The 70069-nt window shown below is 39.9% G+C and overlaps 7 protein-coding genes across 9 annotated transcripts; 2 read left to right on the top strand and 5 right to left on the bottom strand.

The window, feature by feature from the left end:
* The first annotated feature begins 21443 nt into the window (after positions 1–21443).
* cuedc2 (CUE domain containing 2) lies at positions 21444–25465 on the top strand. 2 transcript variants are annotated; one of them, XM_054600352.1, is made up of 9 exons: positions 21444–21600; positions 22058–22143; positions 22240–22383; positions 22477–22538; positions 22735–22856; positions 23015–23182; positions 23275–23339; positions 23426–23486; positions 23590–25465. In XM_054600352.1, exons 1-9 carry the CDS (start codon positions 21469–21471, stop codon positions 23734–23736), a joined length of 987 nt encoding a protein of 328 aa, XP_054456327.1. In that variant the 5' UTR covers positions 21444–21468; the 3' UTR covers positions 23737–25465. The 2 variants fall into 2 exon arrangements, with proteins under 2 accessions (XP_054456327.1, XP_054456328.1); XM_054600353.1 differs by lacking the exon at positions 21444–21600 and adding an exon at positions 21674–21837.
* Positions 25466–25580: 115 nt separating this feature from the next.
* hif1an (hypoxia inducible factor 1 subunit alpha inhibitor) lies at positions 25581–34717 on the bottom strand. Its single transcript, XM_054599955.1, has 8 exons — positions 34326–34717; positions 30808–31058; positions 30069–30217; positions 29809–29954; positions 28562–28668; positions 28072–28135; positions 27872–27982; positions 25581–27567 (listed from the first exon to the last, which is right to left on the bottom strand). The coding sequence occupies exons 1-8, from the start codon at positions 34503–34505 to the stop codon at positions 27496–27498; spliced, it is 1080 nt and encodes a 359-aa protein (XP_054455930.1). The 5' UTR covers positions 34506–34717; the 3' UTR covers positions 25581–27495.
* Positions 34718–39781: 5064 nt separating this feature from the next.
* Positions 39782–44843, bottom strand: wnt8b (wingless-type MMTV integration site family, member 8b). The gene is made up of 6 exons (XM_054600338.1): positions 44773–44843; positions 43801–43834; positions 42581–42719; positions 41887–42012; positions 41648–41790; positions 39782–40351 (listed from the first exon to the last, which is right to left on the bottom strand). The coding sequence occupies exons 1-6, from the start codon at positions 44841–44843 to the stop codon at positions 39782–39784; spliced, it is 1083 nt and encodes a 360-aa protein (XP_054456313.1).
* Positions 44844–48253: 3410 nt separating this feature from the next.
* Positions 48254–55859, bottom strand: scdb (stearoyl-CoA desaturase b). Its single transcript, XM_054599872.1, has 6 exons — positions 55734–55859; positions 54343–54584; positions 53352–53482; positions 52477–52682; positions 51412–51644; positions 48254–50046 (listed from the first exon to the last, which is right to left on the bottom strand). The coding sequence occupies exons 2-6, from the start codon at positions 54578–54580 to the stop codon at positions 49847–49849; spliced, it is 1008 nt and encodes a 335-aa protein (XP_054455847.1). The 5' UTR covers positions 54581–54584; positions 55734–55859; the 3' UTR covers positions 48254–49846.
* Positions 55860–56741: 882 nt separating this feature from the next.
* On the bottom strand, positions 56742–61234 carry trmt2b (tRNA methyltransferase 2 homolog B). The gene is made up of 2 exons (XM_054600349.1): positions 60274–61234; positions 56742–58391 (listed from the first exon to the last, which is right to left on the bottom strand). Exons 1-2 carry the CDS (start codon positions 61135–61137, stop codon positions 57768–57770), a joined length of 1488 nt encoding a protein of 495 aa, XP_054456324.1. The 5' UTR covers positions 61138–61234; the 3' UTR covers positions 56742–57767.
* Positions 59483–66827, top strand: dnajb12a (DnaJ heat shock protein family (Hsp40) member B12a). 2 transcript variants are annotated; one of them, XM_054600351.1, is made up of 9 exons: positions 59483–59501; positions 61902–62064; positions 63335–63480; positions 63578–63748; positions 64198–64277; positions 64394–64503; positions 64597–64769; positions 65149–65291; positions 66179–66827. In XM_054600351.1, the coding sequence occupies exons 2-8, from the start codon at positions 61964–61966 to the stop codon at positions 65268–65270; spliced, it is 903 nt and encodes a 300-aa protein (XP_054456326.1). In that variant the 5' UTR covers positions 59483–59501; positions 61902–61963; the 3' UTR covers positions 65271–65291; positions 66179–66827. The 2 variants fall into 2 exon arrangements, with proteins under 2 accessions (XP_054456326.1, XP_054456325.1); XM_054600350.1 differs by lacking the exon at positions 59483–59501 and adding an exon at positions 61309–61552.
* Positions 66828–67567: 740 nt separating this feature from the next.
* On the bottom strand, positions 67568–68768 carry LOC129092639 (DNA damage-inducible transcript 4 protein-like). Its single transcript, XM_054600650.1, has 2 exons — positions 68600–68768; positions 67568–68374 (listed from the first exon to the last, which is right to left on the bottom strand). Exons 1-2 carry the CDS (start codon positions 68766–68768, stop codon positions 67869–67871), a joined length of 675 nt encoding a protein of 224 aa, XP_054456625.1. The 3' UTR covers positions 67568–67868.
* Positions 68769–70069: the final 1301 nt, after the last annotated feature.

The raw sequence follows: 70069 nt of genomic DNA, 5'->3' as shown, positions 1-70069 counted from the left end.
GAGTTCTTAGGATTTTTCTCCTTCTACCCTTGTTTAGCTTCAAATCCTAATCAGAGAGAAATTGTCTGCCCTGCAAACTTGAACCAGACTCAGAGGAAGGTGAACTTTGCTGCTGGAAAACAGAAAGAACACTGAGAGTTTCACAGCTTTGTGGCTACTGTACGTAGAGTATAATCCTTGTCATGATCCCCGTGCAAATCGGATTAGCATATGTGACATATGTGTTTTTACAGCTACTTTTGACAGCCCAGCAGGAACAGAGTGTGAGAGGTAGACTAGGAATGAAGCAAAGTACAACCTCATTAAGACAAAAGAGAAAACGGTGAGGTAAGCTCTGTTATGGCCCAAATACTGCCACTTTCACTGATTAAACCTCTCATTCTCAACTGCATCATAATCCTGCCTGGAACTCATAAAGGCGGATTCTCTAAGAGGTGAAAAAAAGGGGAGACAAAAAAACGAGTGTCAGTCTCAATCTGAAGACCTTCTTGGAATATTCCCATTGCTTGTTCCTCCGAGGCAAAGAGCACTTTGATGAGAAAGGATGCAAATTTCATTTTCCTCAGTAATCACTCCCATACCAGTCTGATGTCCCTGACTGTTGCTGGAACCATATCTGTTTGCAATATCAGACCACAACAAATAAAAGGTGTGTAATGGAGGACATTAGAGGGGCCAGTGCATAGAGGCAGGATTTAATTTGCATGGCAGATTAGCCTTCTAGTCCCACCAGTGGGGCCACAGCCCGGGGGCAAAGGCGCCCCTTCTCCTCCTTTCCTCCATCTCTTTTATTCCTTTATTAATAGGATCTAGTCTCTTCAAATCCATTAAGTCAATTGAGCAGGCCCATATATAATCTGATTTCAAATCTAGCATGAAAATGCTTAACCAGTGGCCCCGGCTCCATGCTGGTTTTCCTCTTTAGGCTACTGAAGGGTCCTGTGAGAAAGGAAGGAGATGAGAAGGCAAAACAGAGTGAGGATAATCAAATCTCTGTTCACTGAGAAGATGCAAGAAAGAGGAGACTCTACTCAAAAGAAACAGCATCAGTCATTTGAGCAAATGTCCAAAATCATTTATTTACGTTCAAGTGGCAAAGCCCTCTAGAGGCCGTAGGAATTATAACTCTTGTTCATCAGGAGCATAGGGAGGAAATATTGCCAGAAAGAAGAGGTCAGGGTTGATTGATCGGTCAGCAACACTCTGGACTTTGAACTGTTTGCTTCACGTTTTCTTCCGTGTAAGAGTTGCTCTCTTTTACCCATGATGACTCTTGTTCCCCAATCTCAACCAAGTGGTCATTATTGTAGCCATGACGACGTTTCCCCTAACATTGGCAAAATGCTAATTGTAAACCAAACAGTGATCATATCCAACACTAACCAAGTCAGTTTTGTACCTAAACCTAACAATACTCTAACCATAGCTGAGACACAAGACCAAGAGACAATTTTATTTTTGCTGCAGTGATTTTTAACTGTATTTATGCCATCTTGCTGATATGTTTGTAAGATAAGAAACGGTGTCCCTCTGAAGGGCAGCTACAAACGCTGTGTTTGGCTGTTAAATCTAAGGACTTGAAGTTGTCAAATCTTAACAAATCATCTACAAAGTTGATGGGGTCATTTTTCTGCCAGCCAATGCACAGTAAGTAAAATGTACTGCATGTGCATTTACAAAAGAGCAAAAAAAGTGTGTTGTGTACAAAATAAATACTTGTTACATCTTCCGGGCTACCTATTTCCAAATCCCAGTGGGAGAGGGAGAGATTGAAAGAGAGAGAGAGAGAGCGGGAGAGAGAGAGAAAGCACGGCTGGAGGCTTTTTGGTCTCTGCCCTCTGCGCACTGGCCTGACTGGGGCCAAGTTTCGCCTCAGTGCACCGGGGAGCCTCAGCTTTACACAGGCACACAAACAAATACACACACACACACACACACACACACACACACACACACACACACACACACACACACACACACACACACACACACACACACACACACACACACACACACACACACACACACACACACACACACACACACACACTCTCACAGCTGGGGTTACCAGTTATTAGACAGCAAGAGGGGAGAGCCAAGTACACACTTTCACAAAATCATGCATTCATAAATACATTTACACATCCTGTACGCTTCTCTCTACGACACATAACTGAGTGACATGGTAGCGTGCAGCTTGACAGCTTGAAGTGCTGCATAAAAGGCACACCGACTAGAAATACAGGGCGGTTTGTAATGAGCTTCAAGGGCTTTATGTGTCACAATATTATTGAATATACAATATAATTTGATTCTCAAAATCCCATTTTTGAGAATTAAAGTATCTAATATAAAATCATTTTGTCATCATTTATCCGAGCTGCCTGATGTGAAATCATAATCTGCATGGGTGTCTTCTGTATTGACTTTGAAACTTCGCCTGAGGTCTGCCAAATGCATGAACCCTTCACTATAGGTGCAATATGAATCGTGTGATGTCAACCTTGAATTACATCTGTGCAGCCCCCATACTCCCCACCCCAATCCACGTTTTTATTAACATAGAAGGCAACAGCAGCAGCAACAATGTTTTGCTAACAGTTCATGCATTACTACTCAGGGGAGGGTTAGCACCATGCATCCCTGCATCTCAAACACACACACATGTTCCCCAGTGTGATTCAGTGGGAGAAAAAAAATAACACAACGCTGCTGATCAGAGCTGCTCAGCCCGCCTGCTCTGCACTCGGGGCCCCTGACAGAAGCAGTGATGTTTGAGATGCACGGAGACTGGATGGAGTTTGTCCATCACTGATTAGTAAAAACTCCAACACTTCCTGCCCAGCTGCAGCTGATATGCGCATCTGTGGATCTTAACACACGCTCCGAACAAGCTTATTTTTTACAATAAGCCAAAGTGGACACACACAAAGGCACATCTAAACAAAGATACACAAACACACATATGCGTGAGGTGCGTGCACACTCTGACAAATGCTCTGCAGTGCGCAACAGCTGTTATTTAATTTGTAAAACACTGCTCAGCAAAGCTGGAGCAAAATAGGCAATTAGAGACTCTTCTTCCTGAGCACTTGACTGTATTCCTTTAACCTTTACACAATGATTTATGTCAAAGGATTTGTCACCTTCGCAGTGGGGCCTTCACACACAGCTTTTAAAAACACACAATGGGGGAAAAGGAGGGGAAAAAACTTAAAATCCTCCTGTGAGGATTTGGGAACTTATATAACTCCCAATTATCAAAACTTCTTGCAGCCTTTGCAGGCCTCCCCTCTGTTTGTAAGACTCACAAAATATCTACAGTGCCACTGAAGAGTGTATAATGCCTGTATGCCCACATGACTGGCGAAAACACTCCTGCTCTTTCTGCCCCGCTGAGTCCTGCTGCATAATGGGGGTCTTGAAGGCTCTGGGCTCAGAGCAGGCCTGCCTAACAAAGCCTTGGTGGCTTGCAGCAGACAGGAGAGTGTGTTTGCGAGCCGGTTGCCAAAAACTAATTTTCAGGAGGTTTTCTGTGGGATGCAGTGGCAGCAGCATGACAGTGTGAGGTTTAGATATCTTGGTGAGCGGGGAGGGCTGGGGGTGAGATATGTAGGTCTTTTGTGAAGGTCCAGAGAGTTGGTTCAAAAAAGAGGAAGTTCACAAATTGGTAGTACAGAATACATTTTAAAAGTATGGGTTTGGCATTTATTTCCTTCTTTACTTTTTTGTTTGTTTCATTTCAGTTTGTATATTTCCACCACTTTATCGAGCAGTTTTTTGGAATTAATTTCAGATTAACCGCACAAAGGAATCCACTTTCACCAGTCTGCCAGCTAGTCTCGTATTTATTTCACTCACTCTGTATCCATCTCTCATGAGTATTTTTATCCTCTATCCCCTCGCCATTGACTTTCCCTTTTGCTCCACAGTAATGTACCTGTTTACCTATTGGGTGGTCTTGAGCTGGGCTAAACTAAAGCCCCAGTCCCTGCAATCTAAGTGTAGAGTAGCTGCTAATCCGATTTCAGGAAACAGCCGAGTCCCCCCCCCCCCCTACACTCCAACTCCACCCACCACCACTAAACACTGCTACCCCCCTTGCTTACCCCTTCTCCTCAGAGGGGAGAGGAAATAAGAGAAACATGAGTGACAGTGAAGGAGTTGGAGGGAAGAATATTTAAACTTTGGTTTGGTTATTGCAGTAATTTTCAGCAGAAGTACATAATCAGGGCTCATATTTGTATCTGGCCCTTTAATAAGGTACGACACTGAGGACATATTACCTGCTCACTGACTGGTCTCTCCTCTGAGTCCACTCTGCCCTCTCTAGTACGTTACCGAAGCCAAACATAAAGCAGGGTTTCATGGTACTGGGGCTTATCTGGGCTCTGAAAGTATGTGAGACATGCCAGGAAACAAAGGAGCGTCTCTGCGCCAACTGCAGGGTGAGCATATCCCTTTCACAGGCCACACATCTCCCTGGCTTTACTTATTTGACAGGCTCATGGTCGTTTTTAGTAGAGAAGGTCTGCACCTGGCACATAACAACCTATTTATTTGTGAAATACTCCAATGTGCTTTGAGGAATTCCTATATATCAAACATATTTTAGTTCACTTAAATGGCCATTTAGTGGTTATAACTAAATGTTAACGAACAACGAACCATAAATTCTACAGCTCTGGTTAAAATGTGGAGATTATTCAGATTTTTAGGTATCTCTTAAATGGTTATTCACTCACAACTTTGTAGTTATTTCTGCAATTATTGAAGGACAGCAGTGATAAACTGCTGCCCCCTCCTAGTTGATAAGTCGAGTAATCATTTGTTTGGGTCTTAGTCAACTAAGATTTCTTTAGTCGATTAGTCATTTCTTTATTTCATGCTGAGTGACTTATTTCCAAGAAACTCATGAGCACTTCTCTGGTAAACACAAGATTAAACGTGGTAATTTTGTGCGATTCTTTCTTGAGAAAGAGTGTTAGCAAACTAAGAATTTCTTCATTCAAGGACAGCCCTATCCTAAACGCAAATCAAATTAACAATGCAAAATAGAAACAGGCCAAACTTTAAGTAAAAGTGTAAAGAGATTTGCAGTAAGTACACATACATTTTATAAAGAATAGCCCTATATGGAATTTAAAAATATGAACGCATTGACCTGCATGAAGCATTGCGCAAAGCATCTTTTTTATTGAGAATAGCCAAGAATATGTTTTGTAGAAAAAACATATTCTACAAAGCAGAAACTATAAATGAAGAGGGGAAAAAAAAGTGAAATGCTATGGAGTAATAGAGAAGACACAAACACTGGCAATACTCAATTTGTCTGTACAGGAAAATTATACACACATTTTACTCTCCACTGCTGCCCAAAGTTTATAGAATGCAATATGATTGGAAATGCTTCCAATTGCATGGCACATATCTGCAGCTGTAAGGAAAGAAGTGGGCCAGAGTGACAGTTTATGTTGAGGCTGGAGTCAGACTCTGCTTAACCTGAGGAAAGCATGGCCTCAACTGGCCAAACATGGGCAGTACAACCCACAGCACATCCCAGCTATCCCTCTGTGTGCACAGACACTAACAAGGCAGTATGAAAACCTGCAAACTATACAACAACCAACAGCACTCTTGACGCATATATGTCTAAAAAACTATCATTTTTAAGCACTGAAAAAAAGGGATATCAGTGTGGAAGACACGCTGCAGAGTCAAGGTGCATAAAGGTGGACAAGACAATGTCATACTACTGACATGAATAAATCTGCTGTAGTATATTTGACATGATATCACATCACACAACACACATTCATACACGCTCACGAGGGTACGCTGGTGTTCGGACAGCATTGTGTGTGTGACATGAGGGGATTGGTGTCACTGTGTCACAGCTGATCCCTGGTGTACTGTCAGACAGCAGAGACCCTCAGGGCCCTCCTTTACAGCTGAGAATACAAAAGTCCATACGGCATCTGTCGTTCCCACTGAGACACAAGCGAGCGTGTGTGTCTTTGTTTCACATGCATGCCTCTCTGTGTGTTGTGCATTTCTGACTTTGCCTACTGAATCATCTTGTTACAAAGCCTAATATCATTCAAATGCTTTTCCCTTTCCCTCATCTGATCCCCAACACCCACCCTGCACACCTTTATTTCTTCCTGCTCATCCTAACCTTGCCAGCCACCTGCCATTGTTGCTCCCTGATTAGCCCCATTCTCCTGAGTTCTTCCTGTGTTTATTTGTCCCATCTTTAACAACAGGTCACTCTGGCTGCAGCCACTGATGACCTTGTTCTAGAGCTCCTGACACAGTAGGATTGCTCCATAAACGATAAGTAAAGACGGAGCGTCTGGGGGTTAAAAGCCTCCACTGTCACAAACAAAGGGAAGTTAGCAGTGACTTGGTTGTAATTGCAGTAGGGCTTCTGTTCCTTCTGGTACAACTGTTTTCTCAGTTCCTTTAAGGGGGAGAATGGGGCTTTATTGCCTGATTCAGAGGGTTACCCACTGCTCCGAAATCAATAATCTGCTTTCTCTATATAGGCTAGAGTGAGAACACCAAACAAGTAAAAAAGAACAAATTTGTTTTGTTTCTCGTTTGTTTTTGCGCTATATGTTCATTATGGCACCTGTGTTTGTTGCGTTTACTAAAAGTTTGTTAAATGGTAAAAGGACTTTTTCAGTGCTTTTGTAGTCTTCCAACCACTCAAAGCGCTTTTTTTACATCATTCACCCATTCACACCCATATCAGATTTTCACCACACAGTTGGACTAAAATATTTCACGACACAATATTATCTCGATATCTATAGAAAATTCCCAAAAAAAATATCTACAAAAAAAAGGTAAAATTCTGAATCTTTTACTTTGTTTGTTGTGCATTTTGTCTCTTTTTTTGGAAATTTAATTTCACTAAAAATACAAGTGTAGGGAGGCGTGGAGAGAGTATGTAACAATAAAATAATTTTAAAGGCGCTACTTGTACAACATAAACATATGTGTATATTAACATTCATTCATTCATTCATTTTCCGTAATCTGCTTATCCAGTTGAGGGTCGCAGGGGTGCTGGAGCCGATCTCAGCTGTCAATGGGCGAAGGCAACATTAACATGATATATATATTTAATTTATAAATACCACAGTTATTGTCAATATCAGTATATCGACACCCTTATCTTGGACATTCATGTTCCCCTCTGGACAAACTGTATCAACTCTGATGATCCCTCAACTTTTCATGCAGCGCCATCATCAGGTTTATGATTGTACTGCAAAACCTATTTCATGACATTCCATTCAGCATTAGTAGTACTTAGTGTTAATAAGCAAGTTTTTGCATCATAACACGCTAAATTAAGATGGTTAACATGGTTTACATTTTATATGCAAACCATCAACATGGTTTTGTGAGTACAGCCATTGTGAGTGTTTACCATGATGTTAGCATTGAACTTAAAGCCCTTTGCCTAAGTACAGCCTCACAGAGCTGCTTTGCTGTCATGTAACTTCAGTACTTGCCTTTTCCATCATTTGAAGGGTTTTTGATAGGACACAATAAATGGTGAATGTTGTGTGGTTCCTTTTTTAAAATCAGCAACATATTTTTTAAGGCCTTCAAATCAATAAACATTAAACAATGACCAAAAATACTAACCTGTCATTTGTTTCACCACTGTGTCTACATCGGAGCGACTGAGTAAAGTGCTGATCTAACACTTCTATAGTTGCTGTGAGGAGAAGCCTCTTGAGAAGGCACCAAGGAGCTCGGTCCACTCCCTGGGTAGACACAGACAGAATGCTCCAGATTAACTGGTTTTCCTAATGTCTCCTCTCTGGCAAAGTTTCTTTCAGAGGGCTGAGAGGCAAACAGGCCCTGGTGAAAGACTCACTCTCCATTAGTGGAGGTAAATGGCTCTTCTGTGAGCAACCGGCTAAAGCAGGGCGGGATAAAGGGCCTCTCCACGCACTTCTTCAGCCAGATTAGAGAGGTGACTCTTGTCTCGAGGATGTTAATGTTTATACGAGCACAGGGGAGCACTCTACCGTAGGAACCTCAGTAGTATCAACGTTACGTTTATTTTCAGGAATTCACAAGGCTGTGGTCGTCAGCAATGAAACAACTCATTATAATGCATTTCATTCTACATTCAATCATCTTGCATAAAGACGTTTGGTTTATGATTTGAGCTACCCCTTAAGCTTGACATTTTATTATAACCACTGCTTTAGTATTAAATGTTGAGGAAGTTGTTTTAAAATAAGGGTTAATACACCATGAAACTCTGTTTGATCTTTGGTTGCTGTAACAACTATTCATTCTTGAAAAACATGGGGATTGTAGTATTTTCAGAAGACTAGAAAAAAAGGAAAGGCTTGAGAGTGAGGATAACATACATTGTTTTTTCAGTTTTTAATGGTTTCATAATCGGTCCCTTAATGTAACATGTATTATAAATGTAAAAGAATCCCATGCAGTTTTGCGAGGGTTGCCAAACTATTACAGTACATTTTCCCCTCTTAGTTTTTCAACTCTAACTCTTCCTTACTTTTTGAGAAGGGGAAAAAAAAGCTGCACCTAATCGCAGGCTCATTGCTTCCTTGCCAGCTACCAGCCCCTGATTGCATTTCAGCCGAGAAGTAAATACTACATGCTCAGTTACCAGGTGAAATCAAGCAGGCAGATGTGTCGGCAGCCTCAGTAGACACTCGCTGGACCCTGCCTCTGTCTACCTGTGACACAGAGTTTCTAGCCAAGTCAGCTGCTGCTGATCCATGTTGCTGAGTAGTAGGTATATATGTGTGTGTGTGTGTGTGTGTGTGTGTGTGTGTGTGTGTGTGTGTGTGTGTGTGTGTGTGTGTGTGTGTGTGTGTGTGTGTGTGTGTGTGTGTGTGTGTGTGTGTGTGTGTGTGGTGTGTATGTCAGAGAGAGAGATGGAAAAAAACTAGACGATATGTAGGACGAATTTAGTTCACTTTTTGAGAAATAAACATTGAGTATGGATCTACGACCATGAATTTGTACGATTTCTCAAAGCAATACCGATAACTTTATATTCCCACTCTGCAGAATCCATCAAGCCTGTTGTTATGAGGAGTATAGAAAGCAAGAGAGCAGCAGAGGTATGTTTGCCAGAGAATTGGTGAGAATACAATAGCCCTCCTTCCAAGGGTCTGTAACCATAGACTCTAATAAAGTCACTGCCTGCAAATAAAGAGCCACTGCGCAGATCGCCTTACAACAACAAGGACGGCATTATACAACTCCAGTCTTTGTTTTGAAGTTTGAGAAGTACACAACCACCAAATGTTAGAGAGCAACAAACACAGCACAATGCACAATATTGATGACCCCGTTATTTTTTATAATTTGTAGAACAGCTTTTCTTTTAATTTATATTATTGATGCTATTGTCTAGTGTTGGATACTTTTAAGTTTGTTAGCAGACAGTGTTTTTGAGTGATTCATGCAACTGTGAAAGAATGAACTTTTACTCCCACGTGCTGTCAGATCTGAATCAAAAATAATGTATCAACTTTTACTCAGACTTTAATAGACAGATTGGATAGTTTTCATTGTAAAGAAATGGGTCACTATATGCCACAAGGCTGAACTGGGTAGCATTAAATGTTGAATTTAATGAAACTTAGAAATAGTTTAAAAGTGAGTAGTTGATCATAAACCTTAAAGCAACATGTAATATGGTGGTTTGTTAACGTTTTATATTACACTGTAGCAAATACAACTGAATTCATCAAATATTAAGTACAAATGCAAACAGACTTGTTTGAGGTAAAACACTGAAAATGTAACAATGGTGATATTGGCTGGACTTTGCTCTAAATTATTACTTCCCCCAATAGAGACTTGTCTGTATTGTGTCAATAGTTGCATCCAGCCAAAGAGGGAGCCTCTCTTTGCAGATTTCAGGCCTCCCCGTTGCTTAAGGTTGTGACCCCTCTTTTTATTTTTCCCCGGGCTGTTGGGTTAATGAAGTAACAACAAACTGGGCCTGCGGCTAATTTGGAGTGGCACTTCCTGGCCCCTCCTGTCTCCACGAAGACGTATTTCATTTTCTCTTATCTCTGCCTCGGTCATGTGGCTTTCTGCATGGACGCCCATGTCTCCCCCAGTTGCACGACTAATGGAAACTTCGTTAATGTCATTAATCTACAGACCAGGACATGAACCAAACACGTTTAACCTTTCTGGGCAGGCCTCTGCCACCGAAGGTCTTGTACTTGGGGCTCAGTGTGACGTGTAACAATATGAGATTCTCTTGTCTGCATCAATTTAAACCACTATAATGCTGTGTGGGACTAACATGGGACTGTTATCCAACATAGTAAGATTTAAAAAAAAAAATAACTTTCAATAATGTTCTTAAATTTGTCAGCTGTTAGTAAAGTTTCACCCGGAAAAATGATTAATAACAAATGCGTTCTGATTTCCTGCTTCTCTCAGTTATCACTAAATATTCATCTTTTCTAATCAGCCTCACTTGACTGAACGGGTGTCTATAGATGACAGCACTCTCACTTCCACCATGCACATTTAAACAATGGTAATGCCAAAAGACTACTTAATGACTAATCAGGTGGCTGTGATTCATGCCTCATTCAAAGCCCTTATTCACACATTCCACCAGCTCCATCAATGGACACTTTCAGTCCCACATGTCATATACTTTCATTCATAAAGAAGAAAAACAACAAGAGGGGGAGAGAGGTTGAAAAAAAAAAGGACTCTCTCTTGTAGGATGGGTAACCCAGGGGACATTTTCTTTTGTGTGGCGCTCAGCTTATGGGGCCAAATGCCAGCAGGCTTACCTCCACACTGTCTGTCTGTGTGTGTCCCCCTTTCCTTTGCACACAGTAATTAGGAGGATCTTAATGGAGAGGGGGTTTATTAGTGTCTGAGGAAGGCTTTAAACGTCACTTTAATTAAGGGGGATTCGGCAGACAGCTTGTGTGGCGATGTCACCCATTTTATAAAATCCTTGTTTGGGCACAACAGGAAAACAGAAGTGGGTCTTTAAAAGGAAGGGAAAAGGGCTTTCCAGAGGAAGGCCGTCTAGACCTGCGGTCAGAGAGAGAATAGATAGTCTGACCCTGGCTGAGCATTAAGATGACGGTCATTATCTGCCAAGAAATTCCAAATCTGTGCATGCGTGGAGAAAACTAACCCCCCTTCGAGAAGAAAAAATCAGCCAAACAAACCGCCTGCCCCTCTGAAACTGTTAAAAGATAACCTCACTGCTAAAATCTTGGGGGGGGGGATTAATTTATTCTCAGCATATCCTATGGCCATTCATGCAGGATATAAAATCCTAGATTATTTCCTGCTTGGTTAACCCGCATCCGGCCAGTCTCTCTCACAAAGCCATTCTAATGTTGCCATTAGTTATGCTCCTCTGGTGGCCAAAAGATTGATCCCAGAGACTTGGAATCCAATAAATGTGTCCATGAATGGCAGAGGGAGATAACACGTTTTCCACAGAGGGGCCGATCGGTGCTGAAACACGATTGAAAAAGGCTGATTAATGATACCATATTTGTAAATAACCTTAACATTAAATTCAGCTTCAAATTCTTCAATAGGCTTTTCTTTCCCTTGACCTTTTTCTTTTTATGTTGATTATATTATTCACTCTTTTTAGAACAGCAATATTAGCCACTGAGAAATTGAATTTTTTTCTATTTGTCTTGTTGTTTACCAAAAACGGATGTGTCAGATTTGTTGTAAATTTTTAAGGGATTTTATGAGGATTTATCAGATGTTAGTTGATGAGGAAAATAGAAGAGAAATTTAGGGGGAAGCTTCTCAGTCAAAAACAAAAAAACGACACATAAGACAAAATGTACTCACTCATAAAAGCTGGTGTTGTCACAAACATCATGGGGCTATAAAAGTCAAGTCTTCCACAATAACTGCAGCTGCTAGGAGCCTGCAGAGGGGATCTGATAATGGGCCTGAGGGGAAACGACAGCGTGCTCAGGGACCAGGGATTGTCTGCAAGACAGATAAGAAGACACAGGAACAGGTTATCAGCTAGTTTATGAGGTGTCACTCCCCGCAAACACTGCAGGAAAATCATAGAATCACAAACAGGCGTCCTGCTAACCCATGCAGGGATCTTGCTGCTATGGATCATGTAAATGTAAATATCATTTACACCTTTTAAACCAGGTCTCACACACAATGTTTTATCATTTTATACAGAATGGGCTCTATTTTGTTATAATAAATAAAAAATATATTTTAAATAAAAACATTATTCATTTATACTTTATTTACATGTATTTATTAAGAAAAACTGAATATGGTACCTACACTAAAACACATCATTGACATAACTTTAAGACTTAATATAACATCAGGATTCACACTGTAAACCCATGTGACATTCTGGCTTCAGCCAGTGTGTAAACTAAGAAAAAGCATCATGTCTAACATGGAAGGAAATTGATGCTGTGCTTGAAAACACGTGAAAACATCTCACAGCAGGCTCTTGGGACTCACAGGAAATACAGCATGTCCACAACGAACTGTTTTCTAACAATGTTATGAGAAGACATTGTCAAAGTTAAATGCTTTGATTTGTTACTTGTCACTTCAAGACAGACACAACTCTGGCTGGATAAGCTAGCTGTCACAATGCACTTACACCGATTCCTTAATTAGCGTCAATCATTCAACAAAGCAGTGATTTCTCTGTTGTATAAGGCCTCTAAAACACCGAAAAACCTACAAACATGGAAATACAATCTGTTTTAAAACTTTACTTTTCTGAAATGTATCTTAATAATCTTTTAAAAAGCAATGAATTATTTTATAATGAATTTGTTTCATGCTTCAAGTTGATAATACTGTTGAGCAGTGAGAGGGAATTAGCTGAAAGAGCCTCTTGACTGAGATAAATAGCAGCTGACCCAGGTGAACATAGAGGTGATGTGCCTTGTGGCAACACTGGACAGGTACTCTAAAAACACTTCCTGTGTAGTTGGAGAATGGCAATGTCGCCTCACCCTGGGCCTTTCTGAAAGAAAGTCATAACACAAAGCTTTGGTTGGCAACAAATTTCAACAGCCAAGACGGCAACCTTTTATACTTATCACTTTGTATTGTACTTGTTTACTTTGTTTTAAATTAAACCAACTGCCTCATTCGCTTAAACAATCCAGACAGATGAAATCACTCTAAACTAAAAGAAACAATGCCAATTTCTCTTTTTCCGGTGGCTTCTTTCATACATGATAACAATCACCACATCATGAATAATTAAAGAGCAGTTTTTGTTATCATCTTTAAGCAGCTTGCCACTGTACACAAATGTACAGGAAATGTATACTTACTGAAATGTTCAATTGCAAAATATTTCAAAAACTTTTGTCATATCACTCGCGGCGTATTGTTCAGTTTTACATGAAATAACATAGTTTTAATGATATGCCTCAATGTGCAGTCCATGAAGCCACTAAATCAGAGATAAATGTTTCTTTCTGTGACAAATAAACAGCCCAACTGTAGACTGCCCAACTGCTTGGTTACATTCTCCAGATTTTTTATCATTATGCTTTCACCCACATAAATGATCAAAACAAATGACAATCTCTGTGCAAAGAAGAGACGGAGCCCACAAAAGGGAGTCTGACAGCCATTTCCACAACAGATGTTTTTACAGAGGGGTGTCTTCTCTCCGCTGAGCAGTCTCACACATGAGAGACCCCCAAAAGCTTCAGAGAAACGTCCAGAAAACCAACATGTAAATTTGTAACTGCCATGTCTCCGACTAGCGGGCCCACGCCAATTTTATTTCTTTAGGAATAAAACAAATAAAAAAACGAGCGATTGTTATAAAGGCCTGCCCAAATATACATATCAGTGTGGATGATTTAAAAAGGAGGAGGAATAGAATTATAACTCCAATTTCAGAAAAAGACAACAGACAACATCGTTATGTGTTATCATGAAAAGATAAGTCCCTATTGATCCAGGTTGTGGGCAAAAGGCTGCGCTATTGACAGGAAGACAGAATATGTCGGCAGGGCAATATTTCATACGTTTGGCCTGCTCACTCCATCACTGTGAGAGGGTGTTTTTCTGGGCTGTATATAATAACACGTGTGCTCTTTATTTCCTTCAGATCAATGGTAATGCGAGGGAGGCCACACAAGATGGATGCCACGGGCAGGTTAACCTATCGACTGCTGAACAGAGACACGCAGACCAAGACAAGGGAGACCAACCCCATTTACTGAGATGAACCCGAGCTAGCTGTGTTTTGAATCGCCCGTCTTATTGCACCCATCTGTTGTGCCTTATTATGCTTATTACAAAACTTTTTTTAATGTAAAACTGCAATTAAAATATCCAACATCCTACATTTTTTTACTCTTATAGATGTATCTACCAAATATCCATCCACTGTATATGGTTCTATTTTTTCTGCATTAAATATAAAATTGTTTTAGATGCGGTTTAGAAGAGGGAACTTTTTTACATTCCACTTGGCAGTGCCCTAAACTAAAGAGATTTTGGCAGGGAGTATGCGACACCCTATCCAGTATTCATGGTGTTGAGTTTCTATTGGACCCGGAGATTTGTTTATTGGGTAACTTTTCCAAATCCAACATCAAAAATAGCCATGCGATAAAACTCACAGAGATCTTGCTGGCCATTGCTAAAAAATGTATTGCCTTAAAATGGAAATCAGTTTTACCTGTCTCAATTGGAATGTGGCTCTCTGAAATGAATAGTTGTATACCTTTAGATAAAATAACTTATTGGTTAAGAAATAAGAGTAAAACATTTTACAAGATATGGCAACCCTTTTTGGATTATATGGGATATTTCCCATCACACCAAATAGATAGCGTCTTTTGTTAATCTTGTATTGGGGTTGTGATTGAATACCTGATCCTTAGTACAAGATGCTGCCCTGTGTTTCTCAATGTTTGTTTAGTTATATCATTTTATTGTATTTTATTATCATTTATTTTTGTTGTTTGTTTACCTTAAGTTTGAGTTGTTTGTTGTCTTGTTGGCTTTGTACTGTAATGTATTAATTAATGGCTACGTGCCATGTGTCAATGTGTTTGTCCTTGAAAAAGCAAAATAAAATGTAAAAAAAAAAATATATATATATATATATATTAAATTGTTCAATACGATTTGAGAAAAATTGATGTGTGCTTCATGGTCTACATGTCCTGTCTAACCCTGCCCTCTTGAAAGTTGAAGTGGAGTGGAAAAGTGGCAATGGTGCTGCCTGGTGACCATTTCCTGGAGACAGTACGGGAGGCAGACGGGAGGGCAGGCTAGCCTTCACAGGTGGCCCGGATCTGGATCAGGTCAACCGCGCCCCTGGACAACCAGCCAGCTAATCTCATGCCCATGCACCAAGTCCCTTCAAGTCACTAACCTGCAGCTCTTTATACATAAAAAAAAGTATATGGGTAAAAATTAATTAACAACATGCCAACTTTGATTTCACAAGTGTTGTTAATACTGTATTAACTGTACTGTTCTGATCTAGACAATAACGCTTTGAATCACAGGACCTTCAGGACCAAGCAGAGAGGTAAAATGATTACTTAGTCTTAGATTTGATTTGAAGATGGGTTATGATTGTAAAGGAGGCCTTACATTGTAAAAGTTTCAATTAATTAAACTGTACTGTGCTTGAATTCACTCTGTAAATGCACCTTTTGTAATTCTTTGGAACAGATATGTTAAGTGTTTAACATTTTTAACAAATTCTCTCTCCAAATAATGTGTGGATCCCATCTCAGGTGGTTCAACTGAAATGATCAGATAATTCTGTGCCTTTCTGTTGTGAATGCAATGCTACACATTCAGTAGGAAAATACAATAAAATCTAAATATGAAGTCACTCTGGCTGAACTGCAAATCGAACGTTAATAGAATAATTCTGTTCCGACAGACAGCTCCGAGCGTTATTGTCTAAAGTTGGGTAAAGGGTAATTAATTTGGCAGTAAATCATTCAGTGTTTTGGTGACTCTGATGAGAATTGTGAAACCTTTTTCTTTTTTTTTTTCACTCAGACATCCCCCAAGCCAACCCCCAGTCCCCATTGTCTGTGTGAAAATGGAAATCTGTGCCACCAGTACAATATCCACATTATGTGCCCTGCTTCGACATTGTTGCATGACATGCTTGATTGTACCCTGGCATATAGGAACGGAAATGTGTAAACATACCATTAGCACATATTAAGGTTTGTCCTCCACTTACTTAGCAATGTGTAATGTACAAGTTTAAAAGTTTTTAAATTATTTCTTCTATGTTTGAATCAAATACCTCTTTGACTTTGGTAGAACAGTCTTGTCCTTGTGCCCAAAAACAGAAGAAATGCATTCATATCCATATTAGTTTGCCTTTATATATGTGCGTTGGACAAACTGAGGCAGTCTATTTTAAAAAAACATTAAAAAATATTTTATAACCATATATCTAATTATCTATTTTACTGTCACACAGATGAACAAAACAATCACAAGGATGTTCTGTCGCACCGTTTTAACGCAACCATTCTTCTTGTTTGTGCTTCCCTGAAAGGCCATTTTTATTAACAACATTGCTTGAGGCTAAAGGTACAATATGTGCCTTGTTATTATTGAAGGTATATGACATTTGTATACATTGATTTGACTTATTGTGTGTGTTTAAATGTTATACAATGATTATACAGCTGAATGCCTGGGCTTCTCTCAGAATGTTCGTTTCATGTAATCCAGTTTGAGGAAGTGTGACCAAGACGGGCCGCCCAAAATAATACTTTAACCTCTATCATTAAATGTTTCTAAGTGAGGATAAATTCACCTGAGAGTTGTTTGTCCTATATTCATCTTAGACAATTAAAATCAGAAATGTTCTCTTTTGCAATATGTTGTTATGGACTCATTTAAAAATGTTTTGGATAAGTGCCCAACTGGCGGAGGATGCTTCAGTACAGTCCGTTAATGCATGCATGTCTCTCTCTCTCTCCCTCTCTTTCTCACACAAAAGCATGAACTGCTTTACCACTGCATTCAGAAAGATGTGGAGTCCTTGTGAAGAAGACAATGAGAAATCATGGAAAATGACCAAACATTAACGACTGTTGCAATCTGAGTTGTTGTTCCCTTATCGGATTGATAAGCAAAATGAACTCCTACTTCCGATAAGAAGATCAGATAATGGCAGCTAAAAAAAAATCATGCTCAAGAATGTTGTTTCTGTATTGGTGAACTCCGCTCACAACCTCTGTGTTTTAAGTTTAAGGTGTGTTACAGATTGAAAGGGGATGTTTCAATCTGTGTAAAAAATGTCAGTAAGAGTCTTTCGACCCCAAGAGATGCTATGAACTATTGTAGATCTGATATTTGCAGTAAATCTCTTTAGTTTTGTTTCTAGTGGAAGGATTCCAGAGGAACCATCTCTGAGAGACGTTGGTTGAGGTCCTGCTGTCACTAATAACTCAATGCTGCCACCTTGTGTTGGGAAACATTTTACTTTAAAAAGAAGAAATAATAACCATGTTTCAGCTTTAGTAGTTCTGTCAGCATGAGTTCATATTTACCAGATAACTCTGCATTGGAGAAGATGAAAAACACGAATATAAAGGAACCAAGGTGGCTTTTGGATCATTAATTAATGATTAGGGCTAATTGTGACAGGGCAGTTAATTGGCTTGTATGTTACATTACATTACATTACATTACAGTCATTTAGCAGACGCTTTTATCCAAAGCGACTTACAATCAGTAGTATATTACATATCATTCACCCATTCACACACTGATGACAGGCTACCATGCAAGGTGCCACCATCAGACTCTAACTAACATTCATCATCCAGTCCACACCGATGGCAAGCCTTCGGGAGCAACTTGGGGTTAAGTATCTTGCCCAAGGACACATCGACTGCCGAAGCCGGGTATCGAACCACCGATCCTCTGATTGATCCATGTTAAAAGTGTAAGCAAATGTTGCCTGAAGCTTAAGTCTGTAGAATTTTGACACAAGTGTGAACATAATATCACAGTATATTGATGCTTCTGAGTCTGTGCATGTGAGTGTTGGGAGGTTTTATATGGTTGACAAGTTTCTCTCAGTGTCAGAGAAAACCGAGATGCTCTCCTTTGCTGTAGATTTTACACGCTCTCCTCTGATACCTCAGCCCCACCTGTCTAGCCATGAGCTCAGAGTTGAAACAGAGTTCAGCCAAGTTGGGAATTGTTCTTGCTTGTTTTATCTGCAGCGTGTACCATATTTCCCCCATGAAATACTACAGCCGGGGAGAGATACTGCCAAGGGAGCAGGGAAACAATTGAATGGGCATTAATGATTCACAGGTACATATCTGCTATAATACCAACACAGGCGGAGGTAACCGAGAGCGGGATCTGATGACATCATTGATGTTGCCTCAGATAACACCTCGATCATCAACTATGTATGGATCTGACAAAAGATATAAGATAATGTCCAAGTGAGAGTAGAATGTTTACTGGTCTAATGTAGGCTAGACCGATGTTCAGACAGTGAGTCAGGAAGGTGGGTCACAGAAAGTTCCACATGTATTGAGGGTTTTATAACCTTGAACAGTTGTTGGACACCACATATTAGGGCCATTAGTAGCGTATGTGTTGCTGATGCGACTTTCATTGAGCAGCAGCAGTATCATTTATTGTGGAATCACATATTCTTTGTTTGTCTGTTTAGCCTATTGTACTTTACAGTGTTTGTTTTTGGGTCATGCTTCACTTTTTTGAATTACCAAAACATAAGGAATAGTTAAAAGTTTACTGCTATTCTCCTGAGATTTTTTAGAGATGAGCAATACATCAATATGATCGAAATTGACTAGATATGGTCTTAGATTTTGGAAATCATAATATCATATGGCATAAGTGTTCTTATGTTCTTTACAGTTACCTAATCTTCTGAATTTACCAGATTGCTCTAGCTTTTTTTAATATATGCCTTCACCCACTTAGTTATATTATATCCGCATTACTGATGATTTATCAAAAATGTATCGCATTGTGTAAATATTTTGTGAAAGCACCAATAGTCAACCCTATAATATTGCCACAATGCTGATATCTAGGTATTTTTGTCTAAAATATAGTGATATTTGATTTTCTCTTCATCGCTAAGCCCTGCTTAAACGTAATGTTTGTAAACAATGTTGTGACATATTAGACAATGTTGACAAAATAGCTAACTTCTATGATGTGAACAAGTATTAACCATTTAATAGGTCGTATTTATTTTTTATCATTTTAGTTAGTTCATTAAGGATAAAACTGACAAAGAAGGGGAAAAGGTGAAGAGAAAATGGTTTTCAAGGCCATGCCCTTAGTCTATATAGTTTACAGATTTATTTTACATATAATTTACTGCAGCAAGTAATAATTATTTTATATTTAATGAATCTGCAAACTATTTTTTAGATTAATCAATTAGTTGTTTGGTCTACAAAATGACAGAAAATTATGAAAAACACCCATCTCCTCTTCTCCATCTACACATCGGACTTCAAATATAACTCTGCTACCTGCCACCTGCAAAAGTTCTCTGACGACTCTGCAATCGTCGGCCTCATCTCCGCCGGTGATGAGAGGCAATACAGAGAACTGAACCAGGACTTCATAGGATGGTGCCAGCGGAACCGCCTCCAGATCAACTCTGGTAAAACCAAAGAGCTGGTGGTGGACTTCCGCCGGGGTAAACACTGTCCTCCGGAACCAGTGAACATCCAGGGACAGGACATTGAGATTGTGAAATCTTACAAGTACCTGGGTGTTCACTTGAACAATAAACTGGACTGGACTAATCATGCAAATGCACTTTACAAAAAGGGTCAGAGCAGACTGTATCTGCTGAGGAGACTTTTGGAGTGCAGGGAGCACTCCTGAAGACCTTTTTCGACTCTGTGGTGGCATCAGCCATTTTTTATGCAGTGGTCTGCTGGAGCAGCAGCATCTCGACAGCCGACAGGAAGAGACTCAATAAACTTGTCAGGAAGGCCAGCAGTGTGCTGGGGTGTCCACTGGATACAGTGGAGGTGGTGGGAGACAGGAGGATGATGGCCAAGCTATCATCCCAGATGAACAACACCTCCCACCCCATGCAGGACACCCTGGCAGCTCTGTGCAGCTCCTTCAGCCACCGGCTGCTTCACCCCCGGTGTGTGAAGGAGAGGTACCGCAGGTCCTTCCTTCCAGCTGCTGTCAGGCTGCACAACCAACTCTGCTCCCAGCAGACCACATGACACATGTGCAATAAAATACACTGTGCAATTATAGCTATAATAGTTTTTCTGTCTGTACATATAATATTTCAATTATTGTGGATTTTACTGTTTTTTATTGCTTATTTATAATACTTGTTTTTTTATTTCATTTTATATTTATCTTGTCTTTCTTTTACTATGTCTCTTGTGTGCAATTTACCCTATGCTGCTGTAATCCTGCAAATTTCCCCACTGCGGGACTAGGATTATCTTATTTTATTTTATCTTATTTTATCTTATCTTATCTTATCACTGATTCAAAGAGCCAACAGAGACATCCTTTAATATATTGTTTTGCCCAAAACCCAAAGACATTCAGTTTGTAATGATATGCAAAAGAAAAACAGAAAATAATCACATTGGAGGAAAACCAACAAGCAAAGTTGGGGAATTTTTGCCTCAAAAAGAATTACTCAAATTATTTATCAATATCCAAATAGTTGTTGATCAGCAACTACAAAAAATAATAGTTGGATTATGTTTAATTGTGTATAAATCCTGTAGGAATTATGCAGGTCATTTGCAAGGCAGTGAATTGAATGAAATGTTCTCCAGGGCATTTTATTCTGTTGATAGATTAGTTAGTAATTAAATAACTAAACTGTGCAATTATAGTTATAATAGTTTTCTGTCTGTATATACAGTACCAGTCAAAAGTTTGGACACACCTTCTCATTCAATGGTTTTTCTTTCTTTATTTTTATTTTTTTCTACATTGTAGATTAATATTGAAGACATCCAAACTATGAAGGAACACATGTGGAATTATGTGGTAAACAAACAAATGCTTTTATATGTTTTATATTTTAGATTCTTCAAAGTAGTTGAATGAGAAGGTGTGTCCACACTTTTGACTGCTACTGTATAATATTTCAGTTATTGTGGATTCTTTACTGTTTTTATTGCTTATTTATAATACTTGTTTTTTTTATCTTGTTTTTCTTTTACTATGTCTCTTGTTTGCACTATAACCTATGCTGCTGTAATCCTGTAAATGTCCAAATCAACTAATTGCTTCAGCTCTAAGATGAACAGGTGCAGGTTTACTGTCACTTTTTCATGATACACAATACATGCCCTCCTTTTATAGCTCCATGTTAAACATATAGACAGACACATCCATATATAATCCTCATGCTTTACACAATCAGAGGAAATGACGTGCCAGTGTTTTGAACCGTGCGGGCTAACAAGTAGCACGGATGGGAAGCCTGTGACCACTGACCGACATCCCCCCTCACACATCTGGGGAAACACAGAGCTTCATGTCCCCATAATATCCTGCACAGTAAGTTAAAGTGCAAAAATCGCTCCAGCATATAAACAGAGATTAGCTTTGCATTAGCTAGCAGTGGCTGGGAGCTAACAGATGCTAGCGCTACTCCTCTTACAACACACGGTGAAGGTTACAGTGGCAGTATACTGACACACTAGGACAGGACGTCGAGTCATTTGCTGTGTGAGAATGATGATAACTCAAGGCTTTGCAACAGTTTAGCTAATGATGTAGCTAATAAGCCCTAAGGTTAGTGGACTGTTGTGGTAGCTAATGCTAACTGTTCAGCTAGCCGAGAAGCTGTAGTGCTAACATGTGATTGTGTAGCAGGACCTTGGTGGGATGCACATGCACTTTTACGACAATAGCCATCTGTTGTGTTCTTTGCTATGAATGCACGTACTTAGGTTTGCAGTAAATCACTATACCTGTCCTGCTCTCACTCTCTGTTTGTCCTCTTACTGCACAGGAGGAGAACACAATGGACCTCCACAAGATCATCCACAGAGCCCTGCATGAGTTTATCCAGGCTTACATCCCTGATGCTGATCTCAGGTAAATAATTCCCCACCATTCATGCAATCCAACAAAAAAAAAAAAGGTTAAGTTCAGTTTTTAAAGAGAACCCTCTGTTGTACCTTCTCACTGCAGCACACTGGACGATGTTCTTCTGTCCTACATCACTGGAGTCCTGGAGGACCTCGGCTCCCAGCAGAGTGTTGAGGAGAACTTTGACGTTGAGGTCTTTGCAGAGATGTTGGAAGCTTACATACCTGGCTTTGCCGAAATTGACAGGTAAACAGACGGACACACACTTTTTTTTTCTCTATTCTAATTGTCCTGTAGTTTGTTGTTATCACACAAAAAAAAAACAATTTCATTTTGCAGTGTCAAAGTCTGTGAAATGATGTTCAATCTGGCTTCAAAACTAGCCACCGCTCGGACCTCAGGTAGTGCTTTTAAAATTATTTTAATTTCTAATGCATTCAATAGCCTACTGTGGCCGTCTTACCCTTTCCAAATGGTTTCTTCATTGTCATGTTACCAAATTACTTTATTTGGCAGTGCAACCCATTTTAGATGTAGATCATCAGCTTAACATACATACTACAGTGTGCTGATTTGTTTCCTTTTGTGCTGATGTAGAAATCGTTGCGCTTAAAGCCAGGACAGAAGAGAATTCACTGAAACTCACCACTCTGCCCAGTGAACCTCCACCAGGAGAAACGCAGTGCCTTAAAACACAGACAGAGGGCGCCACAGCCAAGGTAATCATTTCAGCATACAACCGCACTTTATTTTCTCGCTTTCTTGAAGCATTCGAATAACTATGGTTTAACGTATTCTTATTGTGTGTCCTACTGCTGGTATAAGTAGTTTACATTCATAAAAATGGGAGCTAATATAAGTGTGTATAAATGTCCAGCTACCAGTGTCTGAGTGGGAGTCCCAGGAGCAGCACCTGCTCGAGATGTTTCCAAAGTGCAGTCTGTCGGAGGCTCGCAACGCCCTGTCTATTGCCAAAGGAGACATGGAGGAGGCTGTGCGCCTCATCATAGAGGGTGATGTCCAACTCAGCTCCACTCCTCATAATGTGAGTCTCTGCTACATAAATTAACACCGCCACTGTGTCATGTCACCTTTCGTATGTTAGCAGTCTGATTTAATGGTATATTGTTGCCTCAGGTAAACCACGGGAAGAATATTTCTTCACAAGCGGACCACAAACTTAAAGAGAGCATCCTTGAAAAGTGAGTAAGATTGCTATTATCCTGTGGAGAGCAGAGTGGCCTCATTTCTTTGTTTATATGTTTATGACTGTGTTTCATCTCCTTAGGTACATGCTGGTGGATAGGGAGGAGGATAAGAAAACCCACCGACCTGTCGCCCCCAAAGATGTAAGACATACTTTATAATCACTACGTATCCATATCATACAGTATGTATACATTCTATATGTTTTATGCAATAAAACATGCATTCTGGTGTGATTTTTCTCAGGCTCCAAAGAAGCTTGTTCGGTACCACGGTAACCAGGTGGTGACTACAAAAGGAGAGCGATATCAGCTCGTGAAGAAAGATGAAGAAGAGGACATGAAGAAGACATACGTCAACCTCAAGCCCGCACGAAAGTACAGATTCCATTGATGACGAGCACAACAGTGTAAGAGCAGCTTCTGACAATATTGTTTACACTGTTTTTATTTATTAAGTTAGTTTGGCCTGAATTTGTTAGAAGTTTTCCAAGTAAAGAAACATATTTATTGGTGTGTCAGTGGCTTATTTTTAAATATTGTTACTGTTATATGCCTTGGTTAAAACATTTAATGTTTCAGTTACTTGAGGAGCTTTTGACATTTTGTGATATTTTGGTGAGGTTGTTGTTCTCGTTTGTGTAACAGTCCAACTCATCTACTTCCATTTCAGCAGGTCTGATGTTGCACTTACATTATCGGTTTTTTTTTTACCTCTTCATTTTCATTTAGATTTCTTTTCACTTCCAATAGACAATATATATTCATAATCATGACTTGAAGATGTAGAAATTAATCTATGGTCTTTTCTGTAAATAAGTTCTTGTGGTGCTGTAGAGCTTCTTCTGGACATTACGAGTCTCAACTGTTTTTTAATGTACATATCAAGTTATTTAAGCCAACTTATTTTTACATCATACAGGACAATAGTGCTGTGAAAATGTGTGGTCAAGCCTTGTGATTTGATTAATTTGTTGTACTATCAAATGGTTTTAAAATGAAAACTCATTTCTGAAACATGTAGATTTTTTTAAAGAACATTTGCACAGCGAGTAGCTGCAGCAATTCTCACCTAAGAGTGTGTCGTCTCCTTTTGTTGGATATGGTGTGTTACGGATATCAAGTTTATAGTACTATACACCTACAGTATTGTTTACTTTCAAAGACTAGACTATAGAGAGTACATTACTGAGTGTCGACTAAATAAACTGTCCTGCTCGAAGCATGTTTTAAACGATATAACATTATTTTTAGAATTTTTAAAATTAAAAAACACTTTAAAAAAATGAAACATGACGACCTTGCCTCAAAGCTTTCCAAAAGTGAGATTTGTTCGCCTGTGGCTTCAACCTATTTTTCAATGATATAACTAAGCTCTTTAAAAACAAAATGGAAAACATTGTTCAGCCATTAATAAATTAATTGGTAATACATTTTCTAGCACAACAAATTCAATTCTCAAGAGCACATACTATTACAACACTCATTACTTGGCCTAATAAAGTGGATGACTGTGGTTGCCCCCTAAATGTTTAGCAAAAATGCTATGTGGGGAACTGATTTTCAAGTTCATTCCGAAAGCATTATCTTTATTTTTTATATAGATGTCTACATTTGCCAAAGTCTCCGATCATGTATATATTGTGAAGAGGGCCATTGTGTGCTTTCAGGGTGTGTCTGTTCAAATGTGTAACCTAAGTGGTCCTCCGTCAAGGCTCCTTCCATCTCATTCATGTTGTGAATTTTGCTTCGCTTGTGATTGTGGATTTTTTTTTTTATTATGATTGGATTTCTTATTTGATTCTTGTTTGTTGTTTATTAGGATAAATGGGATAGTCAGGTGTTTTTTTATTTTTATTTACAAATATATACTGTTTACTTGTGTTCCCCTTTGCATCCATTTTAAGGAACTATAAGCTATTGTTTTTGATTGGTGGTAATCTAGTTTTTTTAGAGTGTAAGTGTAACACAATCAACTGTTGAAAATATGTGTTGTTACTGATTATCAGCAGCAATGTTGTATTTAATTACTAGATGAAGCTGTTTAGTTTTAACCCTGCGCTTTGAGAAACCGCTGACGGACAATTTGTAGTAAATAAATACTAATTTTTGTAGTTCATTCACATTGTATTATTTGAATTATTCACTCATTTTACTAGAGATTCTAGTTCAAAAGTACCAAGTATTTTATGCTATAACTTGATTACAAGAAATCATCACAGAACTCAGTACTGTAGAACTTTGCAAACTTTAATCAGAGGATCAAGGAGAGCACACACTGTATGTTCCAAACAAAAAAAAGGCATCCATCAATAAAAACATGCCTCTATTTCTATGAACCCTTGTCAATCCCACCTTTAAAGCTGTTTAAGGCCAGAGTGAAAACAAACATTTTGACCATAAAATAAAAAATAAAAAAATCAAGGCAGCATTTAGTGCCATGCCATTGTTAAGCGAGGCACAAACGTGCGGTAAACAGAGTTAACCTAGCAATAGAAGAGGGATGAAACAACAGTCTTGAATCAGGTAAAGTATTTCTACAATGAATTATCTTTGTTCCATCATGGTGCAATTTGAAAGAAAAAGGTATGCAAGATATCAACAATTTAAATGTTCGACAATAACCGTAACAAACCCTGAAGACCTGTATATTCCAGGTGAATTAAGTGCTTGGATATTCCTTTACCACTAACCAATTCATCCATTGACACATGCAAACAAAGCTGTCTGAATATGGAGATACCCTCCAACTGGTTTGTATGGTGGTTTGGCACATACAGCAAAACATGTCAAATCCTCCCCTTTTGTTTAATGTACATTTTTACAACTGTTCTGAAAGGACTTCAAACTTGCACAGAGACGCTGTAAGGTCTTCAAAATATGGCTGCTGTAAGTGAAAATAAGTGCATTTATGAGGATTTTAATCAAAAGAGCAAGTACAGGTTTCCATCTGGGATTTCATCTCAGATCTGCCACATTTAATACAGCATATTTAATAGTGGTATTTTGAGTACGACCTGACCACTAGATGGTACATTGTGTTGCAATGGCTGGTACACGTGTCTTCCCAGCAGATGGCCCTGCTACTTCATTCCATTGATTTAACATAAATCTATCATTTAAGCCTTTCACAGTTTTAACTGTCAAGGAACGTCAACAGTTATTTCTCTTTTCAGTTTCCCAAAACAGTGACTTACTTTATTTTGTTTTATTTCTTTAAGTTAACTGTATTTGCAACTAAGATTGCAGCCTATTACTGGTAAGCAGAATAGCACATTCAGTAAAGTCAAAAAAATCAAACAAGCAAGAGCATAAATAAACACAAAGCAGCATCACTCAGTTAAAACGATTTAGCTGCAAGCAGTCACATTTTCCTTTTGCTGTTTATATGAGCGTCACACATAATTTTTATCATATTTAATTGCAGTTTTTAATCACTGTACTTCTGTGTTTTTAATTGCCGTGCCTATACTGTCCTCTTTGCAACAGTAAATTCTTGCTGATCACTCCCCAAAGTCCATATAGGCAGGTGTGGAGATGCTGCAGATTATGTGGATAAATATTTAAAAAACACTTAAAAGACCTGTCATCTTTAAAGGTATGAACCACGTCCGTTTTAAAGCTGTCTTTGTGATGAAGACGGAGAATACAATATGATCACTCCACACTTCAACCCACAGCTAAGTTATTAAATGTGTATAAGAAATGTTCTGTATTTAACTGATGTGTTCTGTGTACATAATACCCTTTAACTCATCCATTAGTGGTCAAAATGTTGTAGTTATTTCAAAGGTACCGATCTCAGACAATTTCTACAGGGTGAGCAAATGCACCCAAATACCAATAAGCTTATGTTGATAGAACACTAATTCACATAAATACATCTGGACTAAAGCCAAATCAGGCCTCCTTCTCAAAGACAAAAGAAAAAAATAAAACTTCTTCAAGCAGGGCGGATTCCCATGAGTTCTTCTCTGATTGATGCATTTGCAATGACCATGGCACTTGGAGACAACTTAAGAAGAATGGTTTCAAAATGGCCGCTCATTGCGTGCAGTGATGCGTAGCTCCGACATCAGAAAGGTGCATTACGCACGCAGCAGTCTCACTTTCACGCGGCAAACCGTTTCTAAAGCAGTCTAGTAAACAGTTTTTAAGAGTCGGGCTCTAACTTGAGATCCTGGTCATATCGCCCCTTCATCATGGTGTTCAGTAAAGGTCCAACCTACAGAAACACAAAAGGACTCAGGATAAGCTACTTCATAGTGCCAGGTATATTACATTGTTTTACTCATCGTCCCAGTCTGCATTTATCTTGCCTTTGTACTAAATCAGGTACGCCATAAATATTCACAGTAATTGGGTTGCTGGAAGGGTCAGCATGCCCCCGGGACTTCATGTAACAGGTGACCTAAATGTCGATCTGATTTAATGTTCTAGAAAGTGCCAGTGTGACATTCATGTGTGACTTATTCAACTGATGATAGGAAAGAGTTTGTATTGTGAAGACGATAGAAAAGTGTTTTTACCTCATGTGGGTCTCCAAGTGCTTCTCCCAGCATTTTCTCAATATTTCTCATGATGGCCACCTTCTGGTGAGCTCGCAGAGGGTACTCTATCTTCCTTGGTGTGGAGGCACCCTGATCAGATGAGGCCAAAAAGGTTAGTGAACATGAACAAACATGAATTGGCAAAGACGACACAAATGTTTAAAATAAAATGTGCATACCTTGTACCAGAAGTTTACAGTGATCGTCACACCACCGTTTAACAGTGATTCAATGTGATGCCACCTGAGGGAAGAAGAAAAGTATAAATAACTAAATTCATCAAACTCTGGCTGTCAAAGCAGTTATTTTTTTACCAGTTAAGAGTAGTTTATGAAATAACACCCTGCTCTCACTGTGGATTCATGGTTTCAAAACATTAGATTTATGACTAAAAATGACATCTGTATTATACAGTAGTTGCCTTAAACAGCATGAATGTCTATCAATGATGTTCCTATCAATAAGGCACAGTAAACACTCATAAAGGAAACACATTGATGGATAATTTTCTAACAGCATGTTGAGCAGTTAAATCAAATAAAATCATGCTGAAATGCATCCAAGAAACTCAATGCCCTGAAGATAATCATATGATTTGGTGGTAAAGCTAGTTTTCTACATAGGAAATACAGAGTTTCTCTAGAAATGAAATAGAGAAGTACTTCTTACCAATACATCGGGATGTAGAGCACATCTCCTGGGCCCACAACAGCCTCATAACCAACAACATTTTTAAAATTGGGAAACTTCTCACAATCAGGATGATCAAAATCAACCTATAAATGAAAAATATGGATTCAGTACAAAACATGAACATACTGAACCTTGTGCATCCAACTTTATTAAATGTTGAAGACATTTAATTCCTGCCTACTATTCTGACATTTGTTTTAAAATAAGTAAGTTACCGTATTTTCCGCACTATAGGGCGCACTGGATTATAAGGCGCACTGTCAATGAATGGTCTATTTTCGATTTTTTTCATATATAAGGCGCACCGGACTATAAAGCGCATTAAGCGAAACAAAACAGTCAGTCAGTCAAACTTTATTAAACGTGTTCACAATAACTTGCTTCCTCCACTTCCGTACCATTGATTCATTAATGTTGAATTCTCTCGCAGCTGCTCTATTCCCATGTTCTACTGCGTGACTGACAGCCTTGAGTTTGAAGTCCGCGTCGTAAGCGTGTCTCTTGACAGGAGCCATTTTGGGGTCCTTATACACACACACACTGTAATATTATGGTGAAGCACAGTGTGTATTACTCCGCGACGCTCCTGACTACGGTGGCCGTAATGCTGCAAGCGGTGCGGCTTTGTAGTTTACCAAAGTCGTACTAAAACATTTTGACAGAGCGCCGTGTACCACACAAAACCGCTTCGAGGTCAGTAAGCACAACCAGAATTAATCCATATATAAGGCGCTCCGGATTATAAAGCGCACTGTCGTTTTTTGAGAAAATTAAAGGCTTTTAAGTGCACCTTATAGTGCGGAAAATACGGTACTTCAGAATCATGTGCCAGCTTTTCCGTTTTTTATGTATGTCCTTATTTCAAGTAATCTTAACACATTCATCTTCATAATAACTTTATTTAAAGTTACTGCAAGGAACTTTCATTTTGTGATGATTTTGGCGGTCCCTGCGGACAAAAGTGGTAGTGTTTCCAAATAGTATTTTGCAAGGAATCCCACTCGGTGGCACCAAGTCATATAGAGGCATCAGTATTCAATTGAGACTGTTTTCAATTTTAATTGTGTAGAGATCATTATATAAAGTCTGTCTCACTCTGAGAGCTTTAATGTGAATTATCTCTACCACTATAGATGAAGATAACAGAACTAAATCACAAATCTGACAAGTAATGCGTTCATATTATTTAACCCTAGTTAGATTTCTACATATCTGCGGCTTACTTGGCTCTGTCTGTCACAGGGGTGGTGCACGGGATATGGATAGAGACACTCAAACTGGTCTGGAGGAAAGAGAATGCATCTCTTATTGCCTTTAATCTGTGCAAAGAAGTTCTGCTGCTCGTCGTAATGTGCTGGTGTCACATTGCCTGTGGTGATGGATTATGAAAAGAACATTTGAAGTGTGAAAAACATTAAGGACAACATTATACAGCAGAAACTCTGACACCGAATCCCTGGATAACTTCTGTGAGAGCCCTCACCCTCCATGCCTATCAGCAGCAGGTTGGATGTCAGTTGTCCCCAGTTTCTCTTTGCTTGCTGCTTGTTGATCCAGTTCCAGTTGAAACCAAGAAAGTCAACAACAATCTTCTTCCCTACTGTGTCATTCAGGGTCTGCTGCAGATATACCCTTGAAATGCATTAAAGAGAAGAGACATGCAAAATGTATGAGCCACCCTGTTTTACTCTCCAAGACCTGAAAGAAGTCACAATGCAGCTCATTTTTGCTACTTTAAATGTCTCTTTAAGGTTCTACGCTTGTTTACAGTGTACTCCATTAAACCCTGAGGAACAATATGACATAGAAGGAAGTAGATAACGAAATCCAAAGAGATCAGAGCCACTGTGAGTGAGTCAAACTATGCTTTAGTAAGTGATCTGTCCGTGTGTGCCGCCAGGTCAGGTTAGGTCACAATAATGTGCTTCTCTTCTGATTTTCCTGTGTAAATGCTTAGTCATTTGCTCCACCTTCCTGTGCACAATAACATTTCATGGGAGAAAACACCCTTCACTGTCTAACACACCTGCAGACTGTTTACACTTCAAAGAGAGGATTTTGTTCAGATTGAGCATCAGACCAGAGAGGGTTAACATAAACATGGCTTACATCATATTTCCCTTTCCAACTAAAATAAGATAAGATAAGATAAGATAATCCTTTATTAGTCCCGCAGCGGGGAAATTTGCAGAAACTAAAATACCCTTATAAATGCATCTTACCTCTCCTCTCCTCCCATTTGCTCCGTTATATGCATTTTATCCACAAATTCAGGGAATTTCATTTCCATTCGTTGTGACTTGGGGATAAAGTTCTCAAAATTAGCCATTTTTTTCTCATCGTAGTAGAGGAATTTATGGTTTTCTGCGGTGTAAACAGAGAAGTCTCCATTCCCAATGTTCTCCTGGAGGTATGCAATGTCCCATTTAAGAGCTGGATACACAAGGTTTGTATCTGTTAAAACCACTGGTTCCTGAAAACAGATGAAGAACATTTAAATACATTCAGATTAGATAAACTGATATTTATTTAATTCAATAGAACGAGCCTATACACTTACAAAAACAAGGAAATCTCAATAGAAAAATGCACCATGGAGTAATCGCTGCAAGTCTGCTAAGAGGGTTATGTCACTGGTTTTACATACTAAATATAAAGTTACTGTTCTTTGTGGCATTTCATAATTATCAACTATCATGATTACACTGTAGAATATAAGTATTTTTTTCTTAATCTACATTAGTTGCATATTAATAGTTTAACTTTATCACATATTAGGCTATTGTTAATGTAGTACATAAAAAAGGTCAATTTTTTTTTTTTTTATTGTTCTTAAACATTTTTATTGAATTATGTTAGAGTAAAAGACGTGTTAAACATTACTGCAATACTGTGCATAATCTTGATTGTGTCATACTGTTTTTCCACACAACATTTTCGGAAAATATTGGTAAGTATATGTCTTTCATCATCTTTTATGCAGAAAGGAACATAAATCCCAACACACGCCCGCGCAGTGCTTCGATGATACAGACGACCGAGGGCTACGTGACTAACTGAACGTAGTCCGCTAGGCGCGCTCCCGCTGCCTCTCTCTCTCTCCAAGTCTCTCTCTAAGTCTCTCTATCTCTCTCTCTCTCCCTCCCCACCCCCATGCGCTGCACCAGCTCTCAGGAGTTTCACTTTCTCCGGAGAGCGCTGGGAGTCTGCGTTACCGAAGAGTTAATAAAGTTTGTTTGTTTATAGTAATAAAGATTGATCTAACCATCAGTATTCAGCCTTGATACGACCTGCAGGTTCTCAGGAACATGACTTATTTGACCCAAGGGCTCAGCGCTCCACACTGTTTAACAGGCATGTGTGTCTTCTATTCCGTTATCTAATAACAACATTTTGTATTTTGCTTTTGAAATCGCTTGATATGAATATGAATTTCCTTAACATGTCAAACAAATAATATAGCTGTTTGAAAATGTGTTAAAAAATGTTGACCCATTGACCTGATACATGTCTTGGTCTATGGTGCTGTTCTGATTGCTCATGTGATGTGTGTTTAATTAATCTTCTTTTACTTCACTTGTGCCACATTGAACTTATGAACGGAAGTGGTGCGTGGGTTTGCTGGATAGGAATATTACTATTCTTTAAAAACATTTCCCAAGAGCTGAACATTGAGAGCTGGGGAAAAATAAAGAACCTGGTCAATTTTGAGAGGACAGAAGACATTTCTATTCCTGTGTGTACTCTAGATAGAACAGAAGGTTTCAGTTCTTTTAATGCAGAATCGATATATGTTGGATATGTATCTGGATGAGACACACTTAACTGAGTTTCCAATTTCTCAAGAACCACAAACATCAAAAAGCGTTACCCATGTTAATAAGTTTTCTCATCACGACAAACACAAACTATGATTTGTTCTAATTAATGAAAATGAAAAGATAAAAAATGGCAAAAAGCTAATCAGTAGCTACAAAATATACAAGGCCAATGTGAGCTTTAAGTAACAGTTTGTTTCTACATGTTCAGAACCTTTTAGGGTGGAGTGAATTGCCATTTCCTTTGAAATAGATATGATGTCATATGATAACACATCGTCATGCACTTCCATGTGAGGCACGTGCATGATTGCACGTCCCTTTAGGAGATTTCTGAAAAGGCTACATATTGTCTATGTTGAACAGGTGTACAACCCTCCTGGGAAATGCTGCAGCTGGCATTGACACTGGATACAAATAATGAGAGCTGGGATGAGGCTTGTCTCCACAAGTGGAAAAAAGTACGGTCAGGCATGTATCCCTTTTGTACGCCTGCTCGTCAGCTTTATGGAAGTCAAAAAAAGCTTCTTCCCTGCTTTCGACAAATAGCACTCAGAAATGTAATTATTTCATCCATTCAAAAGGTTGGTGCTGCCTCAATCTGAGTACCTGAATCATGTTAACATAGAAAACCAACAGCTGTTCCACCAAAAAGGTGAGAAGGAAGAGGTTTGAAAACCTACAGCTGTTGACTGCTCTCTATAGCATTATGTATTTCTGAGAAAGGCACGATGATGTCCGCAGGCGTTTTCAACCATGATGTCAAATGCAAACTACCTGATGTGACTTCGCTGATTGAATTACCCTTGGCCTTCAATTCCATTGCTATTTTGCAGTTTTATTATGCTTTCATTCCCAAAACTAAAATATGCTCACTGGTAGCAAGCAAAGTCCCACTTTTACAAAACATTTACCATCGGGCTGCAGATTACCAAACGTGGAAAATGCCTTTCCCTTGTTGCTGACTGATGTTTGCTTGAAAAAATGATTTCCTCAATGTAACTGTCAAATATCTACATTTCCGTAAATCTACTTATTGTTTCAGCTCCATAGATGTATCTTTCTAAGGCTTTATAACCTTTTTAGATCACATCCCTGCTCATATTATGCACCTATTTAAAAATAACTCCAAAAACAACAATCCAATAAGTACATACATTTCTTTGTATTTTTAATAACAAAATCCAATCATCATCACTTCTTGTAAAACAAACTATGAGGTGTGTTTACATGAGCCAGTAGCTCAGCATGGTGCTACATTGTCCACTTTATATCGGCCCAAACGAATGATAAGGATTTGACTAAAGATCCTCTTGTGACTGTACACAAACCCAGTATACTCCAACATTTAGTTTTACTGTATATTCTCATATTACAGTGGCTAAAGACGCTCTGACTTCTGTTTCATTAGGATCTCACCACAAATTGAGATAATTAATACCTTTGTTGAATACACTTATTGTAAGTCGCTTTGGATAAAAGCGTCTGCTAAATGACTGTAATGTAATGTAATGTACTTGTCTTGTAACTCTAGGCTACATCTTTGAATAATATTTTTTTTCCTATTACTTATAATGAAATCCATAACTGAACACCAGACTACAATAAACCAAGACAAAATGATGTGCACTTCACTATACATCTCGATATACACTTTAAAAACAGGCTTTGTGCTGCAGGTCTACCTTTGTCTGTTCTTACTATTATTTCACTGGATTTTATTTATTTTGTTCGTTTATTTAATTGTCACTTGTTATTTCATTTTGTTTCTTAGTTTAGTTTTATCCTAACGATTGTAAACCTTGTTTTTAAAAGGTGCTATATAAATAAAGTTATTATTATTATTATTATTATTATTATTATTAAAAGGTTTCGTTATTGTTTTCCAGGCAGGTAAGGTGTTTAAATAAAGTTGTGTTTACCTCGTTGCTGATGAGCATCTCTGCCCGGGGGTCGGTGTGAGACAGCCTGGGGATGGGCTGCGTGTGGAAGGAATATTTCCGGAGCTGAGACTCGTCCCAGTCCCGGTTGTGGACGCCGGTGAAGCCGGAGCCGCCTTCGCTCGCTGCCGGATCAGCCTCCGCTACAGTCACCGCCGCCATGGTCCTCCGACAGCCGCTGACCAGCCGCCTCCGTCCTCCGCACAATGTACCGACCCGCTTTTCTTCCGGACTTCACCCCGCTGTGCTACAGAGTCAGCGGCGGCGCGGTTATAGAGGCTTTCCCATTCACGCTTATTCAATAAATGGAGGAAATGTGTGCCGTCCTGCAGCAGCTCCTCTCCCCCGGCTCTGTTCCGTGGTGTTTACACACCGTGTTGACAGCCAGAAAACAAACGAGGCGACTTCTACCAACGAGGGAAACACCGCGACAGTTTTACGACCCGGAGATCAGACAGCGACACCTAGTGGTCTGGAAGACTCACTGCTCAGCCTGTAATTAATCGCCTTTACCACGAGAGAGAGCTGTTGTTCTTTGTTTTCTTGCAGTTTCAGAGAATTGATCGCCAATAAGACTTTTCGTGATTATTCAACCTACTTTATGTATCTATACTATATTTCAGAGGGAATATTGTACTTTTTATACCACTACATTTAATCTGATAAAATAGACTTTGTAGATATTTTTTTTTAATAGAAAACATATGATTCACTTAAAAACAATTAAAACATAATATAATATAATTTAATTTAATTTAATTTAATAATTTAATTTAATTTAATTTAATTTAATTTAATTTAATACATTCATTGATTCATTCATTTTCCGTAGCCTGCTTATCCAGTTAAGGGTCGCAGGGGTGCTGGAGCCTATCTCAGCTGTCAATGGGCGAAGGCAGGGTTCACCCTGGACAGGTCACCAGTCTGTTGCAGAATATAATACATATTATTATTATTATTATACATGACACATTATACAATATAAACATTATATACAAACTCTGAAAGTGGCCATTCTACATAAAACATTACATGATCTAAGTTGCATGCAGGGGTTGAATTATACATTCTTGCAGTAGTATGTCCATCTTATGCTACTTTATTCTCCTCCAATATATTAATCACAGCAATAGTGACAAATCATTAACAATGCATTGTCTTGCATCAAATAACCCTATATAAAGCTGCTAAAATCTGTCCCATCTGGGCCAACTACAATATTCATACAAAACAATAACACTGTAATAATAAGTACTTTACTGTTGACACTGGGTACATTTTGCTGGTAAAAATCTGAACAATTTGCTGAACACTAGGGAGCATTAATTCACAAGTACAACACAATATATATTTAACAGACAGGTTGAGAATTAGTCCCTGCTCTCTCCCTCTCTCTCTCTCTCTATCTATCTATCTCTCTCCCTCTATCTCTCTCTCTCTCTCTCTCTCTCTAGGAGACGATGGTGTGGCAGACAGAGCAAACACTTTTGAAATCCTGAGCCAATATTTAACTATGGTCATCATTGCCTCAACATTGCTGTATTGATCCCTCTTCATGAGATAACAGTGCACACAGTACCTTGCTCACTGGACTGATCAGCCGATGGGAGTCTCTCTCTGTTTTGTCATTGTCAGAGTGATATTGAACTAGATGGAGGAAATCTTATCAATCACTTTGATCATTGCTACTCTGTGTTCTTAACCTTTTCTGACAGCCTTTTTTCAAGCCCCAAAAAGGCAGCATTTTAGCTCATATGCATTTCCTAAAGTGTCTTTAAAAACCCTGATACATCTTGTATGTTTTCTCTTGTTCCAGGCTCTATCAGCAGGTTTCCACGGCAGGGACTAGTTTGGGGCTCCCTGGTGGGTTCCCATGCTCTGTGTTTCCTGTGCAGATCAGTGAGCTGAGCTGAGCTGATCCCCCCGATGCTCCCCTCTCCCCATTCTTTGCAGATAGAACCGGGAGATTGACCACCCTGGTGAGCTTCAAGAAGCTTGTATCTCAATCCTGCTGATAGCAACAAACACGCACCACCGCTGCCTTCTCCCCAGCAGATGAACTACTGTCAAAACAAAGACTCTCTGGAGGAGATAATGACACAATGAAACTGTTTCCTAATGAGTGGAAGCGTCTGATGTTTCTTGAACTTATGGCTAATGTAATCATAGCTAACAAACCGACACAAATACACACACACACAGGTAAAGTTATTTCGCTGAGATTTTGTTTTAAGAGCACCCCACTCATCTGTACTCATCTGCCTTTCTCTCACATTCATACTGACCCTCGCCCCTCTAGGTGTTGTAGGTCCAGAACCCCTAAGCCATAAATCCTATTAGCCAAGGATTCTCTGAAGCATTATAAGTCGTTTTCCCATCTTTCAATGATTGCATTATCACTTGCTACCTGAGAAGAATATATGCGCCTCTATTATCTGTTGGTATGTGGTATGTTGCAGAACCACAAAAGTACTCATTTAAACCACAACACCTTTACCTCTCATTTCTGCCAGAGCTGAAAGAAAATGTACACATTTCTATTAATACTTTTAGGAGTTCCTACAAAAGTTTAAATTCATTATTGAAGCTCTGTGAGAAAGCATCTGCTTAAAAACCCCACTCTTCCTCTGTGGTGTCCCCCTTCTCCCTCCGCCACCTCAGGCATATGGCAAATTGGACATGGCAGGGCCGGCCCGAGAGACGGAAGTTCAGACCTTGCGGTCGGAGGTCGTGTCACTCTCTGGGAAATAACGTGTCATGATCAACCTTGTGTGCTGTTTCACACGCCGTTATAATGTGTATGTGTCTCATTCAGTTCGTCTCTCTTCCCTCTTGGCATTTGTCTGGTTGTTCATTCAAGGGAATACAATTGACTGAGAGAATGCTGATGATAAAGCCATGTTTTTGTATGTCTGTAGTTCAGGTTTTTGCATCAACTGTGGCCTCTGGTTCTTTATGTGAATCTCACAGTCTATTTATAGTTGTCCATTATAAACACACACGTGATTAAAGACAAATAGAGAAGTATAGCGCAATAGTGTGATGGGTATGTGTTAATTATGTGCAATATAAGCGTTCATTTACTCTCTTCAAAGCTGGGAACTTTTGCTTCTCTCAGTCTCCAGGTTAAGCATAGTATTATCTTACCATATGGCCCACTAGAGCATTTTCCTCTGTTTCATCTCTGCTGCTGATACACACAGAACTTGTCTGAATACGTTAACAGAGCCATAGGTGTGTCAAACTGCTGAACGTTAAAAACAGCTAAACACGTTTTTTTATCTGACTTTCCCACACATCATTGGATTGCTGCGTCAACAGGTTTCCCATTGTGAGATGTATTTTCATCATCTGGGAATAAGTCGGCAATTTTCTGCTGATAGGGAGCCAGTGCATGACAGCATGACTCACATGCTTAACCAAAGAAAAGTCAAAATAAGAATCAATTCATTCTGCGCGCCGAGTTTAAAGCGGCTTTGTTAAGTTTGATCCAAAATGCATGTCCTAATTATAACTTTGCATTAACCTTTTAAAATCCTGTGAATGAACATTTTGATGTGCCCGTTTTGTTCTCCCCTATCAGAGTACATTGCAGAACCTCCACGGAGCCGCAGGGCAAAAGCTTGGTATGCTGGTTCTTTTGTTGGTGAGAGGGTTTCGCTGCATGCCAGGCAGAGCAATCCAGCCAGCCACAGGGGTCATCAGAGGAGGGAGGAGTTTTGATTATGATCATTATTCAGTAAATAAGATGTCAACAAGGTGTTTCCTTGACACTTTATTGAGTAAAAAGAGGAAGGTGCAGAAATGAACGCCCCCTTCTCAATGGGATCTTTAATCTCCTCTTTCATGTCCCATCTCGTCTGAAGGGTTTCGGCTTCGGCTGCCATGTGCTAGTCTGCCTGGGCCTGGCACTTCTTACTTGCAGGTGGGGTGAGTATCCTGGCAAGCATGTGTTTATAAAACCCACTTGTTTGGGCACAATACTTGAACTAACTTCTTTTGAGAGAACAGTGTGAATCTGTGCAAAGCCTTTTCCCAAAGTCCTTTAGAAGGCGACAGCCCATTGAGAGGGGAGAAGGAGGGATTACCTTCCTCGACAGTGGTGCATTTCCGAGAGAGCTGATTAGCTCTGCATTCATTGTTAAATCGAGCAAAGGAAGGCCCTAGAGGAGTGAAAGGACCCAAATAGGTGGGCCCAGAAATAAAACAGCCGCAGGAAGCCCTGCACAGGCAACCCAAAGTTTTCCCAACATTTCTTTCCCCCACTCCTAAGGAGGTGCGGCGTGAAAAAGGAGATTAGCATACAAAATTAGAGGCGGGATGATTTTTTAAGGGCAACTTGCCTCATGCCCTCCACCCCCACGGCCCTACTCTGTCTGGACAAAGTTAATTAAACTAGTATTAAACAGTAAAGAAACTTCCAAGCGCTTGGGAGTTAGGGGGCTCTTTGAGGATTACCATGATGAGGGAGAGAACGGGGAGGTATTTGTTGAGGCGAAATTGAGAAAGGCGTGATGGAACGAAGAGTACGCTGGAAAGTTTTCTATTCTTGTTGGTTTGCCCCAGAGTATCCTGACCCCGATGTGAACAATGTGAAAAGGAAGGTTGTGTTGACTGCAAACCATCAGGTATCACTGCCACTGGGCGTAAAGAAGGATGAGCGGAATGAAGATTGAAGGATTTATTATTCTGTCATTACAATTTAATAGAAAACAAACCACAGAGGCAACTAACAACAAGAAAAAACTAGGACATGTTGTGCAATAAATTAACAATGTACAGTACAAAGTGCTTCATTTTATATACAATTAAATACATGCAGGAGGGCAGCAAAGGTCAGGGCGAGCCAGATGATGGGAAAGGAGACTTTTCCCCAAAAAATGTCAAAATATTTCTGGATAAGAGAGCTTGGCAGTGAAAGTTGAAAGATTTGAAGATTACTGGTAAACTGAAATACTTTTCATGGGATTACAACCTGAAAGGTTTTTAAGAAGTGGTTTTAGAAGATGATCTGACCGTTTCTAAACGGTCAGATCATCCATCGCTCAAAATTAATAACTATTTAATTGTTTCCCCGAGGTGTATGTGTAGGAATGAAAATAAATAAATCAGGTTGTGGAGAATTTTAAATCAGAGAAATACTTTTCAAATGCCCATTGACTTTTCAAAATGTTGTTAAAAAAAAGTATAAAAATATATCTTAAATACATTTATACCAAACTTCTACAAAGTTGTAAACTTCTCTATCATGTGGTTTTTGTGCAGATCCCACTGTCTTTAACTTTTAATACAAATTCGACAATGAAGGTGGTCTGAACTTGAAGTTTTTCTGAGCTTTTATCCAAAACACACACACTTTCTGAACATGCACTGAGAGTTTGAGTGTTGACAGAAGCTGCAGTGGTAAAAAAAATATGATGACAGCATGATGAAGATGCTCAGTGCTTCTTCCTCAGTCTGAGGTTCTTCCTTCGGCTACCGGCACTCTCATTCCTTCCCCTCTGACCTCCTTTCTTTACACAAAAGTACTTGGTCACTGTCTTTCTGCACTGCTCACACTTAACCGTGCAGCACCAGTGGAATTTACAATTACAGCTCGACACTATCTCGGCTTTGCGTTCCTCCACAGCCAGCCCGCACTCCCCGCAGAGCCTCTTGCAGCTCCGTTTCTCCCATTTGCTCAAGTTCTTGCCCTTCTTTAGGCACTCGCGGCCCTCCGTGCCCGGCAAGCCCAGCGTGCGGTTTTCCAGGCAGTAATCAGGGGAGTCTTCCAGGTGGACCAGCTCCTTGCGAGAGATGGAGCTGAAGGATTCGGCGATGGCCCCCCGGCTGGCCGCGCTGTTCCCCGCTCCTCGGAGGAGATCCACCTTCTGAGCCCTGTGGTACTTCTCCTTCAAGTAGTTCCCCACTTCCCTGAATTCTGGCAGCTGCAGCCAGCAGGTCTGAGTGGTGCAGCTTCCCGACACCCCGTGGCACTTGCATGTCTTCTGCATGGTCCCCTTCACGGCCTGGGGACACCAGAAAAACATAATTAAAATGTTTTTATACTTCACTGTGTTAAAGAATATTAGCTTCATATGAGAAACAGTGCCAAAACAAAGAAAATCATCTTGTGGTTGTGAGTATGTGAATGTATGTGTGTCTTTGTAAGTATATATATGTGTGTGTGTGTGTGTGTGTGTGTGTGTGTGTGTGTGTGTGTGTGTGTGTGTGTGTGTGTGTGTGTGTGTGTGTGTGTGTGTGTGTGTGTGTGTGTGTGTGTGTGTGGTTGTGTAAAAGACAGGATGTCCATTGTCTCTTGATTGATGTGTTGTCAAATTAACTGATTGAATTGTCAAAGTTTTCCAGTTAAGTAAAAAGAGGGATGAATACATTGAAAGGAAGAAATGATAGCTTCAAGGTCCATAGCTGAGTTCCTTTGCCGTCCTCAGTGTTTCCTGACTTTACCCGACACAAAAACAGCTGTCGGTTGAAAGGGGACGTTTTCTTTTGGTTAGAAGGGGATGAACTCTCTGTTGAGTTAAGGCTGAATCAAAGTTTCACATCGAGTCCTATTGTCCCCCCAGAAGAAATAGGAGTATTTATTTAGCATGTTCATTATCAACATGTTTTCTAGTGTGAGCAGACCCAATGGAGAGTCCCATTGAGTTTTTTTTCTCTTTCTATCCCCATTTTTTTCTGTTACAATGATGCTCCAGGTGCCATGGGGATCCTAGGGCCCAACAGGGGGGAGCAAAGGCACCGTAAACAAAGAGCACTTCAGCTGCACGCCTGTGGTCCCCTCAGACTCCCCCGGGGCCAAACAAAGACCAACATAAATGTGGGATCCTTATTGCAAGAATAAAAACTAAACACTTATTTTAAAAAGCAGCATAATACAGAATGCTGTGCAATGTCTGGCTCCCCAGGATCTCTAATTAAGCTTGCACCAGTGATCCTGAGATTCTCGAGTTGAGGTATTGTCATATGGGGCATTCAGCACTGGTAAATAGGCCCTTCTGGTACACCGAACACACTGTTATTATTGGGGACGAGTGGCACCTCACTTATAGCGACGTGAAAGGGATGCTTGGGTGGCACACTCAGTGTAATTCTTAGCGAGGGGAAAATGATTCAAAAGGTGCTTTACACTGTGCAATCAGTTGGAGGGCTGGGAGACATTCCCAAAATATCAAGCGAGCCGCCAACCAGTTTAAATACTGTAAGGTTCAAATCCACGCATTAACATCACATACTACATCTTATATCAAGTGCTCATCTCCCATTGCCAAGTGGATGGAGTGAATTCGGAGCAGCCACTGTACCTTTCTCCCCGCCTCGTTATTGTGGAGATTCATTGCTGCTCGTGAATCCTGTCCGGTCTCCAGCGCATCAACAAACTGTTTGGAGATGGCCTCGCCAAAGCCAACGTTGTCACTGCAGCCTCCCCAGAGCCAACCATGACCACCTGGGAGAATGAAGGAGAATTTAGTTTAAATCACCCATGCCATTTGATTTTAATAGAAAGTGGGTATTAATGTACACATTTGCGAATTTCTTTCACCTCGTTGTCCGTTCCTGCTGTCATCACAGCCGCAGTTGTCGAAGTCTCCCAGACTGCAGTTCCTGGTTAAAGTGTACATGACTCCGGCGGAGCTGATGGCGTGAACGAACGCAGTCTCCCGATTTGCTGTCAGCAGATAGACTCATTAACCATCTTGTCTAAGCACACAGATCTATCCATCCTATCCGATCCCTCAGTAAGTTTATTTACCTGCATTTGATGTTACATATTCAGTCCTATTTTCTATTTATAAAACAGCTTTAAAGAACTTTGACTTAATTATTCAACTTCCCATCTTCTGCTCAGACTTAATGGTATCTGCATTTCTTAACTGTCCCAGAATCAAGTTCATTTTGTATTGCCAAACACATTTGACTCTTTGTTTTGTGAATTTCAGTGTATTGCTTTCATAAGCAGCAAATAGAGGCAGCAATTTTGGAGGATGTTGGGAAATGGATTAGTGTAACTATCTCAAAGGGTGATGTATGTCTCTACTAAGCAAACATCTCACAAAGGGGAAGAAAATAAACCTCCCCTCTAACACAAAAACTTGAAACACAAGTACACAGTTACAAAACACATTTGAAACATCTTTTAAATTTCTTGAGCCATGTTTCCCATTAAGAGGTGGACTCTCCCTCAGCCTAGCTGCAGTGTGGAGATGTTGGAGCTGGTGTCTGGGCTGTGGACTTACCACTGCGCAGGCTGCTGTGAGTGGACAGCTGCAGAGCTCTCTCGGGGCAGTTCCAGCGGTCCCATGCAAACTGGTATTTGCACTCCTCTATGCCACTCTGAGCTCCTGCTGCCACACTGCTGGAGTAGATCAGGTATGCCTGCAGCCGCAGAGACAGCAGATATATTAAACCCATAACATAATGCACGAGCATCCCTCTTCTTTTAACAATCACAACATGATAACTAAGAAGTTGAGATGTTTCTGAAGCATCTGGCATGATTTGATACCCAGATTCACCTTCGATTATAAATTAGCATCGTCTTCAGGGAAGATTTACCTCATGTAAAAAATGTGATTGATTGCTATTAAATCGATAAAAACATATAATTTTTTATTAATTGCATAAACCCGTGCTCAGGAGGCAGAGATCAGACATATGCCAGTTGAAGACCGTCAGTGGCCAAAGATCCAACAAATCATGAGAGCACTTCTGGTACTTCTGAACACACCCAGGGTTCATAAAATCAAATGTTATGTGTGGAAGAAAACTAGAAATGGTGATGTGAACCAGTCTCGGTTGCTTTTACATCTTTATCTCCCTACTGGAGGGTCAAATGTTTTACTCTTCAAGGTGCTTTGCCACTTTCCATTGCAAGAATTTCAAAGGGGGTTACACATCAACAGGTCCTTCAAATTATACTCATTGTCAGTTTCAATAAAAAAAACAATGTGAACTGATTCAAAGGTTATTTTACTTTTTAAACTCTATCAGCTGCATTGAATATGCTGAATTGTTGAGCTCTCTTAACCCAGTACGCTCTTTCCTTGGCTTTCGCCCACCTCTCTGCGGCTTGTTCACACTGTGTGAACGATAATATAACTAATATGTCTCAAGTGGCCTTTGGGGAGATGGAGTGCCACCTCTTTCACAGGGGTCTGGCTCGCTAATGATGACCACCCACTACAGCAATGCCTGCCCTCGCCTCTTAAAACATTCGAGCCGCAGATATGCAGAGCCTCTGAATAAGGTCAAGTGTACGGAGGGGGGAAAAAACACAAAAGGACCAAGAATATCACTGATATATCATTAGTTGCATTGTTGCATACACACGGGTACAATAACTTGTCCACAACACTTGAGTTCAGATATCACAAGGACAACACAGAAACCATGTTTTCTCTCTGTGTCTCTTTTGGGGAAAGGACATGGAGAAATGATCAAAAGAAAGTTGGCTTACCTTGGGTCCAGTCATCAAGAAATTATTCACTGACCTGGAAAAGGAGACAGCTTATTCACTCAGGGAAGCTCAGTGTCCTTCACAAATTCCTCTGCTAACATCTCTCATTAGTGCGCTTTGTAACATGTTAAACCGTGACACCAGTGGGCATCCAAACCAAGTGAATGCATTTCTTAAAAACAAATATATATATACCTAGAAATATAAGAAATAAGGGCAATAACAATGTGATTTACAATTGATTACTTGAAATGTGGGGTTGCCAGGTACTGAAAACGTCCTTGACTGGTGCTCATCTTTTATATTTAAAAAATAAAGCTTCTCTGAATGTTGGTAGTCCATTTATAAATGCTCATGGGTTTCACACTTTCTAATAAGCCATCAAGTCTGTCAATATATACATTTTTAAAAGTATTTAATACATTGCTTTAACTCATCATGTCCACAGTTTAAAGTGTTAATAAGTTAATAAATGGATTCTGTTCTTCAGCCCTTTTCTAGAAATAAGCAGTCAAATGTTAGATTGGAGATTCACAACCTGGCAACCGTAAAGTTGTTCTAAATTAAGGATTACAACTGATCGATAATACATTATTACATTTCTTATTAACCACTAATAAAGCCAGTAGTTACAACTTCAAAAATCCGTTATAAAAGACGCCTTATTAAAAAGCGGTATTGGTGAAATGCATAAAATAGATCCAGCAAGTTCATAATTTACGTTTCCTAATTTCCAATGCAAAATTGTTAAATGAAGTGATTTCATAGATCAGGTTGTGCCTTTTGAATCAAACTATATGAGAGGAAAATAAATACAGATACATTAGGGCTTAACAAAAAATACTGGAAAAAAAGAAATTCTTGTTTTGCAACTGCCATGAAATGAAAAGTTTCATCATCATCAGGACACAAAAAATCCATCTGCATATTTGAGAATATATTTATGACATTTTCATGATCATTTAAACTCACCAGCAGCAGTATGGCCTCATGTGAGCCAGGAGAATGAAAATGTAATAGAAAACCTCCAAATGCATGAACATCCTGACAGGTGAGGGGGGTGACGGTGACTCAGAGCCCGTCCAAAGCCTGCAGACAGTCTAACGATGGAGAGGAAACTGAGCTACCAGCACATGAAACTTCACCAGGGCTCCCAGGATTCAAGTAGGGGGGCTCTGAAATGGAGCTGCTCTCGTCCCAACAAGAGATTATCTGCTTAATTAAAGATTTTCCCCCTTCTTACTCTCTTGGCCAATCAGAAGTATTGCACCAAGGGGAGACTGAAATGATCAAAAGGGCACCCTGGGCCTTCAGGGCCGGGCAACGGTAGGTTCCCTGCCTCCATTCAAGAGCAAAGGAAGATCTCTTTAATCCCATAGGAAAAGTGTAACACTGATCCCTTGAATTTCTGGCCGGAGGAAGAAAAAAAAAAAAAGTTTATTTAAGCTATCTAACGCGCAGCTCATTGTCGGGGATTAGTGGAAGATAGTCATCTGGATGACGAATTGTTAGTTTGATAGGTTACAAATGTGTTTGTGAGGAAGTAATTCGTGGCTCAACAAAGGTGTGATTGAATCAATGATTATCACCTTGAAACAGACTATTCCTCACATGGAGGACGATACAGCCTCATCTGTGTCATCTGACCATTTCAGATGGGGTTAAACCGGCTCAACACATTACATTACATTACATTACATTACAGTCATTTAGCAGACGCTTTCATCCAAAGCGACTTAAAATAAATGTATTCAACATAGGTATTCAAGAGAACTACTAGTCACCAGAAGTCATAAGTGCATCTCCTTTCTTAAACAAGCATCTTAAAGCATAAACCAGAGCAAAAGTATAGTGCAGAAGCAAATTACTACGAATACAATATACAACAACAATACCGTAACGGCGACATATCAAAAGTTATTTCCACAAAGATGACTGCAGCTGGCCGTTTCTTAGATTAATCACCGGGGATATTATTATATTATATTATGTATATTTGACCCGATCTGCGCAGTTTCAGTCGCAGAATTGCTTTGCACGAGACGATGGGTCTATTTAAGTTATTATTTCGGACATTTGCAAATAAGAAAATAAGTAATTTTCCATTTCATACAATGTGGGATTTTAAGAAGTCGGTGTTACACTGGTCACATAAAACGGAATTAATAATCACGTCTACAGTACCAGTCAAAAGTTTGGACACACCTTCTCATTCAATGGTTTTTCTTTATTTCTTTTTTTTATTTCTTTTTTTCTACATTGTAGATTCATATTGAAGACATCCAAACTATGAAGGAACACATATGGAATTATGTGGTAAACAAACAAATGCTCAACAAACCAGAATATGTTTTATATTTTAGATTCTTCAAAGTAGTTGGATGAGAAGGTGTGTCCACAAACTTTTGACTGGTACTGTAGTTATGTTACGTTTGGAACGAGAGTGTTTTGTGTTCAACGATTCACTTTAATGAGACGTAATGTTTGTAATTGTCATGTTTTTCCTGCAATATTTCAATCACGACTGAGAATTTAACAGAGAGGATTTCTCCGATGACCCCCCTCCCACAGAAAATAAAAGGTGCACTGGGGCAGGGTGAAGGCCTAGCCATTGATCAGATATGGGGGCATTTGCATCACTAATCCAGACGGTCCCTACCTAACACTGCATGGAGGGTTATTCCCCCAACATAACCCCGTCTGACCCTTAGGACCCTTTCCTTTGGCACAGGCAGCCCTTTAGCAAACTTCTTGTGTGCAAATTAGGATTAAAGAAAAAGTGATTTGGAGGGGGGGTGGGGGACTTCTGAGGGATGTTTTTGGATTAAGATTTACAAAGGAGTGACAAGTAAAATAAGAGAACAGCAGGATCCATCCTGTTGTTTAAGCATTTTTAAATAAATGATTCCTTAAAGCATCACCATAGCTGCGCAGTCATGCCTATATGTTTTGGAAACAAGTCATTTCCAAAAAGCAAGGTGTCAGTAAATGTCCATAATTGTCGCTAAAAGTTTAAAAATAGCAGCCCTTCTGTCTTGTCTTTTGCACACAGTCCAGCATACATGGAATGTGCGTCTATTTTGGAGACGATGGGAATAAAAAAAAACATAGTCTGAGACAGCAGCAAGGCTTCCAGAAGCAGCAACATTACTACATCAGTTAACGAGTCCTCAATGTTGCACAAGTCTGTAAGAACTGAAACTGTGTGACTGTCCACAGCGATGAGTCTGAGCTCTGACTGGCAGTGTGATCAACACCGAGGTGTTACATGCCGAGAGGAGGATGGCCTGACAGTCAGCAGCCAATGGACAAAGGGGCTGATGTCACTGTTGGGGCATCACAGATCAGCAGTGGTGGGACCACTTACAGGACATTTGGACGGGAATCAGACTGGCGGCTGGACTCTGGAGCAGACTGCAGCTTTTTGTACAAAAACACAACTAACTGCAACAAACAAATCGCATTTACTGCGTCAACACAGAGCAAAGAGCAAAGTTTTTAGTGGTTTTCTTTGACTTGCCATTAAGTCATTCACCAGAAGAGGGCGCCAGTTCACATATGCTTCAAATGGTTGAAAGATGTGTTGATAACAAACACTAAATCCTCTTAATTAAAGACCTCAGGAGGGAAATTCTCTTTTTGCACACCCACTGCTGAGCATAGCAGGGTGTTTAAAGTTCAAAGTCTGCAAGAGTGAACTGCAAAATATTAAGAACTGTCTGCACCAACAGATATCTGTCCTCCAGGAATCCTTAAGGAATGTTCAAACAATATATGCAGCTATTTTAAATATGTATCTTGGGGTTGTAAGTACAAGAGCGTTAGATTGTGGGTGATACAGGCGAGCAAAGCATGAAGAGCAGAGATCCCCATCTGAATAGGCATGCAGACAGGAGACAATGATGTCAATTAACAGGCACAGCATGTCCAAAAACTGGAGGCAAGATGAAGATAAAAACACTAGAGATTTTTAACTCCAATCACACTTGAGTTACTGGTTGGATCAGTATAGAAATGCACATTGTGTAGACTGACATAACTGTAAAGATCCTGAGGTTTCCCCATCAAGTCAAATGTGCTATAGTAATGTGTTTAAAACAATACCCAATGAAAACACATTTTCACATGATTCATTTACACATAAGCTCATGCTTTTGGGACATTTAATACATTAAATATATTTTCTTTTTAATAATATTGTTTGTCACAGTGCATAGTTTGTCAACAAAAGTTTCAATTATGACACAAACTTTATTTTCCATTTTTAAAACTAAGCACCCCGTTTCTATTATTTCTAACAGTGACTGTTAGTGACACACAGTTAAGCACTCTGTTGCTTTTAATTAGTTCTTAGTAGTATAGTTTATGAACTCCCTTTAAAAGTAGTTCATTATCAGTAGTGGTTTTTATTGTCGTACCTACAAGCCACTGATAAAGAATGTAATAGAAATGGTATGATCGTATTTTTTTATTCAGTATACTAATAAGGAATATTACAGAATTTCAACAAAAACAGCAAAACATATTTTTTGTCACAAGTAGAAAATTTGGTTTATTTACGGTACATACAGTGGGCAAAAACATTCTTTGAAAAAAATGTGCCATCTTTAAGGCATTCAAACTTCAAGAAGTTAACACTGTAAAAAAAGTGTTGCTTGCTCTTTATAAGAGGAAGTGTGACAAATATCACATCATTATCATTAATGATATAACAAGTTTTGGATCTTGTTTTAGAGCAAAATGTTTGGTTACACAAATGTTAAATCACAGTAACCCATTTTTTTGTTTGTTAGGAATTTGTTGAATGGTCCCTCTTTTTCATTACAAATAAGGGATTTTAATTTTTGAAGTGTTCCTTAAAAACAGACAGACACCAAACACCTGTGATTAGACAGATAATTTAAGCCCTAATTTATTTCCATAACTTGCACTTTTATTCATTTTTTCTTTTCTTTTTTTAAATCAGGTGTGCAACCCACCTAAGGCAATTGGGCAAGAGTCCTGACACATGTTTCAATAATATATATCACACAGCACAAAAGGTAAATCCTTCATTAGCCTTGTCTGAGGGAGACCTTAACTCTGAGTGTATTTCAAATGAATACAAAATAAATGTAAATATATATCTCTTTTCAGATTAAGAGTGAGATGTCTGGTCCTATGTTTCAGTCTGAGTGTGAGGCGGCTTCACTACTCAACCAGAGGTATACGATGCGTCACACTAGAGAGCTTTATCCTCATTAAGAACCCCTCTTGTACAGTTGAAGACAGTGGATGTGAAAACATCCCAAAGTATAACACATCTGTACTGTATTCACCGGGGGTTACTCAGGTATGATAAATAAGGGCAGTTCAATTAAGTGTTGACTGTCTTGGTGTTGGCCTTGAACACAGCAGCTTATGATTTAGTAAGACTACTACTATCTTACCCTAAAATAAAGAAAACCTTAGCTTATAGTCGACAGACAAAAACAAAGATGGAACTCCACTCAATGTGGAGTGAGACGAAGCAGTACTGACAGAAGTTAAGAGCGAAAGGCCCTCAGTATCGCCTGTAGAGAAACCTCATTGTTAAGAGTTTCAATAAAGCTTCAAAGTGCCAAAGACTATTAATAAATAGCACATTAACAAATAAGATATACAGTAAATTATTCTGTAATCACTGCTTTTACACACTGCTCACACAGACTTCTTCTGGTTGTCCTGCTGCCAAAAAGAGATTTTAAATCCCAATTAGCCTTTATTCAATTCTCTTTGTGCCTGTTTTATATATTATGGTGAAAAGCTGTGCTTGCACATGTAGCCACGTCACTGGCTGTGACTAATAGTTGGTGAGGACACTTCAAAACTTAAAAGGAGACCCACACAATTTATGGAAAGTCTACAACTCTCAAAAGCCAATATTAGTCTCAGGAGGAGGTTTATCTTATAATCAGAAGCATGGTAATCACCCCTAACCACCACTGAAATTCTGCTATATCTGTCGCTACGTTCCGTCTTGGTTCGACACATAGGTATCAGCTGCAGAGTTGGCAGCTAGTGGGACTCAGCCACTTTTGTTGCTGCCGTCGCCCGTTCGCTTCATGCGCGCAACGATGATTTCCTTCGACACCCTCTTGGGGTCCTTGGCCAAACCCATGAAGCACATGGTGTCTATGAAGGCGGTGGTGAGGTTGAGCTTGCAGCCGAACTCACTGGTGGCGTAGTCAAAGGGGAATGTGTGGTGGTAGTTGTGGAAGCCTTCGCCTAAAAAATAAATAAAAAAAAAAAAGCAAAAACAAAAGATTTTAGTGTTTCGCTGAGCGTCATAAGTTAATCGCATGAATGAAGATATGCATGCAACAATTATATGGTTAATTTTCCACTCATTCAAAACACATCACAGGATGGTAGCACAGTGACAAACCGCTATGGGCAACATGTGACCTGATAATGTTCTTTGATGCTAAGTGAAAAGTGAATTAGGGAGCTTTTTTTGGATTTGAAATTCTTAAAGGCTGAATGACATGTAATGAAATTTACAAGCTACCAAAGACCGGGCTATCAGATTTGCTAAATTAGTCCGTTATCATTACGACACATCCTAGTTGGCATGGTTACAGAAGGGATGTGCCGGCAGCCTTAGGAGATACGACACCTATGAATCTCATGGGGGATTGCAGTAGAACACGTCTCATCAACAAGGTTGAAATAATGAAGCCGTCACAGGTTATACTGGCGGTACAGGTACAAGCTGTACTCTGGACAACTTGTTGGAGAAATGTATACATCTGTTATTCAAACCCCTTTGGCCTGGTAGTAAACAATCAAGGAGACTACTTTTGTGTTGATGAACATTGAGGTAATCAGAAACTTTCAAAAGTGAACATAAGTGGAAAATGCTTGAAAAAAGGCAAGCGGCAACAGTCTCTACTACTCAGTTTAATAAGAACGTGTTTACTACAGCTAAATAAAATAAAAAATGGACTTTGTAAAGTTTCCAATAGATTCTGTCCTTTATTTGCTTTCAAAGTTATAAAATTTAGTTTCATGCAACACAAAAACAAAAAGGAATTTTGATGGGGATCGACCTTAAAAAGACTGCATTGATATACAATTGAAAGCAAAGAAAAGACTGCCAGAATTGCGCAGTCTTGTGTAATCACTAGTTAGCTTGTGAATTTGTTGCCCATTTGCAGCCAACAATGCTCTTTGCTGTTTGCAGCATCACACCCCCGTGGTGTCAGCCACCACAAATAAAAGTCTTGACTTGAGGAAAACAATGATACTGAAATATCCCAGTGTCCAACTCTAAAAGGGAACATCTAAATACACAGCTCGAAATCTGACCACCTCTGAAGTTCAAAGCTTAAACTGGCACAGGGACAAAACAAACATTGATCACTGGATAAGCAAACTGTCCCAGTACAGATGCCAGACTGAATCCGCTTTGAGGGAGCCCAAACTGTGGTTGACTGGACAAGACAAGCTTTCAACAAGGGATGAGAAGATGATTCAAATATCCCTCATAAAAAAAAAAAGGCACTTTATTCACAAAATACTTATGTAGTCAAAATACAGTGACACATACTGTAGGACAAATACAAAATAACGACCAGGCTGTTTCCTTACCTATGGCACTGAGAGCAACCAGCCGGTTTTCCCGCGGGTTAATGGTCTGGTCATAAGGCCTGTTGCCCCAGATGTGTGCAGCGCTGTTGACCAGCCAGGTGGCATTGAGCATCACGGCGTATCTCAGGAGTCCAGGGACGAAGTATCCCACCGCCAAGGATTCACCCCAGAAGTACCAGGGCACAAACGTGGGCACGAAGAAGCAAAGGATCACCACGGAGAGCTTGTAGTGCCTGAAATAAAAAAAAAAAAAACCATTTTATAATGATGTAAATTGTCTCTTTAAAATTAAACTTTTCTGGTCTCATGGCAGATTTGGGAAATGTATAGATTATATAATCACACAATACACTATGGTTAAAATGAATATTGCATCTCATGTGTTTAATTTAATTGTAAAACCATAAAAAAAAAATCTGTACCCATACCAGGGTAAAGGGTCCCATAAAAATACACAAATTGAATCCTACATTGTTACGAGGGGAATTATAAATATGTTAAAATAATTAACCCCCTTTGGCTGAGAGCGGAAGTGAAAATGTCCAGAACAGTGGATTTGTTGACAGTGGACATCAAAGTGCCAAGCTGTGATTTGATCCCTGGTCCAAAATGCAACGCTTATCAGTAGATCCTGGATATCAAGTGCTATCTTGGTCAATATAACCCAGACTACAACATCCTGTACTACTTGGGGGGGGGAATTACTTTTAATTACCGGCCACAAAATAAACCCCTGCAAATACTTTCGGAAACATCCACTCTGCATAAGCGATATATTCAGTGGCAACATTCAGCGCTATTGCAGGACCTAGTGCTACATTCGTATCGCATACTTTCGGTAGCAAAGGTGTGAAGGACACGGTGATGATAGTGTTGGGCCTTTGTCTGTCTCAGATTAACAGTCAAATCCCCCCCCCCATTTCTTATTATTGAATCTTGTATATGATATTAAGTTTTGATAACATGTGGACTCTCAGTTTAGTCTATCAGGTCTGCATATTTATACCTTCAGCGAGACACAGTTTATATAAAAAATAAAATAAAATCTGGGTAATGTTTGCTCACCGTCTCTGAAACATAACCACTGTATCTGCCTTCAGGTCGGACAGCTCCAGTTTTTTGCCCTTCTCGATGACGTCGGGATGTTTGCGAACCATCAGCCAACCGATGTGGGCGAAGAAGAACCCCCGCGTGGCATTGTGAGGGTCAGCGTCCGTCTCAGAGTACTTGTGGTGGACCCGATGGTCCCTCGCCCACTCGTAGATGTCATTCTGCTCGCAAAGAGACAGAGATAGTGAAGATTACACGAGGCACGCATAAAACATGCATGACACTATCAGATAATCAGATTTAGGCTAGAGATAACAAAGCAATAAATGCATAGCACTAACATTACATCATTTTACTGACATCACCACACCATTGCCACTTTGTTTTTGCTGATGTGAAGAATGTTGAGCATTAGAGTAGCTTTTAGATCCCCCTTCAGGCAGGTTTTATGACATATAGAAATGCTCAACTTACAATAATACTGTTTTTTTCCCCTCCAATTGCCCAATTGAAAATTAATCAAGCCCCGCATTAGACTGTAAAGTTTTCACAATCCATATCACACTTTGTTGCATACTGGATCAAGAATGGCTTGTTGTGAATCCTGCCGTACATCCATGTGTTAAACTCTTGGAATCTTTCCCCTTTAAAAGATGAATCTGAAACTGCCTTTTAGTGTCAAACTCGCATAGCTCATTCTGCACAGTAAAGCTCAAACATCACAGTCAAGGGACAATGAGCTAAAAAACACAATTTTTGAGTTAAGGGAGAGATAAAGATGAAGCAGCAGCTGCCAAGGGATACACGTGGAAATATTTTGCCACATTTCCCCCTCTGGTGATCATTAAAAGGCGCATCTTTTCTTATGTTTACATTTGTTCCTGTTTTACCTGAAAGGCCATGGAGTTGGCGAGAGCGAGGAAGACTCGCAGAGGGAAAGAGGCCTTGTAGGATCTGTGGCTCCATAGTCTGTGCGCGCCAGCAGTCACACCGAGAGCACTGATGAGGTAGCACACTGCAGCTGGAAGAAAGAGGTGGAAAGGACAGATATCTTAGGGGAAACTGTCACCACCACAGTGAGATTAATTTTACACCCGTGAGAGCAGAGTCACTGGGACATCATGTTCTTTCCATTACACCCTGGCCTCTTTGTTCAGAGGAAAGTCATTTACGTGGGGAGATGGGACAGTGGGCGCACGCAGGTCTGCACTCACTTTTGTTGTTTCTAAAACTGCTGAATGTGTTTCTATGTGAAGCCCAGACAAGACTACCCAGGATTTGAGACCCGGGGGCTTCTGACTGGCAAAGAGCATTCTGTTGTGGTGCCACACAGCTCACAATGGGATGTCTATGGGAATGGTGATTGTGCTTTGTCTTCCCCGGTGAAATAATATGCAGCGCAGCATTGCAAAGAGAGGGGGAAATTATGCAGAGCCAGAGTGGAAACAAAGTTAAGACTGTTCGGGAATTCGTGTCATGCCTCAACAGTCTACATATATATATAGGGAATACATTGTAATTATTCAGCCGACAGTTTGTCTATTATCAGTGAAATTCAAATGCTTCTAATTTGGGACATTCAAAACATTCAAACAAGCCTAACTTATTTTCTTTACAATCAGCCACAGGTTGGGGCTCTCAAAGACAGTTTTGCACACATTTCAATGGATTTGTTAAAAATCAAAAAAAAAAAAAAAAAAAAAGGCCAGAGTGACTCATTCTCCATTACTCCCATAGGCATGACCCCCCCCACCCCCCAGGCTGCATGTATTGTAGTTGGCAATGATCACACAACATCAGCACATTCTCTGCTACGACTGTGGCCTACAGGGTAAAAAAAAAAAAAAAATGCTCGTCTGCTATAATATAGTAAATACTTACTCCAAGCAAGAGTTGAAACCGATGCAAGAGGAAGGAGAACAAATCCATAAAGGGCACTGGAATGAAGGAGACACATCAGGATGATATTTCTCCACACCAGCATCCTCGGCGGTTTTGGACCCTCTTTCTCTGAATAGGTGTCGTCAAAAACATCCTCCACCGTCGAGGAGGTCTCCGCCATGGCACCGCCGATCTGTTGCTTGCCATCGTGATGATTCCTTGTTTCCGTTTCAGTCATTTCGCTGGAAGAAGAAGAAGAAAAAGAAGAAGAAAAAAAAAGGGGGCTCTGTTAAAAAAAAAAAAAAAAGAGGCAGTGCGCAGCAAGAAAAAGAAGAGTGAGAGAGATGTTGCTCTGTTAAATGCGCACGGTGGGGATGCAGGAGCGGAGCGCAGAGAGGAAAGTACGGCGGCTGGCTGAGTACATGCAGCAAGAATAAAAAAAATCGCAAAGTGACTAAAAAGCGTCGCGCTCTTGTTGTACTGGTGAAATATGTGCGATGTGTCACTGCTGGGGGGTTGTTATGCAAGTGTTTATTGCTCTTGTAAAAAAAAAAAAAAAAAAAAAAAAAAAAACGGTATGTAAAATAGCGGATGTTGCTCTCAGAAGTCATACCACCTCCCACCGCTGGATAACGTTGCCGGAGACAGACACCCCGACACGGTCATGAGATGCTGCGTAGGACTCATGGTCATGTCTCAACATAACCACTTTGTTTTTAAAACGTCTAATGATCTCAGTATGCAGATTATATGTGATTTAATTCATTAAAAAAAAAACAGCAGGCGTGGAAAAAACAGGCTGCCACTCCTCTTTTTTTTTTTTTTTTTTTTTTTTTTTTTTACTGCCCGGCTGCTCGTGGCACTTATTGGACATTATGTCACAATTGTTGCAGCAGGAAGAGGCACCCATTTGTAGTCAGATGTAGCCTGAAAACAAATGGGTGCAATGGTGAAAAAAAAACTTACATACATATATATGCATTGAAGATGGATTAATGCAACACTTCCTGTGTGCAGCTAGACGATGAACTTTCTCCTTGGTTGCTAAGCTAACGGGGCTAATCGGATGGTGGGCGTGTTGGACAAAAGTTTGTCTGCTGATGTTAGCTGCACAGTGCTAACGTTAGCATTGTGGTTTCCACGCAGACCAAAAGAATGAATGAAGGCGCGTGCATTAAAAAAGGTTAGACGTGCCACACGTGTTGAACCAGTCGGGTGGCAGTGATGCGGTGCGAAAATAAAAGTTATGTCGTATAAATGTCTCCGGTGAAAACACAGCAGTGACGCAACTTAGTCAAATACCACAGAGGCACAATTTGCATGTGACACACTCGGGCGTCTCTGCAGAAATGTCCGGTTTCAAAAATGCCTTCTCGGTCGGGTGTACTCACCGGGCTGCTGAGCGAGGCTGCGGGGGATCCGTGATGTGTGGAGGTGAAGATGAAAGAGAGAAGAAGTGAAGACGAGTAACTGGTGCGCTGATCCCCGGTTACTGAAGTCCTAGCTGCTCTGCTGAGGTCGTTTTAAAGCAATTGGTCGACGAGGAAATTGATGCCACAGGCTGTGAATACCCTATTGGCTGTTTGCTTAGGTTAACCCCCCTCCGTTTTTTCCTCCCCCTCCTCTCACCCCCACAATCAGTACTTTTTATTAATGTATTTGCCCATTTCACAATCTTTCAAATCCACCCTCTTGATCTTATTATGGCTCTTTTAATCTGATGAAACGTTGCAAGATGTTGTAAAAACAGGCCAAATTCATCTACCACCATTATGTCATACAGCAGTGACTCCCAGTATGACATTTGGCCATCAACACATTTGCACACTGTGTACGTGCAAAGGGACATTTGTTTTGCAAGCTTCAGTTAATTTCAAAGTCTAGTCTGGAATGGTGGTGAACTCAATATGAGCAAATATAGCCCAACTTTTGGTTGATACAATACATTTTTCCAGTAGAATACAATACCAGTTAAAAGTTTGGACACACCTTCTCATTCAACTACTTTGAAGAATCTAAAATATAAAAACATATTCTGGTTTGTTGAGCATTTGTTTGTTTACCACATAATTCCATATGTGTTCCTTCATAGTTTGGATGTCTTCAATATTAATCTACAATGTAGAAAAAAATAAAAATAAAGAAAAAACATTGAATGAGAAGGTGTGTCCAAACTTTTGACTGGTACTGTACATTGAAAAGATTTCCCTCAGATGTTGATATCAACTGTCAAAGATGGAAGAGGCAGGACATCTTAGTGAAAATAATTTACTGTGTTAAAATTTGCTGCACAGATGTGATTATTATATGCATCAGACTTTGTACTTTTCTCAAACATGTACTTTTGGTGAATAAACCACAAATGTATTATGTACAAAGTCTTTTATTCAAAAGGTCTTTCCTAGTTTTGCAAAAGTAAGCCATAAGAGAAGCAGAAATGAGTAATATATGAGAATATCAAACACATAGATAGCACATAGATAGTGTTGTTGGGGTAAAAAAGAAAAATCCCCAGTATCAGTGCTTATCCTGCATCATCATCCCATTACTTAACTTCAGAGATAAAAAACTCCCTATCTAAAAAGGCAAGGCCGCCCTTGTTGCAATGTATGACTTCACATAAACGGTAGTTACCCTCTGCTCGCTCTACTGTACACTCATGATATGTTATTGACCCTTAGTAAACTGGAATGAATGGGATGTCTCCTAAAAAAATGTCTCAGAAGAAGTTGTAATGGCACCATCTGCTGGACAAATACAGCTACTACAAGGCAAACGAAGAGAAGTACTTAAACCTACGACATGAGTTGGACACAGTATTAGGGATATCACAATATAATGAAATCTAATGGGATAGCCCTGCAGCAAATGTTGTGAAGCGTATCATGTATACACACTGTGTAAAAGATGCATTGACTCCACTCTAATGTCCCCTCCCACCTGCTAACTAACCAGACAAAGAAAGGTGTAAGATGTCTACATGAACAGCAAAATCACAGTAGTGCGGATAAGACGATCTGCTGAAAATTAATCAGCAGCAACATTTGCTGGCTTCAACTTCTCAAATGTGTGAACTCGTCTATATGTTTATTAAATGAATATATAATATGAGTTTTGGATTTGTTGGTTTGTGCAAAACAAGCAATTTGAAAGCATCACCTTGCAGTATATTTTCTGATATTTTATAGAGCACAAAATTAATCAAAATAAATTATGAAAACTAACAATTTGTTGCAGCCCTAAAACAAAGTACTGAAGGGGATCTATTCAATCAAATACGTGAAAACACCTTTGTGGGTGAACCATGGGTGGAAGATAACCCATTATCATTTATCATACATCATTATTCAACGCCCCATTAGCTCTTGAAAGCCACCACCAGCTGTTGAAAAGTTAAAGATCTCCTCTGAACCCAAAAACACCTGCTACCTCTCAAAAAGAAGCACCACTTCACAATGAGGGGTATGTGGGAACATATCCACAGGCACAGCCAGAGTTGGAGTAAACGCCTCTCCTGTGAGTTTCTTCTCGGGGTCCGGAGCACAACAAAGCTCCCTGAAGTTCCTCATAGCCTCCCCATCCGGTTTACAGGAAACATAGACCAGCCTGCGGATGGCAGGTTGGTTTCGCAAAGCTCGGACCACTCTGTGGTGCAGACCAGCTCGAGCTGGGTTTACCACAGCTGCAACAGGTCCGCCACATGCGGAGCTCAACTGGGACATTAGGCCAGGAAGCACCACCTCCGCCTTCCCCGGGATAAACTCACAGTTCAGTACATTATTGAGAGCTGCGTTGTGTCGAGCATCTTCCACCGCCTGTTCTATGAGCTCTATACCAATAATTCTGTCCACTCTGGGAGATGTGGTAATGCCAATGGCACCCGTCCCACAGCACACATCCAAGAGAGTACCACCGACTTTTGTTCTGCCTCCACCCTCTGCAGGGTCTGGGACGCTCAGGTGTCTCACTGTGCTGTATAGCACCTCAGCAGCTGCCTGGTTCACCTGGAAAAAGGCATCGGCAGAAATGCGGAATTTGTAGCCCAGCACCTGTGAGCGACAAAACAAAAACAATATGTAAAAACAAAAACATAGATATACATGGATTTTGTGGTACCCGCTTTCCTTTGTCTAGTATCACAAATTCAGTACTTATAGGGTAATTTACATGTTGATGTCATCTTGAACAATGGCTGTGGAAATAGTTGGATAATAGTTTATGAGTTAATAAACTAATAATCTGTACCAGAAAGCCTGCATTACAAACGGCGTATGGACTCATGGGCATTTACCATGTGAGTAGGGTCTAACTGGAAGATGCTATCATATTACATTATGGGAAATGTAGGACACAGTATTTAAGATAAGATTACATTACATTACATTTACATTACAGTCATTTAGCAGACGCTTTTATCCAAAGCGACTTACAGGAAGTGTATTCAACATAGGTATTCAAGAGAACTACTAGTCACCAGAAGTCATAAGTGCATCTCCTTTCTTAAACAAGCATCTTAAAGCATAAACCAGAGCAAAAGTATAGTGCAGAGGCAAATTACTACGAAAACAATAATTGCAACAGACTAATACGAATATAATAAGTGCTACAAACTACTACGAATAGGATAAGTGCAGTAAACGAATACGAATTCAATAAGTGCAGCGAACTGATACGAATACAGTGAGTGCAACAACTAATACAAATACAATAAGTGCTACGAGGAAGGCTCCGGGTAGTACGTCATGAAGAGGTGAGTTTTCAGCCTGCGCCCAAAGATGGGCAGCGACTCTGCTGTCCTGACGTCAGTGGGGAGTTCATTCCACCACTGAGGGGCCAGGACAGAAAAAAGCTGTGACCGGGTGGATCGGCCGCAGGGACCTCTGAGCGACGGGGCAGCCAATCGCCACGAGGCAAGATAAGATAAGATAAGATAAGATAATCCTTTATTAGTCCCGCAGCGGGGACATTTACAGGATTACAGCAGCATAGGTTATAGTGCAAACAAGAGACATAGTAAAAGAAAAACAAGATAAAAAAAAAAAGTATTATATAAATAAGCAATAAAAACAGTAAAGAATCCACAATAACTGAAATATTTCTGGAAATTGATCCATAGTCATGAATACAATTCAGGATATCCTGGTCTTCAGTGGTGGAATGTGAGTACAATTACTCAAGTAGTGTACTTAAGAACACTTTTTAGGTACTTCCTTTAGTATTTCCTTTTCATGCTACTTGATACCACAATTCCTAGTGACATATTGTACTTTTTACTCCACTACTTTTATTTAAAACCTTTAGTTACTATCTGGATTTTAATCAACTGATACATTATGATATATTATTACAGGTTAAGCTATCTAGCAGTACATGAGGTAATTCAAATTGACCCAACCTTTAACTGTTGAACACATTACTACATTCATACTTATAATCCAGTAATATAGTTGATTCTGAAATGGATCTTTCTCTAAATAATGAATACTTTTATTTTTGGTACATTAAGCAGTAACAGAGTATTTTTACACTGGTGAATTGCTAAGTTAAACATCTGAGTACTTCCTCCACTACCGCTAGTCTGTTCTGCATCAATTTGGACAATGCTTTGTTAAAATCTGTCTCTTGCACGTCACCCAACTTTCTGGAAGTCTAATATTATTTATTATTTTTATGGCTGATAATTGGCTGATTTTGAGAAACATTTTCTCCCAAGTATGCCATTTAATGACACCATGAATTGGCAACAGAATAAATGCATCACCATGTTAAAAACATGTAATTGCGGTGCGATTGGCATGTGTAAAAGGGTAAAGCTATATTATGCAGCCGCATTTGAATCAAGACAAAAATTGTTAATAAATACTGAGTACCCTAACAATTCTGCTGTACTTGAAACACGTCTGTCATTTTGCCCTAATGGTTGTACATTACCTCTTCGTATATGTGTGGCTGACCATGCAGGAGCTGGTAGGGGGATTCCTCATGAGTGCAGCGAGTCATGGTGCTCTCCTGGAACAACAGTGAGTCCAACTGACAGACCAATCCAGGCCCCCGCGTGAAGTACTCCACCAGGTCAGCCTTGTGGACGGCCACCTCATCTGGAGTGAGCGCCTGTGGATGAAAGTACACTATCGCCATGGTGCGGCCATCTGCGTTGGTCCTCACTGTGACCTCTCTCCAGTGACCCCCAGTGTGGAACAGCAGGCAGGGCTCCAGGGACGAAAGGCGGATGAAGTCCTGATAACACTTGGCTACCAGATTGTGCTTCATAGGCATGTTGAGCAGGTGGTCTCCGTTGACGCAGACAATGTTTCCCCTCTTGGCTGTACCCACGTAAAAACCAACCGTCTTTGGGTTTCCATCCACTCCTCTGTTTACAGAAAACGTAGACTTGTTGCGGTAGCCATCCCTTACTGGCGATGGCAGAACAGGCAAGACAGGGAAGCTGGGTTTACTTCTGACAGCTGATGATTGTAAGTCACCTGTGAGATGCACGGAGAGCTGAGACAGAATCCTTTCCTGATGCTTTTGCTTGAACTCAAGTTGCTCATCATAACTCAGCCTCCACAGAGGAGTGACCACATCAGCCAGCCTTTCCTCCCAGGACAGATGATCAGAACAGGGAGATGACTTCTGACTTTTTCTCCACTGTCTCTTCGGTGCTGGTTTCCTCTGGCCATCTGAGATAACGCCATTAGTCGAAAACAACAGGCAGGTTTGCCTCACTGTAACATTATACAGAATATTACACTTGCCAAATATAACTGACCTGCTGTGTGAAGCTGCTAAAGCCATTTTGACTTTAGAGGAAGTAACTATAATAGCTGAGGGTTCTGCAAGTGTCACAAAGACGATCAGTGCATATATATATATTTATATATATATATTCATATAAAAAAAAAAATGAACACCATTGAATTTAAGTATCACAGTTCAAAACCCTATCTCCACTCGTGTGTATGAAGGGCATGCTCGCTGTTCCGCTCAACTGCTGTGACGTATTATTCGAGCGCCGGAGCGCTTGTACGCGTCATCACCGCGCGTCCTGGAGCAAGTAAACATTTCCGCTGTGTCGCGATGGACTCAAACAAGGACGAAGCGGAGCGGTGCATTAAAATAGCCCTGATCGCCATTAAAAACAACCAGCCGGACAAATCCAGGAAGTTCTTGGAGAAAGCACAGCGCCTGTTCCCGACAGATCAGGCAAAAAGTACGTCGAGTAAACGTCTGGTTTGGTGGAGATTTCATGTCGTTTTAAGGAGGAGGGGGGGGGGCATCGCTGTAAAAAATACTAGCTAACGTTAGCATAACCATGTTAACGTTACACCAGCTGCTCCAAGCCCGCACTGGTATTTGTAGTCCGTCAGCCCCGCCCCCACCCGTGAATACCGCAACATATTTGGTTTCTCGGTGTCCTAAAGTGTTGTTTATTCGCGTTTACGCCTTTGACGTCCTTGTTAGCCGCTAGCGTTGACGAGCTAGCCGTTAGCTCACCAAGCTAATCGTTTAAGACTTAAGGGTGTCGTCCTCGAATAATGTGACTCCCGTCTTCTTTGCAGACTTGTTAGAGTTGTTGGCGCAGAATGGGAAGCCTCCAGATGAGAACGGAGACGGACCCACCATGAGACACCGCAGCCCCGGAGAGGAGCCCGACGGGTCCGCACAGGGGGCCACGGACCCGGGGAAGCCCTACACCGCAGACCAGATGGACGCTGTCAGAAAGTCAGTGCACGTGTGACTCTGTGTGAATCTGTGCTTTTTGTTTGAGTGATAATGTTACTAGACACAGCTGACAAGATGAAGAGCCCCACTGCCTGCTTTACTCCACATCACATCAATCATATTGTGACATGTTGGTTAAATGTATGTGAATCCACATTTAATCTTTTAAGGCAGTGGTTCTCAAATGGGGGTACGTGAGATTTAAAAAATATATATTTAAAATTGGCATCCTTTCAAAAACCCTTTAAAAATTGTTATTGAATAAATATTCAATAAAATATAAATGTAAGTTCATCAACTGAATTTAATGCAACAATGCAATTTTCAGTGTTTAATAAATCAGACACTGATGGCAGAGCGCTGTGTATTTCATCTTTTTTTCCAACCTAAAATGCTTTGCGCTGGTTAGAGGGTACTTGGCTGAAAAAATATTTCACAGGGGGTACATCACTGAAAAGAGGTTGAGAACCACTGTTTTAAGGTGTAGGGGATGTGGTCTGTGAACAGATATGCAGTTAATAACTGACATTGTGTGATGTTTAAAAGCAGTTAGAATTCAATTTGTTTCCATGTCAAATAAATGATTTCAGTTCTGCCTCTAGATGATTTAGATTTGTAATGAAATAATATGGGGACAACAAACCAATGTGATTTTTCAGACATTAAGTAAAGCTGAATTTAAAGATTTTGATTTGTTGAAGAGATTTGAAAAGTACCATCAATTACAGTACCAGTTAAAAGTTTGGACACACCTTCTCATTCAACTACTTTGAAGAATCTAAAATATAAAACATATTCTGGTTTGTTGAGCATTTGTTTGTTTACCACATAATGCCATATGTGTTCCTTCATAGTTTGGATGTCTTCAATATTAATCTACAATGTAGAAAAAAAATAAAGAAAAACCATTGAATGAGAAGGTGTGTCCAAACTTTTGACTGTTACTGTATATGACAATATTTCGGAATGGCAAAATGAAATCAGGAAGTGAAGTGAGTTTTTCGTTTTGCTGGCTGACCATTCACTGTGATACTTAAAGTTGTCGTAGAGAGCGATCCACATTCTCAGAAACACTTTAAGAATGTACGGATTCAATCAAGTCTAATGTGTTTTGTGCCACAATGAAAAGTGTTTGTGGCATTACTGTTACCTTAAGAGGTATGTCACATTTAATATTACAGGAGATGTATTTATATGTTGTGTTTCCTCTCAATGTGATAACTGTCTCTGGTTGGTGTTTTTTGGTTTGTTTGTTTTTTTCTTACTGCAGGATTAAGAGCTGTAAAGATTATTACCAAATTCTCGGGGTTGAAAAGACAGCCTCTGAGGAGGATCTTAAAAAAGCTTACAGAAAGCTAGCTCTAAAATTTCACCCAGATAAAAATCACGCACCTGGAGCTACGGAGGCATTTAAAGGTAAATTTAAAGTTATCTCCAGTGCTGTTCTATGGAGGACAGTTGAATGTAAGCTTACAAAGTGCCATTACCTGGGGGCTTTTTTGTGTGTTTTCAGCTATTGGTAATGCGTATGCTGTGCTGAGTAACACTGACAAACGAAGGCAGTATGACCAGTATGGAGAGGAGAGAACACACCCAACTAGGCAGAGACAACATCGTGATTTTGAAGCAGACATCTCACCCGAGGACCTCTTCAACATGTTCTTTGGTGGAGGCTTCCCGTCAAGTAAGTAGAAGGCAGATGAAAAAAGGCTTAGTTAGGATGTTGTTTTACTTTTCTGCAGCTCCATGGAGGCCCAAGAGTATTTTGCTTTTCATGTTTGGAGTAACATGTTTACACGCCTCTGCAACCCATTTGAGAGCAAGCCAGACTTCTTCACTGTGTTCTTCGTAACCTGAGCGTTGGGTATTATGATAGTGGTTTTGCATGTTCTATGCTGTTTGCTCTACTCAGCCCTAATCAGCTATCATTCCCTGGCTAGAGTCAATGCGATAGAGCTCCACAGAGCTGTCTGACCAGCTGTTCAGCCTTTTGAATCTCTGTATTATTTGACTCCCTTGTTGCTTTTCATCTATCAAAGCAAAAAAAAAGTGCGAAGCCAGGCTAAACAGAACTTTATTGTGCTATTATCTTATCATAAATATGCTATTGACTGTTCTTACATTTTTTTTCAGGTAACGTACACGTTTACAGAAATGGAAGAATGCACTTTGCACACCATAATAGGCAAGAAAGACGAGAACAACAGAGAGATGTAAGTCCTTTATATAATACCATAATGCCGCTTGCTTCTTATAACAGCTGATGAACTGTATGCTCTGCAAGGAATAACTAATCAAATGCTTGTTTGTTTTTTCTGTCTTTGGACAGGGAGGTCTGGCTCTGTTTGTCCAGCTGATGCCCATCTTAATCCTCATAATTGTTTCTGCTCTTAGCCAGATGATGGTCACACAGCCTCCCTACAGCCTTAGCTACCGCCCGTAAGTGTTTTAACCACTCAAAGAGCTTTCTGAGGTTGTGTGAAATGTCTTATCTTTCTCACTCTCAGTTAATGTGTATTCTCTACACATCAGGTCAGCTGGACATATTCACAAAAGGCATACATCAAACCTGAAGGTGCTTTTCTATGTGGGAGATCGCTTCAATGAAGAATATTCTGGGAATAACCTGAAGAATGTTGAAAGAAGTGTAGAAGAAGACTACATCTCCAACCTCAGAAACAACTGTTGGAAGGAGAAGCAGCAGAGTAAGTTTGCAGTAGAGGCTGTACCCAACAATTATTGTAAAATGCCTGTTCTTTCTCAATTATTCAGTTGATCGTTAGTTAACTAGTACGACTTGACAGTTCGGCAACTGTACAGCATGCCTTCTTGATTTCAGTTCATTAGTGACATGAAATAACATTGTTTGAGTTAATAACAATGACTTTAAAAGGATTCACTTAACAGATGTCATATTAAAGCAGTCGTTGATTGATGCTACATCCAAACTAATTCCTTTTTTTTCGTTTTTCCCCAAAAAAGTGCTAAAACGCTTGTGTGCACCGAGGTTTTCTGCGTAAACGTATTGGTGTGGATGTAGCCTGAGACCGAGCGTACTGACATACTCTCCTCTTGTTCTTTCAGAGGAAGGCTTGCTGTATCGTGCTCGTTACTTTGGGGATTCTGAGTTGTATCAAAGGGCCCAGAGAATGGGGACTCCCAGCTGTTCCAGACTATCTGAGATTCAGGTTCTACTGGATGGCTAGAAACCACTTGTGCACATATGGGTAAGTTGCCTCAACCATCATAGCGCCATCACAGTATAATTGCGACTGTATTTATTTATAGTTTATTTGACAGGGACAGTTAGATCGAGAATCTGAAAGCATCCATCGAATGCAAGTATCGTGGTGTTTAAGATGTTAACACCTGTCCCTAGAAGGGTTTATAACACACTCTTCATTACAGTTGGCAGTTTTCCAAAGCATACCAAATGTTTTTGGACTGACTCCAAACTTTAACGGCTGCTGTTGCCATTAATTAAAATGTAACTTTCTGCCTCCAATATGTAATCTATTGCAGCATTTAGTCCGTTTTATTTGTGCTCGTTTACTTATTGACACATGGTAAAGCAGTTGCAAGCAGGGACCGACACCTGATATTTAAGAATCAGCCACGTTGTCTCAGATGTCAGTGTTTCCCACGAGCACTTTACTGCATCAACAAGAAGGGTTTAAAACAGGTCCAGCTCACAGCAGCATAACCATGTGATGTCAGAACTATGACCCATAAAAAAAGACAACTCAATAGTTCATTTGATGGATTAGCTATCTTGAGCAAGGGTCCAGTCTCTGCAAGTTGGTTTTAATACTGAAATGAACAAAGACCAATGACTGTCTGGAAGTTGGAAAATACATCTAAAAAAATATATTGTATGATTTGAAAAATGTTGCACAGCTATGTGCGGGATGAGCATTGTGCAAAAATGTCTTTGTTCAATTTCTTTGTGTAGCTGTTTCACTGATACTGAGCATTGCAAAAGTGATGGTGATAATGATAATCTGTGTAGATTTTTGGGGGGTTTTCTTTGCATGTAAAGGAATCTAATCAGAGTACATTCCATGTATAATGACGACTGCATAGCTATCAGTATTTTCTTTTTCTTTTTTCGCAGGTTCGTCGGTACTTGAATCTAATTAGAAGAAATCGGTCGGAGCCCACTGAAATTGGAGCATATTTCTGCAGCAAACCAAGAGAATCAAAAATGCCTTACGTGCAGTGGGCAGCAGACCTCATCAGGGAACCTCTCTGCAACTTGGTGTAGATTGACTTCCTGTAGAACTATGAGAAGCTTTGAGTTGACTGCTGACATTTTTTTACTCTAGTGTCTTCAGGATGGTGGGAGTCCGCTGGGCTTCACGGTGGAAAGTAAGAGCATAGTTGTCTATTTGAATGGTTAACAAAGCATAGTTGTCTATTTGAAAGGTTAACAAAGCTGCTAAGATTAGCTTTCTCTGTCCCAGTCTTTTTTTGTTTTCCTTAAACATTTTTGAGAAACCTCATGGCCTTCTCATAGACAAATGTCTGAGCCACTCACAAGGAAAGTGTGTAATTTTTTATAGTTCTTAACCAATGTAAATATTCATTTTACTTTTAACAGTGCAGGGTTTTTTGGAGTTAATATCATTTACTATAATGTTATTTTGTGGATTTGCTTGTAGCCTGTTGGATCATAAGTATTGAAAATCGTTGCACAAATTAAAGTAAACCATATTTATTAAATTAACATGCTAAAATTGTATAAAAGTTTCTTTGAATTAAATTTGTCCAATGGTTAACCGGTGCATATTTTCTCTTTTAAACAAGACTAAGAGTCTACAGCCATGCTGCTGGCCGTACTTAAGCACAGATTTTTTTAAGCTAAATGTAATGTTAGCATTTAAAGCATGCTCACGATGACAATGTTAATTGCTGATGCTAAGCAGGTGTAATGTTTATCATGTTCAGCGTGTAGGCACCAAAACACAAATTACAGCTGAAGGTCATAATTTTTGCAGGTATTTGTTCAGAAACCACACATTTGGTCACATTTTTACCTGATGATTGCAAAAGATGAAAAATGGGGGAGTAATCAGTCATTATAATTATTTTGTAGGGAACATGAACATCAGAACCGGATTTAATGGCAATTCAACCAATATCTTGTTACATTTAACTTTAAACCTCAAATTTGACCTGACGATGGCACTATATGAAATGTTAATCACCAACGTTTTTTAGGATTCATCCTCTGGGAACCATGAGTATCTTTTATTGCAGTCCATATAATCGTTATATTTAAGTCTTGACCAAAGTGGTGGACCAACAGACTGATGTTGTCATCCCTAATACCACACCGCATAGTTACACATTCACACACACGCACACACTCATTTCATGTTATGACAAGTCATTGATTGCTTACAAGTTAGAAGTTAATAAAAAATAATTTATTTGTTTATGTTTAAAATACAAAACACATGTTTCAGGTCATATTTGACTATCAAATACATAAGTTGTTCCTTTTAAGGGTGTAACTTTACATTCATAGGAAAGAAACTGACCCATGTTCAAGCATGAATCTTCACAGTTTTTAGTCACCTCCATCCAGGTGTGCAGCTGCCATTAGTCATAAGTTGGTTCCTGGGAAAGCTTGATAGGCTTGTAATACACTGGTAACTCACAACCATCTTGTTTGACATTTGATTTGTGTTAAAGCCTTAAGATATTGTCTTTTAAAAAGACAATGCTTAACCAGCCAGCCTCCTTCTACAGTAGGCCTACACGTGAATTCAGTTAAGCTAATCGGGGACAGGAGCCGTTGGTCAGCAGCACTCCTCAATCAACAGCTCCCCTGAACAATACAGTTTCCTCTTAATAGCCCTAAAGCTCGTACACAGCTTCAGAGTGTCTCGGTGTCTTGCGGATGTCTCTGGTGACTTGTTCCCCTTGAAGAGCTTCTGAACCTTTGGCCACAGTCCACTGGACTCCAGCCTCAGCACCAGGGTCACGTGGAAGGTTGAGACCAGGGTGGCATCCACTGCTATTTGGTCCACAGTACATAGGGAGCCCTGGTCCCCCTTGTCCACACACAGGTCGATGAGCGCTCCCCTGAGGCCACAGGGCTCACTGACAGCCAGGTGCAGCAGCTCTTGACTGATACTGTGCAGTAAATGGTCGGGTAAGATGAGTTTGGAGCAGCCCAGGATGTTTGAAGCGTCGTTGAGACTTTGTGATATCGTTGCAACAACCTCAGTAGCCAGAGTTTCCTCCAGGGGATAACAGAAGAAACTGCTGTCTGATTCTGACAGGGACATGTCTGCCATGGATCCTAAAAAAACAAAAGAATAAAAGGTTAAAGTCTTGTCTGGTAGTGTAGGACTCACTAAAAAGAATGAGGTCATCAGTAGAAGCCTCTGCCTCCCTTTAACCCTTTTGTTCTTTTGTCAGTTCATGCTCCCTCTAACAAGTGCAAATCCAACTGAAATAAAACTAAATAACATTTTCAAATGAACACAATAGAGCATCCTCATACAAAAAGGCCTGCATCACTCACCCGTTTCGCTTCTGCTGCAGTGATGGTCATCTGTGATCCTCTGATTGATCCCCTTCAGCTCCGTCAGCCTCTGCAGCAGGCTGCCCCAGGACAGCCGCTTTGGACCCCTGTCCTCCGCTGGAGAAGGAGGAAAACTGCCGTCCAGGGAGTGATTGCTATAAAAAGACATGTTGGTTTTTTTTTTACAAACAAACCGATTATAGAAAAGAAAAAGGGGAAAAAAAAAAAAAGTGCTATGGTATCCTAAAACGGTGGGTCCCCCCTCCTGAGCCGGAGCAGCTGGAAAACACACTGCAACAATGGAACAAAGCGTTAAATATCCAAGCCAGGAGGCCCCGCCCTCTGTGTTTATCAACCAATGAGGTTCCAGCTCACGTATTCAGCTCTCTATCCTGCCTGGTAACATTTTTGGTCCCTTTGATGAGGCAAAGGCCAGGCCCCATTGACCCTGCAGGCGCCCGACCCCCAACCAAACGCAACTTTATGTTCGCCCACCATTCTTTGACTTAAAATGTAACATTAAACGGCCAAATCAGCGCCCTTAGTAAAACAAATTAAAAATAAATAAATAATATATAATAATAATATGACACACCCTCTCTCGGTTTGGGATAAAAAGATATGATGAAATAGCTGTGGGAAGATTCATGTCTGTCAAGTGGCAGACTAAATTGACACGTACCACACGTACGTCTGGTGTTTGCTGTAAATGATCGGAAACTGACGAGTTCTGACGTTATGTTTCAAAAAATCACTGATTACTCAATATAGCACTTTTAAGTTGCACAATGTACTTTTGTAATATTTTTCTTATAAGGTAACTTTTCTGACGTCTGCTTAAAACCTCAAAAGTCAGAAGGGGGATTTTTGTATAGATTATTGAACATATCAATACTTCTTTTAAACATGTGCGTCAATTTATTTAATTTGGGAGAATATTGTTCATGATTTCCACAAATCTGCGATTCTTAGAGAAACTAAGAGTATTGGCTATCTGGACTTTTAGGATCAACCTCTTTGACTCCTGACTTCAGGCACGTAGACTTACACACATACATGGACCCTCCCCCACTCCTTTAAAACAACCCTCTCGTCTTGCCTAGGATCCACATGAACATTATCATCATCACTTGGTCAACGTGTTCACAGTGTGTGTGCTTTTTTCAAATCAATAGTTCATACGGTCTCTTGTGGCCTTTAAAAGCTGAATTATTTCTTAGAAATGGGAGTATGGCCTACTGTATTAGATTTTAATAGTATAAAAAATAAAATACTTACTACCGCACAGCATAGCTCAGCCCCAGTACCTATGAACAAAAACTGTCCATACTTTGGAGAATATATAACATCTAGAATATTTGTACATGGAGTCAGGATTTTATTGTGTTAGACTTTAACTCTGAAGCTCCGTTGGGAGGAAACCATAGGTGGAAAAGCAGGACTGCGTTTAGTCCTGGTGTAATACACTGC

This window comes from Anoplopoma fimbria, chromosome 6 (assembly GCF_027596085.1).
Source record: "Anoplopoma fimbria isolate UVic2021 breed Golden Eagle Sablefish chromosome 6, Afim_UVic_2022, whole genome shotgun sequence".
In the NCBI taxonomy this organism is placed as follows: domain Eukaryota; kingdom Metazoa; phylum Chordata; class Actinopteri; order Perciformes; family Anoplopomatidae; genus Anoplopoma; species Anoplopoma fimbria.
This window is presented reverse-complemented; position numbering and strand designations above follow the sequence as displayed.

Excerpts from the sequence above, each read along its gene's own strand:
- cuedc2 (XM_054600352.1), top strand. The coding sequence starts at position 21,469 with ATGACGTGCCAGTGTTTTGAACCGTGCGGGCTAACAAGTAGCACGGAT. Across the intron at positions 21,601-22,057 it reads TCCCCATAATATCCTGCACA|GAGGAGAACACAATGGACCT; the intron begins GTAAGTTAAAGT and ends CTTACTGCACAG. Across the intron at positions 22,144-22,239 it reads ATCCCTGATGCTGATCTCAG|CACACTGGACGATGTTCTTC; the intron begins GTAAATAATTCC and ends TTCTCACTGCAG.
- hif1an (XM_054599955.1), bottom strand. The coding sequence starts at position 34,505 with ATGGCGGCGGTGACTGTAGCGGAGGCTGATCCGGCAGCGAGCGAAGGC. Across the intron at positions 29,955-30,068 it reads GCTGCTGATAGGCATGGAGG|GCAATGTGACACCAGCACAT; the intron begins GTGAGGGCTCTC and ends CCATCACCACAG. Across the intron at positions 28,669-29,808 it reads CCTGTGACAGACAGAGCCAA|GTTGATTTTGATCATCCTGA; the intron begins GTAAGCCGCAGA and ends TTTCATTTATAG.
- wnt8b (XM_054600338.1), bottom strand. The coding sequence starts at position 44,843 with ATGTTCATGCATTTGGAGGTTTTCTATTACATTTTCATTCTCCTGGCT. Across the intron at positions 42,720-43,800 it reads TCTTGATGACTGGACCCAAG|GCATACCTGATCTACTCCAG; the intron begins GTAAGCCAACTT and ends CTGCGGCTGCAG. Across the intron at positions 40,352-41,647 it reads ATAACGAGGCGGGGAGAAAG|GCCGTGAAGGGGACCATGCA; the intron begins GTACAGTGGCTG and ends TGGTGTCCCCAG.
- scdb (XM_054599872.1), bottom strand. The coding sequence starts at position 54,580 with ATGACTGAAACGGAAACAAGGAATCATCACGATGGCAAGCAACAGATC. Across the intron at positions 53,483-54,342 it reads GGTTTCAACTCTTGCTTGGA|CTGCAGTGTGCTACCTCATC; the intron begins GTAAGTATTTAC and ends TCTTTCTTCCAG. Across the intron at positions 52,683-53,351 it reads CCAACTCCATGGCCTTTCAG|AATGACATCTACGAGTGGGC; the intron begins GTAAAACAGGAA and ends CTTTGCGAGCAG.
- trmt2b (XM_054600349.1), bottom strand. The coding sequence starts at position 61,137 with ATGGCTTTAGCAGCTTCACACAGCAGGTCAGTTATATTTGGCAAGTGT. Across the intron at positions 58,392-60,273 it reads AGCCACACATATACGAAGAG|GTGCTGGGCTACAAATTCCG; the intron begins GTAATGTACAAC and ends TGTCGCTCACAG.
- dnajb12a (XM_054600350.1), top strand. The coding sequence starts at position 61,420 with ATGGACTCAAACAAGGACGAAGCGGAGCGGTGCATTAAAATAGCCCTG. Across the intron at positions 64,278-64,393 it reads GACGAGAACAACAGAGAGAT|GGAGGTCTGGCTCTGTTTGT; the intron begins GTAAGTCCTTTA and ends GTCTTTGGACAG. Across the intron at positions 64,770-65,148 it reads TTGGAAGGAGAAGCAGCAGA|AGGAAGGCTTGCTGTATCGT; the intron begins GTAAGTTTGCAG and ends TTGTTCTTTCAG.
- LOC129092639 (XM_054600650.1), bottom strand. The coding sequence starts at position 68,768 with ATGTCTTTTTATAGCAATCACTCCCTGGACGGCAGTTTTCCTCCTTCT. Across the intron at positions 68,375-68,599 it reads CTGCAGCAGAAGCGAAACGG|GATCCATGGCAGACATGTCC; the intron begins GTGAGTGATGCA and ends TTGTTTTTTTAG.